Raw genomic sequence first — 72,089 nt, 5'->3', positions numbered from 1 at the left:
TTAGTCTTTTCTTGATTCCGTGGTATTGTTGGATCGAAGCGGCTCGGACCGACATTACTCGTACGCTTACGAGAGACTGGTTTCATCGCTACGAGTAACTCCGTTGCTCAAAGATGACTGGCGGGTGTCAGTTTCTCCAACTTTAGTTGAATCAGAATTGACCGAGGAGGTCCATGGATGAGGTTAAATAACAATTCATATATCTCCGTTGTGGTGTTTACGTAAGTAAGATGCGATCCTACTAGATACCCATGGTCACCACGTAAAACATGCAACAACAAAATTAGATTACGTCTAACTTGTTTTTGCAGGGTATGCTTATGTTGTAATAGTTAATATCGACTTGCACATCGATGGTACGGCAATCGGCAGGAGCCATAGGGTTGTCTTTAAACTAATGTTTGTGCTTGCAGATGCGTTTACTATATTGCTAGGACGTAGCTTTAGTAGTAATAGCATGAGTAGCACGACAACCCCGATGGCGACACGTTGATGGAGATCATGGTGTGACGCCGGTGACAAGAAGATCGTGCCGGTGCTTTGGTGATGGAGATCAAGAAGCGCATGATGATGGCCATATCATGTCACTTATGAATTGCATGTGATGTTAATCCTTTTTGCACCTTATCTTGCTTAGAACGACGGTAGCATTATGAGGTGATCTCTCACTAAAATTTCAAGACGAAATTGTGTTCTCCCCGACTGTGCACCGTTCCGACAGTTCTTCGTTTCGAGACACCACGTGATGATCGGGTGTGATAGACTCAACGTTCACACACAACGGGTGCAAAACAGTTGCACACGCAGAACACTCGGGTTAAGCTTGACGAGCCTAGCATGTGCAGACATGACCTCGGAACACATGAGACCGAAAGGTCGAGCATGAATCGTATAGTTGATATGATTAGCATAGAGATGCTTACCACTGAAACTATTCTCGACTCACGTGATGATCGGACTTGAGATAGTGGATTTGGATCATGTACCACTCAAATGACTAGAGAGATGTACTTTTTGAGTGGGAGTTCTTAAGTAATATGATTAATTGAACTAATTTTCATGAACATAGTATAATGGTCTTTGCGAATTACGATGTAGCTTGCGCTATAGCTCTACTGTTTTTATATGTTCCTAGAGAAAATTTAGTTGAAAGTTGATAGTAGCAAATTTTGAAGAGGATTGTCCTCGTTGCTACGCAGAAGGCTTATGTCCTTAATGCACCACTCGGTGTGCTGCACCTCGAGCGCCGTCTGTGGATGCTGTGAACATCCGACATACACGTTTCTGATGACTATACGATAGTTCAGTGCAAAATACTTAATGGCTTAGAAGCAAGGCACCGAAGACGTTTTGAAACGTCATGGAACATAAGTGATGTTCTAAAGATATGAAATTGTGATTTCATGCTCGTGCCCTTGTTGAGAGTTACGAGACCTTCGACAAGATTCTTTGTCCACAAAGTAAAGGAGAAAAGCTCAATCGTTGAGCGTGTGCTCAGATTGTCTGAGTACGACAATCACTTGAATCAAGTGGGAGTTAATCTTCCAGATGAGATAGTGATGGTTCTCCAAAGTCACTGCCACCAAGCTGTGAGAGCTTCGTGATGAACTATAACATATCAAGGATAGATACAATGATCCTTGAGCGATCCGCGATGTTTGACACTGTGAAAGTAGAATTCAAGAAGGAGCATCAATAGTTGATGGTTTGTAAAACCACTAAGTTTCAAGAAAGGCAAGGGCTAGAAGGGATACTTCGTGAAACGGAAAAACAGTTGTTGCACTAATGAAGAGACCCAAGATTAAACCCAAACCCGAGACTAAGTGCTTCTGTAATGAGGGGAACAGTCACTGAGGCGGAGCAACTCTAGATACTTGGTAGATAAGAAGGCTGGCAAAAGTCGAAAGAAGTATATTTTATACATGATGTTGATGTGTACTTTACTAGTACTCCTAGTAGCATGAGGGTATTGGATACCGGTTCGGTTGCTAAGTGATTAGTAACACGAAATGAAAGCTACGGCATAAACAGAGACTAGCTAAAGGCGAGGTGACGATACGTGTTGGAAGTGTTTCCCAGGTTGATATGATCAAACGTCGCACGCTCCCTCTACCATCGGGATTGGTGTTAAACCTAAATAAGTGTTATTTGGTGCTTGCGTTAAGCATGAACATGATTGGATCGTGTTTATTGCAATACGATTATTCATTTAAAGAGAATAATGGTTACTCTATTTTCTTGAATAATCACCTTCAATGGTTTATTGAATCTCGATCCTAGTGTTACACATGTTCATGATATTGGTGCCAAAAGATACGAGGTAATGATGATAGTACCACTTACTTGTGGCACTGCCGCTTGAGTCATGTTGGTATAAATTGCATGAAGAGGCTCCATGCTGATGGATCTTTATACTCACTTGATTTTGAATCACTAGTGACATGCAAATCATACCACATGAGCGAGGCCTTGTTTTCATTGAGATGAAATAAGATAGTAACTTGTTGGAAGTGATACATTTTGATGTATGTAGTCCAATGGGTGCTGAGGCACGCAGTGGATATCATTATGTTCTTACTTCAATGACGATTTGAGTAGATACTAGAGTATTTCCTTAATGAATCACAAGTCTGAAATATTGAAAAGTTCAATTCTGTTTCGGAGTGAAGTTCGTCGTAACAAGAGGATAAACTGTCTACGATATGATCATAGAAATGAATATCTGAGTTACAAGTTTTGGTACGCAGTTAAGACAATGTGGAAATTGTTTCGGAGTTCATGCCACCTAGAACATCATAGTGTGATGATGTCTCTGAACGTCATAGCCACACACTATTTGGTATGGTGCATGCTATGATGTCTCTTATCGAATTACCACTATCGTTTATGGGTTAAGCATTAGAGACAACCGCATTCACTTTAAATAGGGCACCACGTATTTCCGTTGAGATGACACAGTATAGACTGAGGTTTAGAGAAATCTAAACTGTCGTTTCTTGAAAGTTTGGGGTTTCGACACTTACGTGAAAAAGTTTCAGTCGGATAAGCTCGAACCCAAAGCGGATAAATGCATCTTCATAGGATATCCAAAACAGTTGGGTACATCTCCTATCTCAGATCCGAAAGCAAAGTGTTTGTTTCTAGAAACGGATCCTTTCTCGAGGAAGGGTTTCTCTCGAAAGAATTAGTTGGGAGGGTGGTAGAACTTGATGAGGTTATTGAACCATCACTTCGACCAGTGTGTAGCAGGGCGCAGGAAGTTGTTCCTGTGGCGCCTACACCAATTGAAGTGAAAGTTGATGATGGTGATCATCGAGCATCGGATCAAGTTACTACAAGCCTCGTAGGTTGACAAGGTCGCGTACTACTACAGAGTGGTACGGTAACCCTGTCTTGGAGGTCATGTTGTTGAGCAACAGTGAACCTACGAGTTATGGAGAAAGCAATAGTGGGCCCAGATTCCGACAAATGGCTGGAAGCCATGAAATCCGAGAGAGGATCCATGTATGAAAACAAAGTGTAGACTTTGGAAGAACTACTTGATGGTCATAGGACTATTGAGTAAAGGTGGATCTTTAAAAGGAAGACAGACGATGATAGTGATAAGTCACTATTAAGAAAAGCTCGACTTGTCGCAAAGATGTTTCCGACAAGATCAAACAGTTGACTATGATGAGACTTTCTCACTCGTGGCGATGCTAAAAGTCTGTTAGAATTATGTTAGTAGTTGCTGCATTATTTATGAAATATTGCATGTAGGATGTCAAAACATTGTTTCCTCGACGGTTTCCTTGAGCAAACATTGTATGAGATACAACCATGAGGTTTTGTCGATCCTAAAGATACTAGCAAGTATGCAAGCCCCATCGATCCTTAAAAGGACTGGTGCAAGCATCTCGGAGTTGGAATATACACTTTGATGAGATGATCAAGGATTTTGGGTTTGTACAAGGTTTATGAAAAATTTGTATTTCCAAAGAAGTGAGTGGGAGCACTATAGAATTTCTGATAAGTATATGTGGTTGACATATTGTGGATCAGAAGTAATGTAGAATTTCTGTAAAGCATACAAGGTTGTTTGAAAGGAGTTTTCAAAGGAAGACCTGGATTGAGCTACTTGAACGTTGAGCATCAAAGATCTATGGAGATAGTTCGAAAGCGCTTAATGGAAGTTTCAACAAGATGCATGCCTTGACAAGTTTTGAAGGAGTTCAAAATAGATCAGCAAAGAAGGAGTTCTTGGTTGCATTGTAAGGTGTGAATTTGAGTAAGACTCAAAACCCGACCACGGCAGGATAAAGAGAATAGACGAAGGTCGTCTTCTATGCCTTAGCCGTAGACTCTAAAGTATGACATGCTGAGTACCGCACCTGATGTGTGCCTTGCAGCAAGTCTATTAAGAGGTACACACAGTGATCCAGGATTGAATCACTGATCAGCGGTCAAAGTTATCCTTAGTAACTAAATAGACTAAGGAATTTTTCTCGATTATGGAGGTGGTTAAAGAGTTCGTCGTAAAGGGTTACGTCGATGCAAGCTTTGACACTAATCCGAATAACTATGAGTAGTGAAACGGATTCGTATAGTAGAGTAGATATTTGGAGTATTTCCGAATAGCACATAGTAGCAGCATCTATAAGATGACATAAAGATTTGTAAAGAACACATGGATCTGAAAGTTTCAGAACCGTTGACTAAAACCTCTCTCATGAGCGAGACGTGATCAGACCCCATGACTATATGGGTGTTGGATTCGTTGGAATCACATGGTGATGTGCACTAGATTATTGACTCTAGTGCAAGTGGGAGACTGTTGGAAATATGCCCTAGAGGCAATAATAAATTAGTTATTATTATATTTCTTTGTTCATGATAATCGTTTATTATCCATGCTATAATTGTATTGATTGGAAACACAATACTTGTGTGGATACATAGACAAAACACTGTCCCTAGTAAGCCTCTAGTTGACTAGCTCGTTGATCAAAGATGGCCAAGGTTTCCTGGCCATAGGCAAGTGTTTTTACTTGATAACGGGATCACATCATTAGGAGAATCATGTGATGGACTAGACCCAAACTAATAGACATAGCATGTTGATCGTGTCATTTTGTTGCTACTGTTTTTTGTGTGTCAAGTATTTGTTCCTATGACCATGAGATCATATAACTCACTGACACCGGAGGAATGCTTTGTGTGTATCAAACGTCGCAATGTAACTGGGTGACTATAAAGATGCTCTACAGGTATCTCCGAAGGTGTTAGTTGAGTTAGGATGGATCGAGACTGGGATTTGTCACTCCGTGTGACGGAGAGGTATCTCGGGGCCCACTCGGTAATACAACATCACACACAAGCCTTGCAAGCAATGTGACTTAGTGTAAGTTGCGGGATCTTGTATTACGGAACGAGTAAAGAGACTTGTCGGTAAACGAGATTGAAATAGGTATGCGGATACTGACGATCGAATCTCGGGCAAGTAACATACCGAAGGACAAAGGGAATGACATACGGGATTATATGAATCCTTGGCACTGAGGTTCAAACGATAAGATCTTCGTAGAATATGTAGGATCCAATATGGGCATCCAGGTCCCGCTATTGGATATTGACCGAGGAGTCTCTCGGGTCATGTCTACATAGTTCTCGAACCCCCAGGGTCTGCACACTTAAGGTTCGACGTTGTTTTATGCGTATTTGAGTTATATGGTTGGTTACCGAATGTTGTTCGGAGTCCGGATGAGATCACGGACGTCACGAGGGTTTCCGGAATGGTCCGGAAACGAAGATTGATATATAGGATGACCTCATTTGATTACCGGAAGGTTTTCGGAGTTACCGGGAATGACAAATGGGTTCCGGGTGTTCACCGGGGGGCAACCCACTCCGGGGAAGCCCATAGGCCTTGGGGGTGGCGCACCAGCCCTTAGTGGGCTGGTGGGACAGCCCAAGAAGGCTCTATGCGCCATAGGAAGAAAATCAAAGAGAACAGAAAAAAAAAAGAGGAGGTGGGAAAAAGGGGAAGGACTCCTCCTTCCAAACCTAGTTGGATTCGGTTTGGAAGGGGAGGACTCCCCCCCCCTTGGCTCGGCCGAAGTCCTTTGGGGTCCTTGGACCCCAAGGCAAGGCTCCCCCTCTTCCCCCTATATATGCGGAGGTTTTAGGGCTGATTTGAGACAACTTTGCCACGGCAGCCCGACCACATATCTCCACGGTTTCACCTCTAGATCGCGTTTCTGCGGAGCTCGGGCGGAGCCTTGCTGAGATAAGATCACCACCAACCTCCGGAGCGCTGTCACGCTGCTGGAGAACTCATCTACCTCTCCGTATCTCTTGCTGGATCAAGAAGGCCGAGATCATCGTCGAGCTGTACGTGTGCTGAACGCGGAGGTGCCGTCCGTTCGGCACTAGATCGTGGGACTGATCGCGGGACGGTTCGCGGGGCGGATCGAGGGACGTGAGGACGTTCCACTACATCAACCGCGTTTCTTAACGCTTCTCCGGTGCAGTCTACAAGGGTACGTAGATCGAATATCCCCTCTCGTAGATGGACATCACCATGATAGGTCTTCGTGCGCGTAGGAAAAATTTTGTTTCCCATGCGACGTTCCCCAACATGATGCTCCTTCTTGATTTCTACTTTCGCAGTGTAAAACATCGGGAATTGCTCAAGGATCATTGTATCTATCCTTGATATGTTATAGTTCATCACGAAGCTCTCACAGCTTGGTGGCAGTGACTTTGGAGACCCATCACTATCTCATCTCGAAGATTAACTCCCACTTGATTCAAGTGATTGTCGTACTCAGACAATCTGAGCACACGCTCAACGATTGAGCTTTTCTCCTTTACTTTGTGGACAAAGAATCTTGTCGGAGGTCTCGTACCTCTCAACAAGGGCACGAGCATGAAATCACAATTGCATCTCTTTAGAACATCACTTATGTTCCGTGACGTTTCAAAACGTCTTCGGTGCCTTGCTTCTAAGCCATTAAGTATTTTGCACTGAACTATCGTGTAGTCATCAGAAACGTGTATGTCGGATGTTCACAGCATCCACAGACGACGCTCAAGGTGAAGCACACCGAGTGGTGCATTAAGGACATAAGCCTTCTGCGCAGCAACGAGGACAATCCTCTTCAAAGTTTGCTACTATCAACTTTCAACTAAATTTTCTCTAGGAACATATAAAAACAGTAGAGCTATAGCGCAAGCTACATCGTAATTCGCAAAGACCATTATACTATGTTCATGACAATTAGTTCAATTAATCATATTACTTAAGAACTCCCACTCAAAAAGTACATCTCTCTAGTCATTTGAGTGGTACATGATCCAAATCCACTATCTCAAGTCCGATCATCACGTGAGTCGAGAATAGTTTCAGTGGTAAGCATCTCTATGCTAATCATATCAACTATACGATTCATGCTCGACCTTTCGGTCTCATGTGTTCCGAGGCCATGTCTGCACATGCTAGGCTCGTCAAGATTAACCCGAGTGTTCTGCGTGTGCAACTGTTTTGCACCCGTTGTATGTGAACGTTGAGTCTATCACACCCGATCATCACGTGGTGTCTCGAAACGAAGAACTGTCGCAACGGTGCACAGTCGGGGAGAACACAATTTCATCTTGAAATTTTAGTGAGAGATCACCTCATAATGCTACCGTCGTTCTAAGCAAGATAAGGTGCAAAAAGGATTAACATCACATGCAATTCATATGTGACATGATATGGCCATCATCATGCGCTTCTTGATCTCCATCACTAAAGCACTGGCACGATCTTCTTGTCACCGGCGTCACACCATGATCTCCATCATCATGATCTCCATCAACGTGTCGCCATCGGGGTTGTCGTGCTACTCATGCTATTACTACTAAAGCTACGTCCTTGCAATATAGTAAACGCATCTGCAAGCACAAGCGTTAGTTTAAAGACAACCCTATGGCTCCTGCCGGTTGCCGTACCATCGACGTGCAAGTCGATATTAACTATTACAACATGATCATCTCATACATCCAATATATCACATCACATCGTTGGCCATATCACATCACAGGCATACCCTGCAAAAACAAGTTAGACGTCATCTAATTTTGTTGTTGCATGTTTTATGTGGTGACCATGGGTATCTAGTAGGATCGCATCTTACTTACGTAAACATCACAACAGAGATATATGAATTGCTATTTAAGCTCATCCAAGGACCTCCTCGGTCAAATCCGATCCAACTAAAGTTGGAGAAACTGACACCCGCCAGTCATCTTTGAGCAACGGTGTTACTCGTAGCGATGAAACCAGTCTCTCGTAAGCGTACGAGTAATGTCGGTCCGAGCCGCTTCGATCCAACAATACCGCGGAATCAAGAAAAGACTAAGGAGGGCAGCAAAACGCACATCACCGCCCACAAAAACTTTTGTGTTCTACTCGAGAAGACATCTACGCATGAACCTAGCTCATGATGCCACTGTTGGGGAAAGTCGCATGGGAAACAAAAAATTTCTTACGTGCACGAAGTCCTATCATGGTGATGTCCATCTACGAGAGGGGATTTCCGGTCTATGTACCCTTGTAGATCGCACAGCAGAAGCGTTAAGAAACGCGGTTGATGTAGTGGAACGTCCTCACGTCCCTCGATCCGCCCCAAGAACCGTCCCACGAACCGTCCCGCGATCCGTCCCACGATCCGCTCCGATCTAGTGCCGAACGGACGGCACCTCCGTGTTCAGCACACGTACAACTCGATGATGATCTCGGCCTTCTTGATCCAGCAAGAGAGACGGAGAGGTAGATGAGTTCTCCGGCAGCGTGACGGTGCTTCGGAGGTTGGTGGTGATCGAATCTCAGCAGGGCTCCGCCCGAGCTCCGCAGAAACGCGATCTAGAGGTAAAACCGTGGAGGCATGTGGCCGGGCTGCCGTGGAAAAAGTTGTCTCAAATCAGCACTAAAACCCCACTATATATAGGAGGGAGGGAGGGAGGGGAGGAGGCAGCCTCAAACCCTCAAGGTTTGGCCGAAATTTGAGGTGGAATAGTCCTACTCCAATCCTACTTGGAGTAGGATTCCACCTTCCCACTTGGAAACTCTTTCCACCTTGTGTTTTTCCCTTCTCAAACCTTATGGGCCTTAGTGGGAACTTATTCCAGCCCACTAGTGGCTGGTTTATCTCTTCCCATAGCCCATGAGACCCCTTGGGGCGTGACACCCCTCTCGATGATCCCCGTCACCCCTCCCGGCACTCCCGGTACACTACCGATGAGCCCGAAACTTTTCCGGTAATGCCCGAAAACTTTTCGGTAACCAAATGAGGTCATCTTATATATCAATCTTCCTCTCCGGACCATTCCGGAAACCCTCGTGACGTCTGTGATGCCATACGGGACTCCGAACAACATTCGGTAACCAACCATATAACTCAAATACGCATAAAACAACGTCGAACCTTAAGTGTGCAGACCCAGCGGGCTCGAGAACTATGTAGACATGACCCGAGTGACTCCTCGGTCAATATCCAATAGCGGGACCTGGATGCCCATATTGGATCCTACATATTCTACGAAGATCTTATCGTTTGAACCTCAGTGCCAAGGATTCATATAATCCCGTATGTCATTCCCTTTGTCCTTTGGTATGTTACTTGCCCGAGATTCGATCGTCAGTATCCGCATACCTATTTCAATCTCGTTTACCGGCAAGTCTCTTTACTCGTTCCGTAATACAAGATCCCGCAACTTACACTAAGTCACATAGCTTGCAAGGCTTGTGTGTGATGTTGTATTACCGAGTGGGCCCCGAGATACCTCTCCGTCACACGGAGTGACAAATCCCAGTCTCGATCCATACTAACTCAACGAACACCTTCGGAGATACCTGTAGAGCATCTTTATAGTCACCCAGTTACGTTGCGATGTTTGATACACACAAAGTATTCCTCCGGTGTCAGTGAGTTATATGATCTCATGGTCATAGGAACAAATACTTGACACGCAGAAAACAATAGCAACAAAATGACACGATCAACATGCTACGTCTATTAGTTTGGGTCTAGTCCATCACATGATTCTCCTAATGATGTGATCCCATTATCAAGTGACAACACTTCCTATGGTCAGGAAACCTTGACCATCTTTGATCAACGAGCTAGTCAACTAGAGGCTTACTAAGGACAGTGTTTTGTCTATGTATCCACACATGCACTGTGTTTCCAATCAATACAATTATAGCATGGATAATAAACGATTATCATGAACTAAGAAATATAATAATAACTAATTTATTATTGCCTCTAGGGCATATTTCCAACAAATAGCCCAAAAGATTGATCGAAAAGTATAAATTTGAGGTGGTTCACTGCCTACAACAACTTCTTATTATGTTCTCCTCTAATAGGAATTTTGGAGTGATTCTTTGTTGCATGTTGAGGGATCATCATATGATTCTACTATGATAGCATCTTTGAGAGACTGCACTAGTGAAAATATGAACCCTAGGCCTTATTTCCAAGCATTTGTACAATGTTTTGCTCAGTGTTTACTACTTGTTACCTTGTTGTTTTTATTCATTCAGATTATAAAAATCTATTTTCTACTATCAATACTACACTTGTATCACCATCTTTTTGCCGAACTAGTACACCTATACAATTTACCATTATATTCAATGTGATGGGGACACAAGAGATTCTTGTATTTGATTACAGGGTTGTTTGAGAGAGACCATCTTCGTCCTACACCTCCCATAGGTTGATAAACCTTAGGTCATCCACTTGAGGGAAATTTGCTACTGTTCTACAAAACTCTGCACTTGGAGGATCAACTACGTCTACAAGAATAAAGTTCCGCAATAGACATCACTCACAAATGACACGGTATCGTTTATGTATCCACACATGTATTTAAGTTTCCGATCAATACAATTCTAGTATGGATAATAAACGTTTATCATGAATAGAGAAATATGATGATAGCCAATTTGTTATTGCCTCTACCACATATTTCCAACATGTTTTGAGTCCATATGTTTCATGCTATGGTTAGATTTAACTTAATTATTCTCTTGTAGTTACAGATGCTTGAGATATAGGTAATCATAAGTAGCACTACAGGAATCGGCTTCTTTGCCGTCTGCCATAACACACGGCAAAGAGGACTCCACTAACGGCAAAGAGCTTTGCCGTCTGCCTCCTGTCGGGAAAGATTCTGCGTCAGCTTACGACGGCATTGTAGCTTCTTTGTCGTCCGCCTGCCCTAAGCGGACGACAAAGCTCTTTGTCGTCAGTATCTGCACCGAGCTGTCGGCAAAGAACTTGAGATGGCAGCCGACAGGCGCCGCCTCCGTTAGGGCTAACGAAGGTTTTGCCATCTGCTTGCCCCATATCCTTTGTCGTCTGCTTCCCCTGTATCCTTTGACGTATGCTTCCCCCGTAGCCTTTGTCGTCTGCTTGTATGTGCCAGCCCATAACAGTCCAACCGTTTTTTTCTCCTCTTTGTCGTCAACCTCCCCAGGCAACAGACGAAAAAGAAGCTATATGGCCAGCTGCTGCTGCCCCCGAGGGTGCACAGCTGGGTGCCATGTGGCACCTTTGCCGTCGGCCAGCTGATGGCAAAGCCCTTTGCCATCAGTTGGCAGACGGCAAAGAGCCCACATAGCTTCTGTTTTGTTTGTTTTTTATTATTTCACAGCACATATATATATATATATATATATATATATATATATCACAGCACATATATGATATATATTTCACAACACATATATATAGTTCACCACACATATATATAGTTCACCACACATATATGATATACATATAAAGTTCATCAATGTACATCCCATATATTGAAAGAACCAACATACAAAGTTTTAATCTGTTCATCCATAGATACATATACATATAGTTCGACATTGTTCATCAACTCAATTGAAAACTAGAACTAATAAGGCACTCCATGAATGCCAGCTTCCATGCATGTAGTACATCCAATCTGCAAAAAATGTGAATAAGAAAGTCAGAAGAAGAACAACATATAATGTTTTTGAGCTAATTATGTCATTTTGGAGCTAAATGGGCTAATTAAGTCATTGTTAGGGAAAATAAGGTAAGGAGAATATGAAAGAGGAGAAGAAAGAGGAGGAGGAGAAGAAGAAGAAATCAAGAAGGAGAAGAAGAAGGAGCAGGAGGAGAAGGAGAAGAAGAAGGGGCAGGAGGAGAAGGAGGAGAATAAGGAGAAGGAGGAGAAGGTCTTCTCCTTCTTCTCCTCCTCCTCCTTCTCCTTCTTCTTCTCTTCTTCTTCTTCTTCTTCCTTCTTTTCATTTTTTCTATTTCTTCTCCTCTTCTCCTCTAGTTGGATCTAAATTATCTAATTATGTCTTTTTGGAGCTATATGGGCTAATTATGTCATTTTATAGGAAAACAAGCTAAGAATATAATATTCATGAGCTAACCAAGGTTTTTATGCCATTTTGAGCTAATTATGTCATTTTGGAGCTAAATGGGCTAATTAAGTCATTGTTGGGGAAAATAAGGTAAGGAGAATATGAAATAGGAGAAGAAAGAGGAGGAGGAGGAGAATAAGAAGCAATCAAGAAGGAGAAGGAGGAGGAGAAGGTCTTCTCCTCCTTCTTCTCCTCCTCCTCCTTCTCCTTCTTCTTCTCTTCTTCTTCTTCTTCTTCTTCCTTCTTTTCATTTTTCCTATTTCTTCTCCTCTTCTCCTCTTGTTGGATCTAAATTATCTAATTATGTCTTTTTGGAGCTATATGGGCTAATTATTTCATTTTAGAGGAAAACAAGCTAAGAATATAATATTCATGAGCTAACAAGGGTTTTTTTTCCATTTTGAGCTTATTATGTCATTTTGGAGCTAAATGGGTTAATTATGTCATTGTTGGGGAAAATAAGGTAAGGAGAATAAGAAAGAGGAGAAGAAAGAGGAGGAGGATAAGAAGAAGAAGAAATCAAGAAGAAGGAGGAGAAGAAGAAGGAGAAGGAGGAGAAGGTCTTATCCTCCTCCTCCTTATCCTCCTCCTTCTCCTTCTTCTTCTCTTCTTCTTCTTCTTCATTCTTTTCATTTTTCCTATTTCGTTTTCTCTTCTCCTCTTGTTGGAGCTAAATTATCTAATTATATATTTTTGGAGCTATATAGGCTAATTATTCCATTTGAGAGGAAAACAAACTAAGAATATAATATCCATGAGCTAACCAAGGTTTTTATGCCATTTTGAGCTTATTATGTCATTTTGGAGCTAAATGGGTTAATTATGTCATTGTTGGGGAAAATAAGGTAAGGAGAATAAGAAAGAGGAGAAAAATATGAGGAGGAGGAGAAGAAGAAGAAATCAAGAAGAAGAAGAAGAAGGAGAAGGAAGAAAAGGAGGAGAAGGTCTTCTCCTCCTTCTCTTTCTTCTCCTCCTTCTTCTCCTCCTCCTCCTTCTCCTTCTTCTTCTCTTCTTCTTATTCTTCTTCTTCCTTCTTTCAATTTTTCCTATTTATTCTCATCTTCTCCTCTTATTGGAGCTAAATTATCTAATTATGTCTTTTTTGGAGCTATATGGGCTAATTATGTCATTTTAGAGGAAAACAAGCTAAGAATATAATATTCATGAGCTAACCAAGGTATTTATGCTATTTTGAGCTAATTATGTCATTTTGGAGCTAAATGGGTTAATTATGTCATTGTTGGGGAAAATAAGGTAAGGAGAATAAGAAAGAGGAGAAGAAAGAGGAGGAGGAGAAGAAGAAGAAGAAGAAGAAATCAAGAAGAAGGAGAAGAAGAAGGAGAAGGAGAAGGAGGACCTTCTCCTCCTTCTCCTTCTTCTCCTCCTCCTCTTTCTCCGTCATCTCCTCCTCCTCTTTCTCCTTCTTCTTCTCTTATTCTTCTTCTTCCTTCTTTTCATTTTTTCTATTTCTTCTCCTCTTCTCCTCTTCTTGGAGCTAAATTATCTAATTATGTCAAAAATGAACTAGAGAAAGCTTACCATTGTGGTCATCAAGGAGGAGAAACACCAGGGTTGCTCGCGGCGGCTTCGTTTGGAGACGGTTGCCCTGGAGAAGTGGCGTGCGATGCCGCTCGGCAGTTATTCTATAGAAAAGATATTTTGCAATGTCTCAGTTAGCATGATGACACTCAATTGTTAATACTAGTTTATAATGATCATTGAAATGAAACTCACCGTGCCATACGGGCATCGGCGGAGGGGCTTGACCGGTCTTCTCGCACAAACCCTGAAGAGTCGATCGTATTAGTTAGTAATGAAACATACATTACAAACATGATTTGGCTAATGTGAAAAAAAAATTACCACAAAAAACTCGTACAGGGCCCGTTGACCCGCATCATTCTGGGCCCTCTCCTCCTCAATCAATCGTGTCGTGGTCTGGTCCCTCTCCTCAAGAGCAGCCTGAAGAGCAGCCTGGCTTGCCAATCTCTCTTTCTCAAGAGCAGCCTGGTTTGCCGCTCTCTCTCTCTTTGAAGAGCAGCCTGCAAAACCATTCCTCGTTACCACAGTAATGATTGATGGTCACACACAGAATGAAATGGATGAAAGTTTTCTGAGTCTGTACAACTAACCTCGATGGCAAGATCGACTGGTCGTGGACGAGGCGTTATCTCAGGACAGGAGCTTGAATGGTGCGCCTTGATCTCCGGGAGAGTGAGTGGACAACGTATTATCCCATCTCCAATGGCTATCGAGCCATGGGGCCTCCCGCCACCAGATATCATCACCAGCTCTGGATCCAAAGGTTCCTCGATCGGGTTAAAGTCCTCCCCTTTCCTAGCCTTCCCCGTGTCCCTGTATGTCACGAGCTTGTAGTGGGATGATATGTTGGTGAAGTTATTTGGATCATCCATGTCAGACTCAGAGAATGCCTTCGCCTTCTTGTAGGAGGCACTATGGGCCATGCCATAAAGGTCGTACAAGTGTGGCATCTCTGTATTATTGTGATGCGCCTAAAAGAGAGGAACAAAGTATTAGTAAGGGGTTCAAGCTAGCATGAAGAATGAATTGCATGAATCATGAAGCAAACCACATACCCAGTTTCGTCCAAACTGAAGTAAGTTGGCGCTGCCTTGATGGTGTGGCACACCAACCATTTGGCTACGCCGATCCTTCGCATTGTCATGGACGGCTCGCCAGTTGCGTGTGCACCACTCATCAACCAATGCCTTCCAACAATCCATCTTATCCGCACACCATCTCGGGGGCACCTATAAGTTATTAGAAAGAATTTTGAGCACTACGCCTATGAATCAAATCAAGAAAATTACGTAGAAGGCCTTAAGAATAGGTAATTACCTTCATGTACTGCTCCCTCTTCAGATACTTTCTGCGACACTCCTTCTTCTGCTTCTTAATACCACGCGTGGCGTAGTAGTCTCGAATAGCCTGCGGTCGAGCCTCGTGGCGTAAATTCTGTAATAACCGCCTAAACTCGGCCTCGAGAACCTTGGCCGCCTCCTCCTCATATCCCTCCTCACACCTACAGAAGGTCTGCAATCAAACGAGACAACACCGATTAGTACAATAATTAGCTATATTGTTAATTTTAGATTGTGTATAAGGATAATTTACCCAAAAGCTCTTGATCGCCATCTCGGCCCTTGTGTGGCACAAGACACCATCTATAATCTCCTCCAACGGGGCCTGCGCAGCCTGGTAGTGCTCCCAGGGAAATCCTAGTGTAGAACCTGACCCTCACCACGCAACGTGACAAACCCCGGCAAATTTGTCCGGCAAAGCACACCAAGGACGTTGTTCGGCTTGCGGACTCCACGAGGGTGTGCCCATCCCTTGCAGTATGATAAGGTCAACGCATTAGATATTTGAAGAAACTTGAAGGCAAAAGCTAAAAAAGAGTAAATGTGCTTTCTTATCCCCTTCAGGCTTAATAACCGGCCTCTGCTCGCGGGTAGCCGGCACGACCAGGAGACGTGTACTACCACGCTTGTACACGGTGGCCCCGTCCACCTGCTCGTCGCCCTCACTATCTGTAGTATCATTCACGTCATCCCCGCCCCCTGAGCCACCTGGACCTTCGGTCCAATTCGGCACCTCGGTTCGCTTCGGCCAGGCAGCCCATCTGGGCGTCTCCACATCGGACGAAGCCTGAGGAACCGGAGTCTCGTGGGCCGAACGCACCTCGACCCGAGGCTGATCCTGGACCGGAGTCTCATGGGCCAAATGCACGTCAACACGAGGCTCCTGGACCGGAGTCCCCGTAGCCTCCTCCGAAAAGGGTCCACCATAGTAGTCCTGTGCTCGGGTGAATGAGCTGGTGGTGGTGGAGAGGACAGATCAACAGTCCTCCTAGATCTTCCACGGCCACCACCTGTCCCTGTACCCTTCCCCTTCTTCCCTACCCGACCAGCACCTCTCCCTGTAGGCAATGCCGCCGACGAAGAAGAACCCGCGGGTGGTGTCATCAGACTATCTGCCAAGGCTCTACGGACATATAGGAGTGGAATGGAAGTACCACCCCTCGTGCGGGCCGTCGAAGCAGAACCCGTCGAGCGATCTGGACCCGCACCCACCATCTTTCAACACCTGCTGACCTACCATGATAAATATTAAAAGAAATTAGTACAACATAAAAAATTGAATAACTGACATGAATAATAATATGTACATGAATAATAAAGATTAAAATATATATAACTTAAGTTGGGAATCTTACAAACTAATAATCATCATCAATAAATGCATCATCATCATCACTATCACGCATGTCTTCATGAATGACATGCTCATCGGGTTCAACGACGTGAAGTTGTGAAAGGCCTTTCTGTAATCGGTCAAGCATTGACAGGTCATCCGCATCAGTAACCTCTTCTAGTTCCAGCTCTGCTGGTTCCGGCTCAGGGGTGAAGTCGGATTCATTGTCGTTGTCTACATCCATGTTCTGGGGTGAAGCACGACGGTTCTTGAAACGTTTCTTGGAAAGACGTGTTTCTTGGAATAATTCTCCCTCATATGTGTTTGGGTTAATGTGAGGTTCATAATCCTCTTCATTTGTGAGAGGTGGTCTAACATGTGGCGGCACTTCATAAACAATATACCAACCTTCCTGATTCTTATCAGTTTGGCATGCCCACGGTAGATACAAAACTTGGGTCGCTTGTTGAGCCGTAATATAGACATCGGGAACATCTAAATGGGTGTTTGGATTGATTTTTACTAGTCCTATATGTTCATGAGTCCTTCTAGTCTCCTTCAGCTGGAACCAATAACATTTGAAGACTACGACGTTCGGTGGGTTTTCACCATAGAATTGAAGTTCATAAATTGCTTCAACTCTTCCATAATACTCGATAACACCTTCGCCGATAGCAGAGACACCACAATTTGTAGATTTTCGGTCGGGCATAGATAGCTCTTAGCCAGAGGTACGAAAGAGATACCCGTTGATGTTGTATTTCTCAAATGAACGAACCTTATAGTCAAAAACATTAGCGGCTTGTCTCAATTCGGCGTCTATAGACTCTGAATTAGCCTACAAATTTAATACGAAACGATTGTTGCATTAGCCGCAAGTTAGACCAAGAAATGAAATGGTCCATTATTGATAATTACCATTTGTTTGAACCAAGAGATGAAACCGGGATATCCGCCTCCTGTCTTTGCCAGAAGCTCATACTCTTCGACGGAATCATTTTCGATCACCACTCAATCCGAGAATTTGGCGACGTATCGGCTGTATGAAATATCCGGAAATAAGAGCACTTCAAAGGAACTAGAAGTTACGGGAAAATGTGCCGAGAACTTACTCGATGTACGGCCGCACTTCTGTTAGGTTGTTGAAGATATACAACGAAATGTTCCGCCATTCTTCGACATCTAATGTTATTGGTTTCGAAGCACCGGCTGGTGCGAGCTTCCCTTTGAATAGGCTGAGGTTGGACCCACCTTTTTTAGGGTCTGCATCATTGTGTCGAGGCTTCGGATTATGCAAATGATGATTTTTGGCTTCGTAGTGTGTTGTCACAAAGTTTGCCACCTCCTCAGTAATGAATGCCTCAGCCATCGATGCTTCAATTCTACACTTATTTTTACATTTAGCTCGAAGCGTCTTCTGCATCCTCTTAGTTGCATAGCACCAACGATTTTGCATGGGCCCACCCAATCTTGCCTCGGTCGATAGATGTAAAATCAAATGCTAAATTGGATTAAAGAAGCCCGGCGGAAAGATCTTCTCTAACTTGTACAACAACTCCGGTGCAAACTCCTCCATGTCATCTACCACGCCACGCGACAATTCTTTTGCACAAAGAACACGGAAGAAACAGCTCAGCTCCGCCAGTACTAGCCATTTATCCTTAGGAATAAAGCCATGTAACATCACCGGCATTACCCGCTCTAGCCATATGTGCCAATCATGACGCTTGAGACCAAAGATTTTTATTTTTTCAAGACTCGCTCCCCTCTTTAGATTCGCTGCATACCCATCGAGGAACATCAAGTGCATTTTGACCCACAAGATAATTTCCCTCATAGCTGGCCTTCCAAGATTGAACTAGGCCTTTGGCTTCGACCACTTGTGCTTTCCTTTGCCTTCTCGCATGTTTTGTAATGGTCTATGACATAGTGTCTCTTGATCGACTCTAGCCTTAGTATTATCCTTTGTCTTCCCATCTATGTCGAACAATGTACCAAAAATAGCCTCTCTGATATTCTTTTCAGTGTGCATCATGTCAATATTGTGTGGAATAAGGAGGTCTTTGAAGTAAGGCAGATCCCAGAAGCATGGCTTGTGAGTCCAGGCGTGTTTTGAATTATACCCCTTGAAATACCTTGGACGCTCTGGATCAGGCTCGATGGCGTTTAACTGATCTAGGGTCTGTTGGCCTCTCAACGCAGGTGGTGCCAAGTTTTTGACAACTTTACCTTTGGTAAAGTTCTTCTTGCCTTTTCTGAACTGATGGTCAGGATCCAGGAACTGTCTATGCAAGTCAAAGCAAGAATACTTCCGACCCTCCTGCAACCAATGAAACTGAAGAGCTGCCTTGCATTGGGGGCATGGGAACCTTCCATGCACACACCATCCAGACAATAATGCATACGATGGCAAGTCATGCATAGAGTACATGTACCACACATGCATTTTGAAGTTTTGTTTTCTAGCGGCATCGTATGTCTTGACCCCATTATCCCAAGCTTCTTTCAATTCATCCTTAAGCGGCTGCAGGTACACATTCATATTCTTCCCCGGATAATTGGGCCCTGGAATTATCAACATTAGAAATGTGTTCTTTCTTTGCATAATATGCATGGGGGAGATTGAGTGGAATGACAAATACACGCGAACAACTGTATTGGGTTGCCGTCATGCCGAAGGGATTAAAACCATCCATGGCGACGCAGACTCGAGGATTCCTTGGATCTGCCACTTTATCCTGATGCAATCCATTGAAATGTTTCCACGCTTCCCCATCCGATGTGTGTACCACTATCTTATTCCCATCCGCATCTAGTTCGGTTCTTTTGCCCAATTTGTGCCATGTCATCTGTCTGGTTGTCTCTTCGACCATGAAAAGACGTTGAAGCCTTGGTGCGATTGGCATATACTGAAGAACACTAACTGCGATTTTGGTGTGCCTCTTCTCACCCATACCGTTGTCTACCACAAGATACCTGCAAGACTCGCACTTGGGAAAATAGTCCAAGTGTGCATACTCCTTCCTAAATAAGACACATCCATTCTCACATGCATCTATCTTCTCATAGGACATCTTAAGTACACGAAGTATTTTGTCCGACTGGTACAGGTTTGCAAGCATGACATGGCCATTGGGTAGGAAGCGTCCAAATAGTGTCATCATCGCGTCGTAGCATTCTCTTCCCAAGTTGAACTGAGCCTTCAGAGCCATTACTTGTGCAATTGCATCCAGCTGACAAAGCTCAGTGTGCTCATGGAGAGGACGTTTTGAAGACTCCAATATTTCATAGAAGGCCTTTGCAGATTCCTCCATCTCATCTTTCGAATCCCGAGCATCATCAAAGTCTTGCACCATGTCTTCGATCCCGGTACCATGCTCGTCGGTGCGACGACGGACCACCTCAGCTCTGGTGTGTTGTATAGACTCACCATGAAATGTCCACACTGTATAATTAGGCTTAAAACCCCTCCTCTGCAGGTGTTTAATCATTACAGCCTCTGTCGTCTTTTTATAGTTGTCGCATCCAGGACAGGGGCAATAGTTTCTTTCCTCGCCATTTGCAAATGCGGCTTTCACAAATTCCTTGGTTTTTAGAAACCATTCTTTCGTCATCTCTTTCTGACTAGGGTGACCGGTATACATCCACGCATGATCACTCATCTTGCCTAGCTACTAAAGACACAAGAAATATATTTATATATAATTTAGCATATATATTCATCAGTTAATCAAGTTCGCCATTTTTATTACGTCCATGCAACCTACACACTAATAGGTAAAGATAGGTCATAATCCCACCCGAGTATGTATAGATTGGGTTCATTTTCCCATGATGTGCTGTGGATCCAACACAAAATTTCGGCAGCACCTCCCCACTGTTCTCCTGATACACGTCTCCGCAATAAACACAGAGGATGTGTATCCGGAGAACAACAGGGAGGCACTGACGAAATTATGCATCGGATCCGGAACAAAGCATATGGGAAAACGAACCCAACCTACACATACTCGGGTTGTCCATGGATAACGTTGGACAATTTGAAAGAATCATGGTTATAAATATAAGCAAATGCATGCATATTTATAATTGTAACCCTTTCGAATGGGAGACGCATACTGGTCATGCATACTGATAAATTAGTTTAATTACCTAAATCTAGCAAGTTTCATCCGAAAATTGACCCACAGTAAATGAAGGGGCGAGGAGGAGATGACATTTGTACTGACCCACGAATGCAGGGGCAGAGCTCGTACAACGCACGGGGAGGTCTTCGCACAGCAGACCTCACAGCGACGTGACAACTGTCACATGTAAATCCACCCGATCAACACAAATATGCTAATTATGTCTTTTTGGAGCTATATGGGCTAATTATGTCATTTTAGAGGAAAACAAGCTAAGAATATAATATTCATGAGCTAACCAAGGTTTTTATGCCATTTTGAGCTTATGATGTCATTTTGGAGGATAATTAGCTAAGTTGTGAGCTAACCAAGGTTATTATGATGTTTTTACCCTAACTAAGCTAATTATGTCATTTTGGAGGATAATTAGCTAAGTATGTCTTTGTTGGGGAAAATAAGCTACGTAGAAGAAGAAAGAGAAGAAGCAAGAAGAGAAGGAGAAGGAGAAGGAGGAGAAGGAGAAGGAGGAGGAGGAGAATGAGAAGGAGGAGGAGGAGGAGAAGAAGAGAAGAATAAGGAGAAGAAGAAGGAGAAGGAGGAGGAGAAGAAGGAGGAGAGAAGAAGGAGAAGAAGGAGGGAGAAGTATCTTCTTCTCTTCTTCTTCTTCTTCCTTCTTTTCATTTTTCCTCTTTCTTCTCCTCTTCACCTCTTCTTCTTCTCCTCCTCCTCCTCCTCCTCTTCTTCTTCCTCCTCTTCTTCTTCTTCCTCTTATTTCTATTTCTATTTTTCTTTATCCTCTTCTTCTACTTATTCTTCTTTTCTTCCTTTTTCTCTTCTTCTCCTTCTTATTTCTTCTTCTTCTCTTCTTCTCTTCTTCTTTTCTTCTTCTCCTTCTTAACTTTGTAGTTATAATCTAATTCCAAAAAATTACAATAACAAGAACAACTACAATAACAACAACTAGAATAACTACAATAACAACAACTACTACAACAACTACAATAACTACAATAACAACAACTACAATAACAAGAACAACTACTACAACAACAATAAAAAATCAACTTTGTAGTTATAATCTAATTCCAAAAAACTAAATAACAAATACTTAATTTTCCCATGGGGGTGGGGTGGGGTGTGGGGGCTCACCAACAGGGGCGACTGTAGCGTCGTGGGCAGCGGGGTCGGGGGTGTTGGGGCGGCGGGGCGGCGCCGGGGGCGCCGGGGGCGGCGGTGGCGGCGGTGGGCGTCGGGGAGAGGAGCGGAAGAGAGTGGGGGTGTGGAGTCGTTACGCAGTGCCCGAGGTAAGTGAGTGAGAGAGAGAGAGAGGGGCGGGTGGGGGCCGTTACGGAGTTAGCTCTTTGTCATCTGTCGGCGGACGGCAAAGAGTCTAGAGTCTTTGCCGTCTGCCTCCGGGCTCTTTGTCGTTCGCTAGCAGACGACAAAGAAGGGACTCAAGTTTGACCTACCGTCCCCGTGGCCAGGTGCGCCCCACCTGTATATTTGTCGTCTGCTGTGCGGCTCTTTGCCTTCTGCGGCTGACGACAAAGATGTGACTGATGGCAAATACCTTCTATGCCATCAGCCATTTCTTTGTCGTCCGTTTTGTGGCAACTGACGGCAAAGACACTCTTTGCCATCAGCCAGCGGACGACAAACATTTGGCAGACGGCAAAAAACGGATTTCCAGTAGTGTAGGTTATTTGTGCAAGTAAGAACAACACCTTAGCACCGACCTGCCCACATAACAACTTATGAAAGGAATGAACGCGAGTCATTGAATCATGATAAAAATAACTAGACAATATTACCGCGTGTCCTCGAGAACGATTTAATCACTATAAGTACTTCTGGCTTGTCCTTTGCAATAAAAGGATTGGGCCACCTTGCTGCACCTTGCTACTTTTGTTACTTGTTACTTGCTACAAACTATCTTGTTATCAAACTATCTCTCACAACTACTTTACAACACTTGCAAAGAAGGTTCGTATGTTGCCCCATTGCTGTCTTCACTTGGGCTACCTCGACCACTGCCCATGTGTCCTCCAAGCTGAACCGGGATGCTCTATTGTCGGATCCGCCTTGGCTTTCTCCTCCTCTACATCCCACTACTCCACCTTCTCCGTCTTCATGTTCGACGCCTCTTGCCCCTTCATCTCCTCCTCTGGAGAGTCCAAAGGAAAGTCAGATGCAATGTGAGGGTCGTGTCGTGCCTTCATCTTTGTTACCCGACATTGCGAGATCAACATCTTGTAGTAGGTATTATTTTAGCAAACCATGGCTACCCGCGGATGGCGAGGTCGGAGCGGAATAGGAAGCGGTATAGTTTGCCGTGGCGACATAGACTAGAGTCAGAGAGAGGAAATGGGGTGGCTAGGGTTAAGGCTCGTGTCCGTCTTAAAAAAGTTACCTGCCACTCACCAGGTCGGCTGCCCGGACGTATAGAGGCAATATGAGTGGTCTAGGTGTAGATCCTCTTAGTGTTCACTGCCTCCCATGGATGGGAGTCGCTCTCGCTCTGCATGCTCCTCTCTTTTCGTCCGAGGGTCATGGAGGCGCAATGAACCCTCGCGTGTGTCGGTGATAGCTATCCTGGTTCATTTTCATTTGTTTTTAGTTTGGTTATGGTTTGTGTCCTGCTCAGTAATGCAAAATTGTGGCGACTTTATAAAGATGGAATAAGTTTCTCCCTGTCTAGCCCCTATCTTAATGGTGTTTCTAACGCCACGATGTGTGAAGGTGTGTGTGACGAATCTCACAGGATTTAATATGTGATTGCCTTGGATGGATCTGTTTGGATCCGGTCTTAATTTTTCGCGTTCATGTGTTTACTGATTGAATCCTCAATGGTGTCTATTTCGTTGGTCCTCTAGGACCTTAACACAACAACTTCTTCGACTGTTCACTACAACAGGGTTTGTCCGATTCCATAAGGCCTTGTTCGGCACAAGTGGTTTTCAAGTCCCCAACGGGGTGGGGATTTCATGGGATTTGGTGAATCCCCCTCTTCCACCCAATCCCCTTGAATCCTCGTTGCACGAGTTCCACGAGTCCCCCTCGATGCTTCAAAATCCCGTGAGGGGGGGGGGGGATTTAGTGGTTTGGAGGGGTTTGTCCATCGCAAACCGTGTGTACCAAACGAACTCATAAAATAGTTGTTATTTTCTAGTGCTTTTTTCTTCCGTGATTGATGAATAAATTGAATGTTTTTTGTAAAATGCACTATGGTGTGCCTGGATAAAATAACTGTTATTTTCTAGTGTTTTTTTTTACTTCCGTGATTGATGAATAAATTGAATGTTCTTTGTAAAATGCACTATGGTGTGCCGACCGGCTGGTGGGGCACACGTAGATCGTTCTCCCATGTTCGATGCGTCTCTGGCAGGTGGGCCCGGCAATCAGCTCTCGTCGTCGTCACCGTCCATTAAGGCTCTGTTTCGTCGGGGAAAAAAGAAAAAGAAAATCTGATTCGGCTTTGGCCTTTGCTAATCCGCGCAATATAATAATCGCGAGGGGAGGGAGGGAGCCCGAACGACCAAAGCAAACCAAACCAAAGCCGGGAGAGAAGAGAAATCGGCCGGTCTCCCCTCGCTGGACTAACCAGAGAGCAGAGAGCATCAGAGCACAGCGCAGAGCCAAGACAGCAGCTTCATCGCCGCCGGTGGTTGGCTTCCTGCCGCTCCCTCCCTGCTATTGGTGTTGGTTTGTCGCGCGGCTGGCCGGGGGTGAGGAGGGTCGGAGGGGGCGAAGCATGGACGGATCCGCCGCGGCGGAGCTGGAGAGGGCGGAGAGGGTGGTGATGCGGTGGGACTCCACGGCGTCCGCGCCCGCGGGGGGCGGGGAGGACCAGATGCTGTTCGACGGCGGCGGGGACCGGGCGGAGGCGGAGCGGTTCCTGCAGGCGGTGGACGACCTGCGCCGCCTCGCGCCGCCGTCCCCCGGCAGCCCGCGCCGCACCTCCTCGTCGGGGGCCTCCGGCGCCGTCCAGGTCGCCATGGCGCGGCTCGAGGACGAGTTCCGCCACGTCCTGGCGTCGCGCGCGGTCGACCTCGAGATCGAGGTGCTGGCCGACCTCAGCTCCCTCTCCATGTGCAGCGACCGCTCCAGCTTCTCCGACGTCGGCGACGCGCCGCCGGTGGACGACGACTCCGTCGAGTCCTCCGTCGGCCGCCGCAGCAGCTACCGCTCCATGCGCAGCATCCGCGAGATCGACCTCCTCCCGCCCGACGCCGTCGCCGACCTCAACGCCATCGCCTCCCGCATGGCCGCCGCCGGCTACGACCGCGAGTGCGTCCAGGTCTACGCCTCCGTCCGCAAGCCGGCCGTCGACTCCGCCCTGCGCCGCCTCGGCGTCGAGAAGCTCACCATCGGCGACGTCCAGCGCCTCGAGTGGGACGCCCTCGAGGTCAAGATCCGCCGCTGGATCCGCGCGGCCCGCGCAGCCGTCCGCGGCGTTTTCGCCAGCGAACGCCGCCTTTGCTTCCTCATCTTCCACGACCTCCCCCTCTCCAACCCCACCATCGCCACCCCCGCACCCACCACGACGCCCGCCGCCCCCTTCGTCGAAACTGTCAAGGGCGCCGCGCTGCAGCTCTTTGGCTTTGCCGAGGCCATAAGCATCGGCCGCCGCTCGCCAGAGAAGCTCTTCAAGATCATTGATCTGCACGATGCACTGGCCGATCTGCTGCCTGATGTCTCGGATATCTTTGCTGTCTCCAAGGCCGGGGAATCAATATATGTGCAGAGTACCGAGATCAGGGCGCGTCTGGCTGATGCTGTCCGTGGGATACTCTCGGAGTTCGAGAACGCCGTTCTCCGTGACCCCTCCAAGACTCCAGTACCCGGCGGCACCATCCATCCCCTCACTCGCTATGTGATGAATTACATTGTCCTCATTTCCGACTACAAGGCGACACTTTCTGAGCTGATCGTGTCACGGCCATCAGCTAGCTCGCGTGTTTCTGCCGACGGCAATGAGCTCACACCGTCATTTCCTGATCTGGACCTTGCTGATCCTGACAGCCAGTTGCCCCTTTCTGCTCATCTCATCTGGACTATTGTGGTTCTTGAACACAACCTTGAAGGCAAGGCATCACTCTACAAGGACCCGGCACTCTCTCACTTGTTCCTCATGAACAATGTGCACTATATTGTTCACAAGGTAAAGGACTCGCCTGAGCTCCGGGGACTTATTGGCAATGAGTACTTAAAGCGACTCACAGGTAAGTTCCGGTTGGCAGCCACAGCTTACCAGCGTAGTTCATGGCTTAAGATCCTGAATTGTCTAAGAGACGAGGGTCTCCATGTCAGCGGCGGCTTTTCATCAGGGATATCAAAGTCAGCACTTCGGGAGCGCTTCAAGTCTTTCAATGCCGCGTTCGAGGAGGCGCATAGGGCCCAGTCTGGGTGGTATGTGCCTGACACACAGCTGAGAGAAGAGCTTAGGATCTCAATATCAGAGAAGCTGCTTCCAGCATACAGATCCTTCCTTGGTCGATTCCGGCACCATATTGAGAATGGGAGGCATCCAGAGTTGTACATCAAATACACAGTTGAGGACCTTGAGATATCCGTGACAGATTTCTTCGAGGGGTCTCCACCTCCGCCGCATAATAGGAGGAGGTCCCATGGATGAGAGATGGCTTGAAGGCTTGCAATAGTTGTATCACTTGATTGGGTGTTGTTGCCGAGCATTCTTTAATTCTTCGGTGAAGCCAGTGCAGGCGGTCGGGTATGTATTTTGTTTCACTCTCCTGAGACTTAAGGGTGTAGTTGGTGATGATTTCTTCTACTAGAGGTAATCTGAAACAGAATCAGGATCACATTTGACGCTTGTCAAAAGTCTTGGTGTTTCTTCCTCAGTTGGCGAGCTTGCTCATTTGTTCTAGTGTTGTTGTAATTTTGTCTAGCAACATGTTCATATAGGAATGTTCTTTTTTTTTTAGTAATGTTGCATAGTTGTAAGTTGTAATTTCATGGTGTTTATTTGATCTTTAGCCGATTGCTCTGCCATCTTTCGGTTGATCAAATATGAATATGAAGATTACACTGGGTAGATTACATAGAAAATCAACTCTGCTAGTTGTGTTGCACTTTTATATTATGTACTCCCTCCGTTCCTAAATATAAGCCCTTTTAACGATTTCAATATGGACTACATACGGAGCAAAATGAGTGAATCTACACTCTAAAATACGTCTATATACATCTGTATGTAGTCCGCATTGAAATATCTAAAATGGCTTATATTTAGAAACGGAAGGAGTATGTAGGATCAAGTTCTTGCCTTGAGTGTCAGTTTTGAGGTTTCCACCTTTTCAAGTGAAATACCAGTATCTAACACTCCCTTTGTAACTTAATGGAAGACCTTTTTTGACACTGTTATGGACTCCAAAAACGTCTTACAAAAAGTTACAGAGGGAGTAGGAAACAACTACTAATGTATTCTCCCCTGTCTTGAATTCTTGATAAATAAACCCTATGCTCTAGCCGATGGCAGCGAATTGGTTGCTTTAACTTGTTGCACTCGGCAGTACAGTCTAGAGTGGTATCAGAGTCTTGATTTTGGCTGGCATTTACGTAGAAAAAGAAGACCCTGTTAACCAGTGATGCAACTATAAGATGCTCATCATGCATTTGTCCCTATTAGTGCTTCATAAATTGCTTACTGTCTGGATCTACTGGTGTGCCAACAATTCAAGAAAGGTCATACAAAAGCAAATAGAAGTAGAGTACTCCAGAATAACTAAAGGAGGCCAGAATAACTAATAACGGTATTCGATTCTGCCATTTCTGCGTTGTGGACTCATAAAACCTATCTATGGCAAAATTTAATGTACATTTTTCATCGTTCCTGGCTGTTACCCCATGGCATCACAAATTACTGTGCATTACAAGAAGATGGTCCAGCGGAGAGCTCTCTGCAAGGAAAAGTTATACTTCCTCAGTAAACTAATATAAAAACGTTTAGATCACTAAAGTAGTAATCTAAACGCTCTTATATTAGTTTATTTATGGAGGTAGTATAATCTTCCAGGACAAACATGCGAATCACAAGCAGCGAATGCAGTTGAGCGAGAAGCAACAACAAATTATTATTTTGTTGCCATACCATAATACAGTACGTACAGCTCACAGCTTGAACGGCATTGCATCCCCGACCCACCCAACATTGCCGGATGCAGAGGCACAAGGGACACTGATTGCGTAATCACAAGCGGCCAATCATTCCCTCCCTCCTCCGTTGTGTTCGTTGGAACAGATCCAGCGCACGCTAACCGAATGGGCCGACGTCGCATCACATGACACAATTTTAGCAGTTCCGGCGAGGTACAGGCGGACCGTTCCCAACCGGAAACGCATGTGCGCCATCCAAGGCGGCATGGCTTGGTTCGTTTTAGTCTCTTCATACTCCCTCCGTTCTGCAAATCCTTGCATGGCCATTTGTGGTTTGATCGATCGTTGCCTTGTGTGTGTGTGGTGTGGAAGGCAGGGCGCGAGCGCTGGGGAGGAGAAGTCAGCGGGCGGGACGCCGAAGTTGCAATGATGGCGTCAGTGCGCGGGCTCGTGAGGCTGGGAAAGCGAGGGCGTATCACAGGCGCCCCCCTGTCGTCCGTGGATCCTCCCTCCTTCCTTTTCCCAACAGCAAACACAGGTGGTGGTGGTGCCTGCCGTGATCGACGCCGACGGGCGGCCGTCCCCTCCCTCCGCTCCGGTGTGGGCGCGCCATGTGGATGTGGATGTGGTTCGTCGCGAGTCTCCGGCAGCACCACGCCGAAAGCAGGGCCGCGGATGTCTTCCCAACCATCGTGCATGTTCGCCCGCTCGATCGGTCGGTCTAACTAAATTCCATGTCACGCGGCCGCCGGGTATATTCTCCGGTGACGAGCACTACCAGTCTACCTGTGCTGCTTTGCCTACGCGAATGTTCCCTTTATTGTTTCCAGGACATGCCGCCGCAAGGTAATCAGCCCAACATATGGCTGGCCCACAGGTCATACACCCAAAGGCAACTGGAGTTATGTTACGAAATTCAAGTCCAATCGCAAGGGGCTTGTGTTGGTGGGTATATCTTGCACCGGGTTAGATTGTTGAGTTTTCAATCATGAATTTTATATTTGAAAAGCCCACGCATCCCTCCCCCTCCCTCATGTCCTTACAGTCAACTCGCTTGTATGAGCCAACTGACAAACAAATGGCAATAGACAAATGAAACTATCCAACACACGCTCATGGCTTTAAAATTTCAGTGTAATAAGGTCACCTAATTCTTCTTGACCTTCATATTGCATATAAAGTCGCTATCAATAGACTGAAACAAAAAAAATGCACATCTAAGGTAAAGAAAAAGGAAGGTGTCAAATTATGAATACCAAAGAAAGAGTGACAGACTATTCAAGCACCAAACTATTCCAGTGTAATCCTCTCTTCGCTTAGTTCCCTGCAAGTAATTGTATGATCCCCATGGTCTCCAAAAATATATGAGCACATCATCCATGCAACAAACATTACTAAATAAGTTATAAGAATGCATCCTCAGACAAAATTGTGGTTCAGTATGTAAAAAATAGAACTTCATGAAGCCAATACCTGCACTCGTAGACATGTGATGTATCAGGGGCATGGATGTGAAGCGACTCATGATGAATGTCAAGGATGTGTGCAGATGTGCCAACAGTCTGCCATGTTGCTCGCGAGCCTAATGGACGCTGATGGCCACTCAATCTAGTTGAAACTCCATACGTCTTCCACTCCTCTGCATCAACCATCATGGGATAGTTTCATCAACTGGATCGGGAATAAAAGCATGAGCCTGGGTATTTCCATGGTCATTCTGCTTCATGCCTCCACATTGGTCAGTTCTTGTACTCTATATGGACTACTGCCATATTTTTGAAACTTAAGAGTGCATAGATTAGGCCCTTCACGGCTCCAACTTAAACTTAACATATTTACATCACGAAGGGTCATTCTAGAACAGTAAGAAGTTCGGTTGGATCAAACTAACAACACATAAATATAAATCACATAGTTAGTACCCATCATAAATCCAGACCAGATTGTCAAGCAAAAGTACACGCCGAGAATTACAACAGCAAGGGAGCATGCTACTTTCAGGTTATTCATGATCTGATCATACAAAATCTAGTACTCATGTTGTACAACGGGGTACCTCTCATATGGAGGACTTGCAGATGGCGTTCAAATCCTACTTTCCTTTTTCTGAAAAAAATAACAACATCTTCTCTGATCTAGAGAGAAGAGATAACAAATAGTCAGTTCAATTTGCAAGAATTTAGAGCAAGTCATACTTTCCATCAGCAAACACGCAGCACACAGACACACGCACGCGAGCCATGTACGCACGCAGCGGCAGGCGAACACACACATGCTAAGCACACACTAACACACACTCACAGCACGCGGTCACCTCGGGCGTCCGAGCCGTATAGGTCATGGAGGAGGAGGTGAGGGTGGAGGCGGCTGGAGCCGATCCGTCGGACCGCCGGCTGCCGGCATGTACTCCGTTTGTCGGAGTTCCCATGGGTCCCGATAAGACGGAAACTGGTGAATTCATCTTGCAGACTTGTTGGTTCAGTTTGACTGCAGACAGACACTGACAGACATGTTTGGTTCAGCAGTTTAACTGAAGAGAGAGGGTTAGTTAGTTACCTTCTCGAGGCAGGGGCGGGCGTCCTTGAAGTCGAGGACGATGAGCGCGAGGGCGGCGGTAATGGCGCTCCAGGACATGTTGAGGCCGAGCAGCAGCGCGACGAGCATGCCCAAGGTGATGGCGTAGACACACGTCTTCCACAGCTTGTTCTTCCACTCCTCGTCCATGGCCGCCTCCTTCTCCTCCGTCGAGTTGAAGCATCAGTTATCCTACCGGCGGAGCCCCTCCTCTGGTGGATCCCGGTGCCGTCCAGCGCCGCCTCCTTGGCGGCTTCGCCATTGGGCTTGACCGGCGGCTCGCAGCCGACCGCGTCGGGAACAACGGAGCCATCGGGTAGGCGGCCGCGGCACGGATGGGACATGGTGTCCTGCGAGAAGCGGTGAGAGGTGACGTCGTCCTCCTCGACGACCTCGGCGGGGAGCGTGTCGTGGGACACATTGACGCACTTCGCGTGCGAGCGGATCCTGTCGATCTCGTCCGGACTCGACGACCGCGGAACGAGGATGGGCATCGTGGAGCGAGGGATATGGGGTCGCGACGGCGGAGGAAACCCTCGCGTTCTCGTGCGGGGCAACAATTTGATGGAGGCGGCATCCCTCCCCCACGCGAGCACGGCCAGCGATGGGCAGATGGAGGCGGCCTCCCTCCTCCTGCGCCGCCCCTCACGTCGCCGCCCCTCACCTCGCCGCGGCTGGAGAGGGAGCGTCTGGATAAGATGAAACAAAGGATCGTGATTGAAATTCTTACAAATGTAGGGGGCTTTCGAAAAAATGAAGCATTTTCTCGATCCACTTACGTAGGGATTGCGGGTTGAATACGCAGAAGCGGAGGGACTTTTGTGCAAAAGTGCCGATAACGGACAACAGAAGCCATCGATGCTTTATCATTAGGGAGAGATATATAGTACAAACGTCCGTGCATTGCAACGGGCAAAAAAATATCATATCACTCGGGAAATCTGTGTATGCATGCTAGAAAGAATTACGGTAGGACAATGTATATTCTTCTAGCTAAATTGACGTATTGACTAATCACCGATGCACTTGCTAGGAGTTGCTCTCTCCAAAAAACGCAGCCTTGCGCCATGGACGCCAGCATTTGACGTCATGGACGAGATTGACCCGTAATTGATGGCAGTGAAATTATTCCTACTCTGTCCTATTTGTATCGTCCATGGTTGTCTAGATGGACTTTTTAGGGTCATCCTAACAAAATAACTAAACGTGTGTTTGGAAACATAACAAACAGATTAACATTCAAATAATTTTTTTGCGCATACCCCTCAAACAACTTTGCAAGTAGCAAAACAAATGTTTGAAATTACTTAGAAATACCATGATCCATTTCTGGAAACAATCCATTATCAGAGAGAATGGTATCCAGTCCTCTCCTATTACAACATCAAATGGGATATAAAACCAGATTTGTCAAGTTCTAGGTTTAATAATAAAAATATTCAAAGCTTTACTTGTCTACAACTAACTCATTGTTTTGATTATACATTAACTTTCAGTAAGTTGATCAATGGCAGTGAAATACATATGCATAATTTTTTCCCCACCGAAATATTATTAATGAAACGATGTAACAAAAAATACATCATACACAAGCTTACTTCGAGCTGACATTTTTTTTATTTACGCAGAAATATATTGATCGGAACAAATTAATAAATTACCTCATGAAGTGTCAGGGCATTTGCATCTTTTTATTTGGACGGTTCCACCACTCACAAGTTCCAAGTAAACTATACTCTTGCACATATGTACTATTGGAACTCTAAAATTTAGTATGTACGTCTGTTTGAACATTTAGAAAGCTAGACGTGAAAACGAATCAACTATCTTTATAGTTTTCTAGCACATTTAGCTTTAACATTCAGAAGATATTTATAATACTAATTCTTCTAAACTGCAGTTGCCCACAAGCCATCCCAAGTCACCAGGAGAAAGAAGGCACCCAAATATGAATTGTTAGTGTCAAGAATCGCACCTGCTTTTCCTGGGCAATGTAGTTACTCTTCCTGCCTCAAACACCTGAGCATGTAGAAAAAAAGAATAAAAAATATAAGATGACAGAGAGTAGAGAGAAGGACGATGACATGAGGAAATGTTTTGTTGAGTCATCACCGGACGAGCACCATCAGCAGAATGCACGCACCAGTCTGCCAGGCCACTGCTGACCCGAGCCTCATCATGCTTGTACGACATGCCCTTAGGACGCCTCCTGCGCAAGTTTCATAGGTATACCAAGTTTCATAGCACTGTATACCTCCAACACCGTTCCAACAGAGAAAAAACAGAGAGAGAGGGCAGCTTGAATCCCTTTTCTGCGTGCTTCAGTTGTGCGGCCGTTCACATATTGGTGTTGTAGATAACAAGATCTCCTACCCGCTGCTCCAGGGAGGTCGCATCCCGCTGGGCCGAGGAGGATTGAGCGTGGGCGGGGCTTGGACCAACACATACATGGGGAAGGAATCCATCGAGGAGCACAAGCTAGAGATGCAGAGCAGTGGCCAGATCGATGCTAGGCTCGATTAGGCGGTGGATCAAGGTCGTCTAGTGGGCGCCGTCGTCTCCGCGTAGATCAGCGATGCCGCATGGCTTCCGTCATCCTTGTTCTAGTCTAGTGATAAACACCACCGGGCTTCCGTCGTCCTTGTTCTCGCGATAACCAGCACCGATTTCAGGCGATGGCCATCACCACTCCTCGCATCTATCGTTGGCTAGCAGTAGGAGCGTACCCTCTTCGAAATTTCCATAGGCGAGCCTCGAATCGACAGCCTGGAAGATGCGTCCCCTACCGGTGCTGTGGCATGCGAGGCCGAGCAGCAGGAGTCGATGCATAACCCATAATTGCTTCAATTCGACTTTTGTAGCATCTCATCCTCGTGTATACGTCTTCCCTTCTTCAATCAAGTTGTAGAAAAAAATCATGTCGGCAGCGGGAGACGGAAAGACCTGAGCCCTGCGCGTCCAGAGGACGGCAGGAGGCACCACTAATTATTGTTGGACTTCACTAGGCAGCGGCGCCGCATTTTATTCTTCCCGCGGCTAGCTTTCATCCGTTCCTTGCTTGCATGCAACATTACACAAGCATGGTATTATTAAATATTTTTTGATTTTGCATTTAAAAAAGATTTATCTCCCAAACTGTTATCTCAATTAATGATCCGTTTTCATCACTGGCTTTTTCACGACGAGATCTTCAAAACTAGATCCCATGTCGACATGTTTCGATAACTTTTGTTTTTGACGGTACTTGCCAGATTATTATCACTTACTTGTCACATTATTTGTTACATAGTTCTCACATTAAATCAACTTGGTTATCAGATTTATGAATGTCCATATACCCCACTAAAAAACTTGATTCATTATACTTATGCTGATTCATGCATTTACGTGCTTATTGTTAGTGTTTTAATACCCACTTTTTAGCTTCACATAACATTGCAATGCGTAAAAAGTATAAACGTATTGTCCTGATAACTATGTATAATTTTTGTGTCAACTATACATCCGTAAGATGACATAAATGTGGCAACTAGGAACAACGATTTTTTTTAACGAAACATGTCAACATGGCATCTTATTTTGAAGGTCTCGTCGTGACGAATCTAACGGTAAAAACGAATCTCGAATCAAATTATTAATCTGTAAGATAAATTATTTTTAAAATTCAAAAAAGCATTTAATACGATGATATAAGCATGAGCTGGAAGATTTTTGCATGCACACGGGTTGTGCTAGCCGCTGCATGGAAGAGCTTTAGTGCGGCGCTTCTCTTTATAATTTCTCATTATTGTTTCCTTCGTTTTACGAAACGTTTCCTTTACTGCGGATTGATTCTTAAAATTGTCAAGGAGTTTTCTATAAATTATATTACGGACTAAGAATACATATTTTTTTTATTAGTACTAGTAAAAGTGCCCGTGCGTTGCAACGGGCGAACACCAAAAACTCATAAAAGTTATAATGTCCAATAGAAAACAATTCAAGTTCATCAAATTGCACCAATCTGATGTAAATGCTACAAATAATTTGGTTGATGCAAAAGTGGAGGATTAAGGTCTGGTTGATGCAGCGTTATATTTAACAATTGGACATAACAAGAAGGGCCACAAAATCTCTTGAACAGAAAAAAATACTGACATAAACTTCTTTGTTCCTCCAGTATGCTTGACATTAGCTAAGTGTATCTCCACATCTTAGTTCCTATGCCAACCATGTACCAGATTGGTAAAATTTAAGCTAGCCAAGGAATGAAAAGACAAATATGATCATTGTAGTCTACGAAAATTTATTGTGTTTCAACAAAAGCCATGGAAAATATATGTAAATGAAAACGAGCAATACCCACCCAACTGGAAATTGCTGCCAATTAAAGAAAAGATTGTTTGTTAGCACTGAAGTATCGAGTGAAAGGGAAACTGAGAATAGTTCAAGTCTAACAGAATAGCGAGATATTCGAACAAAATTTAGGAATAGTACAATTACTATTTTAAAAACTGAACTAAGTTTTCTCTCTACGCATAAATCATCAATCAGATGTTCACTTATTAGTTGCCAATTAAAGGTTGAACTTAGAATTATAGACCTTACAATTACTCCCTAACAAGAAAATGGAAAGCTAAAAACGAATCCAACCAGGATCTTTGTATATTGGCATGACATGCGCGGAGCACAATGTTACTTTATTTTTGCCACATACCAAATCTTATGCCAATAACTTAGCATAATGTTTCCCGTCAGCAGCGCTGGTTTGGTTGGAAATTGTGTGAGATGTAGAGTCAACTTCCTGCTCTGATTCAAAAACATTTGGTGCCTCCAAATGGTAACCAGAAGCAAGCTCAAATAAGTAATCACTCCTGGTGTCATCTATATTGAATGGGTCCTTGGTAGAAGGCACTTGATCCATTAGCAATGTGACATGCTCCTGATTTGTAGACACTTGATAATTTGTAGGAACCTCAGTGGCACTTTCCCTGTTGCAGATGTCCTCTTGTTGTTCAAGCCTCGCCTCGCATGAAAAAACAACCGCACCATCCTTTACTAAAATGTCTTTACTGCAGTTGTCTTCAGCAATGGACTTGAGCATGCTATCGACATCAGTAAAAGCAAGATCATTCTGATAACCAGGTACAAAGCATACTGAATTTACCAGGTAAGAGTTATCAACTGGCAGCTGAACACCTGAAGTATTTTGAGCAGACAAGTTCTGTGAAGAGCGCTCTGTGGAATAATCAGTTGACGTACTTTCAGTATGAATTAGCTTCCATTCATCTCCAGAATTAGATATTGTTTCAAATCCAATAGTATATGATTCTACTATTTCTTCTCTTGGTGATACTTCAGACATGGTATCCAGAACCTCCATACCATCTTTCAAGAAGCTGCCCACCTTCCTGGAACATGCAGATTGGGATTCTGGGTCACACTTAAGCAGAGAGCGCTTCTGCAGAGACGAAAAATACACATTGTAAAAAAATACATATCAATTTGACAACTACTACTGTAAATATTAACAGTGTACCGTTGCATATATTGAAGAAATTGTGAAGCTCTATTTCATCAATAGAGATCTTTCTCGTGCTGACTACGTGATATCAATTGTGCCATAACATTATTTAGTAACTAATCAAAAAGTATCAAAAGCTAGCTACCAAAGCATCAGTAAACCATTTCAGCCACATAGAATTATTCCAGTCGAGAAAGGAGTTTGTGGACACAAAGATGCACATATTAACTAATTCAGGATGAACGTGATTGAGATCTTTGCAGGAAAGTTCTAACACTACCTCCAGTATCTACTTTCTTCACTAATCAATACGCTCAAACTGAGACCACAACGTCCACCCATTTCATCCCAGTGCACTAAATTAAGTTACCCATTATCTGAATCGGCGCTGCATATTACCATCTGCATAACGCTCGCTAATGAAGAGGGGGAAATCAAGCTACTTCTCCGGCCACGTCGAGGCATCGGGTTCCCCTTCGTCCGGCTCCTCCTCCCCGAACGGCAGCAGCGACGACGCGATCTGGGAGATTCACCTCACCCTACCCCCGATCTCAGCCAGATCGCTCCGAATCCCCGCGATCCCCATAGAGTCAAACCTGGTTTTGTCCGGAACAAATTAAGGCAAAACAAAGACATAGCATTGTCGGTCATTGAAATCACTATCCCAAAAGACAGAGCTAGATTTGTCGGCACCTTATGAGCTTTGTTTTGATGCCAGTTCAGAATCGCTGAGATTGATGGTGGGGCTCGAGAGAAGCTGGATGATGGTGAAAGGACGGGCACCGACATGGACAAACCGCTTGTCCTCCTTGACGAAATCGATGGCCTCAAACACCCTCTCGTCTTTCCCATCACTGATGCTGTGCTTCCAGATAGAAGCAAATTTACCAAAATCTAGAGTGTAGTACACGCAGTCTGCCTGAACGGATGGGAACTTGGCGGCATCAACAACCAGGCACTTTCGATGACCGATGAAGATGGCATACCTGCCCACGGTCTCCACAGGCGCAAGGACTTGTTTCTGTGTTGGTTCGATGCCGAGAACCAGAACGCGTCGTTCTCCACCAAAGTTCAGTAGAAAACACCGGACGTCGCCGCGATCTGCAAGAGGGTCGACACAGAAAAACTTGACGGAATGCTCGCACCCGAGCCGCTCCTACGCACCAGAGGGCCCGCCGTTGTCGGATCTGTGCGGGGGCTTCGCCCGGAGTGGACGTCGCCGCGATCTGCAAGAGGGTCGACAGAGAAAAACTTGATGAAATGGTCGCATCTGAGCTGCTCCTACGCACCAGAGGGCCCGCCGTTGTCGTATCTGTGCGGGGGCTTCGCCCGGAGGACGCACACGGACGGCGACGAGGGAGGATGAGAAGGGGAGCATCCGCTGCGCAGGCGAGATGCGCCGTAGTGGTAGAGCTTGGTCACGGGAGGGGAGCGACTCTGCCCAGGGTTTTTTTTACAAAAACAACGAAACGTTTTTTCCACTTACTATAGGACTGCGGGTTGATTTCGAAGGAACGGAAGGACTTTTCTGTAAAAACGCCAGCGACGGACTTTATTATTATTAATTATTATTATTATTATTATATTATATATTAGGGGAGACTAGCAAAATGGCCCGTGCGTTGCCACGAAAAAAAAACATAATCTTCAATGATGGTGACCACATTATGTTCACATGTCATCGCTTGATTTTGAAATATTATGCACAAATGCAAAAAAATGTTTTTTCTTTTAAATTTATTCACAAGTTGAAGCAATCTTTACATTTTCAAAAAAATATATATCATGATTGTCAAAAATCTTGATAACTCAAATATTTATTCTGAATTTCAATATTATTTTTTTAAAAACATAAAATAATAATTCGATCCATCCAACAGTTAATTCTTCAAAATTCACATAGTTATATTGTCACAAAGACTTAGAAGCATTAATGTTTAACTACATACATTAGATCTTTCGTGAACAATTTTACAAATATGGGAACAATTTTAAAATCGAGAACATTTTTTACAATTTACAAACATTTACGAAAAATCATGAATATTTTTTATATTTCGAACGGGTTTAAATATTTTCTTTTGAATTGGCGACCAATTCAAGAAAAGACGAACATAATTTTTTATGTTGGAGGATTTTATTTTAAATTCACAAACATTTTTTAAAACGCATGAAGTTTTTCTAAATAAACAAACATTTTTATAAATCAGTAATATATTTATTAAATTCATGGACATTGTTATAAATCAGTAATATATTTATTAAATTCATGGACATTATGTTTTCGTCAGCATTTTATTTCAAAATTCCTATTTTTTAATATGCAAAAGTTTATGTAATTCTAAATTATTTAAATTAGAAATAAACAAAAATGGAATGGAAATTTTAAATAAAAAAAGTAACTACCAAAACAGGCATTAGCTATTTTTAAAATTTTAGGACATTTCTTAAATGCATTAACATATTTTCAATTAGAAAGCATTTTGTTAAATGCCTTTAATAATTTTGAATACATGGAATTGTATTTGAAATCATGGACCTTTCTTATTGTACAAATATTTTTCTAAAATTCCAACGTTTTATTGCATATGTGAGCATTTTATACAAAACTCCGGGCAGTTTTTGAATTCACAAACATTTTATTTTTTAAATATGTTGATTTATAATTTTCAGCTTATTAAAATTTTAATGATTATTTGAAGTTATAAATTATTTAAAATAAAAAAGTAAAACGGAACTGAAAATAAATAAATAAACGGAACTAAAAGCAGGCGCCTGTGCATGGGCCGGCCATACGGTGTGCTGGATATTCTCCCAGCATGCAGAGCGTAATATAGGAGGTTTTTACACGGACCGGCCCAGTCCAAGATTTATTGCTTTGTGAAACGTTTTTTATTACTTACCGGTGGCATGGTGGGTAATTTATGTAAATTTTAGGGGTAATTTTCATGACGGACGATCAGAAATCCTGTTTGCTTTATTATTAGGGAGAGATATATAGTAGGTGTAGGCTAGCAAAACGATCCGTGCGTCACAATGGAAGAACATAATAGCGCGCATTCTTTTTTTAGGTAAAGGAGTTTTATTGCAATCACGAGGCCATAAATCCTCAATACAATTTGGGACTGAGTCCACCCACACAGTCGTGGCGTACTCAGATCGAATATATTTGGCGAACTGATCTCCAACTTTATTCTGACTACCGCACATTCTTAATTTACAAAAAATGATCTATAAGCTGAGTATTTGTAGCTACAACCTAAATAAAGATGGTCTTAGCCTACAAAATCACAGTCCAAGATTCCATAGATCTTCTACTTAAAAAAAGGCTTGCATGCATATTTAATACGTACAAAGAAACGGACAAGTGATCTTCAATTTTGTCTCCAATCCTAATTTTGCTGAGATGTTCATCGACAATCCGGAGCAATACCGGCAAGAAAGAAAGACATACAATGCATTATTGATTAAGATTGCATCCTAGATAGTATTTTTAAATGATTAACAGGTAAAATAACATCATATTTAGATTCTACATATTTGTCTAATCAAATTTCATATATAACATTAAATTTGGAGTGACAGTTTAGAAGATAGGAGCATTTTAAAAAAACATTTAATTTGTACTACGGATTTAATGTCAGAAACATCATTTTTCTTTTTATAAAATAGCATGACAGATTAAGAATATCTATTTCTTTCATTAGTAGGTAATAGATATAGATTTTTAACTCCACTAATTCAAGAGCAGTCAATAGGGAATGCACCCTAAAAAAAGGAGTGCGGCTTTCCCGGGTTTTGAAGAAAATAAAATACATTCATATTTTGAACTTCTATTTAAAAAAAATACACGTGTATATAGGAATGTATCCTCCTCCCTCTCTTAACTTCGTACAAGACGCTTTTTGACACTGTCATGGGCTCTAGAAACGTTATATACTTCCTCCGTTTCAAAATTCTTGCCTTGGGTTTATTTAAAGATGAATGTATCTAAATACTAAAATGTGACTACATACATTCATATCTAGACAAATTTAAGATAAAATTTTTGGGACGGAGGGGGTAGAAACTTAGGGAGTACTACATTTCTGTAACATTTCATGACGAAGTACTCATGGATTTGTGGAGTATCTTTTACTGTGAGCTGCATAATAAAACAAAACCATGGACTTCTATAGCGGAATCTCAAGGGCTTCTCACTTCTGTGTGTGCCAGAGCTTTTTTTTTTTTTACACGTAGATTCACAAATCACAAACTTCAACAGTAGGTACAGGTTTGGTAGCTCTGCGTAAAACACCTGAACTGTGAATTTTCAATCTTTCGACGACCATACTAATCTTGGGATGCTGAAACCAAAATGGAAATTTCGACACATTTGTAGCAATAAATAATTGCACTTGCTGCCAACATCAGTCTTCACATAAACTAGAAGCAACATGAGATCTACAAATGAAACCATTATACACCATACATCTCAAAATAACGCCTCAGATGAATTGTTCCTATCACATATAATCATCCTTACAGACTACAGTGATGCAGGCTCTGTGTGAATAAACCTAGTGGAGGGATAACGGATTTAACATGAAAGAAACGCCTCCAAGGACCGTATCCAAACGACTAGAATTAGCACGGCCTGTCCTCTGCTAAATACCAAAACTGTTCTAGCACATCCAATTCAAGGGATCTTATGTGGGTGGAATGCTCTCTCCTTCGGCAGATGCGTCACTCCCTTTTGTTTTCCTCGTCGTCTTCGTCAAAAGATGCCACGGTGTTCGTGTTGTTCGTTGCTTTGGCATCTGGTGCGGAAGTTACGCTCCACCCGTTCTTGGAAACAATGGGCCTTGGCCTTATTAATGATAGGCTGTCTTCTCGATCAAATTTTTCACTTGCATCATTGGTAAATCTGAAATGAAAAGCCCAAGAGCGTCAAAAAATATCCTTTTCTATTCATGGAGATTTACAATGCGCTTTGAGTTTGCTCAAAATTCTTACATGATGTTGTGTACAAGTTTTTACACCAGAAAAAAGACAAAGTGTATTGCAAAATTCTATATAATGTGTAAGTTTTTTCGGAAAGATGTATAAAAAAAAAAAAAATGAAACTCCATGGGCACTAGCACCCATGGTTTTATTGATATAGAAGAAGCATCCCTCATGAGAAACCAGAAATTCGTCCCCGACGTGGATTGAACCCTGGTTGCTGGAGACGCCACTGCGCTCCCTTGCCACTAGGCTACAGCCTAGTTCTCTTCGGAAAGATGTATAATATGTAGCTGGTTTCGAAGTTTTAAGATTAAAGAAAGTACGGACAACAGTTTGTTAGGTTGCACATTTGCATTTCTGACAAAATGGCAGTAGCAGGCAGCACTACTAAAGAATAAATGTTAACATGGCAGAAGAGACATCTTTGAATAATGTTGTGCTCTCAAATCCCCATATTAGTAGAACAGAAAATTGCTACTACCATTCTAATGCTAGGAAATCACAATGACACAGCAAGGCCAATATATTAGCCAAGTTGAAGTCAACAAAAGAGTAGAATAATACCTCATTGAGCTCTGAGAAGGTGCCCACAGGTAGGAAATGACGCAAAGAAGTGAGAATGATAGGGCATGCCAGAAAGCAGGAATTATCCATGCATACTGCCACCGCTCATTGAACACATCAGTCGATTTGAAGTAGATCTGCAAAAAGTCACAGGACTACTATGAATGAACCAAAAATAGACGCATAACCAAGTGAGATGTACTCCCTCCGTTCGTAAATAATTTTATTGAGGAACGGAGGGAGTAGTACATTGCATTTGAACAAGAAAACATCCAGATTCTTCAAAATAGAAAGGTACGGATATGATTTGAAAGTATACTCCCTCCACAAAGGGTGAAGATAAACTACCCTAATTTTATGTGACTAAGCAATATTTTGGTAATCCAGAACCCAAATATAGTTTTTAATACATCACTATACCTCATAGCCAATCCAGCCAATAGATACCAGAACAGTAATGGCCAATGCAATAGTGAATTTCCTATAAATGTCAAGTTTGGCCATCAACCTTCTTGCCTATGGAAAACACACCAAAAAAGATCACGAATGGTCAGTGCATTTTCTTAAATTAAACCAGGTAACTTTACCTCTTACCTGGAAAATAAACAGTACAAGAAAAAAAGATAGTGCACCATAACAGATACTGCAAATGAAATAATAGAGAATAACGAGCACAAAAGATGTTCTGTTCACCTGAAGTTGGCTAAGGGTCTTGGCTAGAGAAATAAATATCCAAACAATGAATGAAGCATCCAAGATGGCCACTGGATAGACTAAAAATAGACGAGCTTTTCCAGACAGATCATTCACAGTGCCTAGATTTTCCACTAGCTCAAGAATTTCTGTAGCTACAAAGAATGTTCCTCCAAGCATGACCACTTTCGATGTCAGACCACCCAAAGTAGGCCTCACAACTCCATACCCCATCGAGACAATGAGAATAATAAGACGAGCCACTGTTCTTTTAATAGTCCCAAATGTTACAGCCCAAAATGTGATGGCCTTTGCCCGAACTCCAGTCTCATTGAACTCAGCATATTCAAAATACCACAATGCCATCTCAAGCATGCCCAATGTAATAACAAGAGTAATACAGTTCTGAAGTGGAAGAACCTCTCGCCAGAACTTCATGTATTGATAAAACCAATAGATACCAAGTATCACGAAAGCAAATGACATCAGTCCAAAAAAGTTCTTAAGAGGTGCCATCCGACCTGGAAGGTAGCCAGTAGGATTTTTCCATATGGTTTTCCCGTCGATTTCCAGTCCAGCAAGTGCCGGGTCACAGTGTATAAAGTACATATTGTACATCCCAGTTTTCTTTACTGGAATGGTCCTTGAAGGCAGCGTTGCAATCAGATCACTTCCATCAAAAGAAGCAACAAACAACTGTGGCCAACCAGGATTCACCTGCGACGGGCGGTAGATGACAGAGCCTTCGACGCAAGCTCCCAACTTTGCAAGATCTGATGTACAACAAATTGCTTTTTGACCTCCATACGCCGATCCACCAATCATTTCACGATCTTCTATTTCAAAGACAAGTATCTGAACCTTAGATGAACTAGTCTCTTTCACAGAATCATTGGCCTCCTCTGGCCTCCTAAAAGTAATCTTGTCAAACCTGAAAAGTGGAGGAAATATGAAATTCGAATCTACAGGAAGGAAGGATGGCAGGCAAGCTAAGCACCTAATTATAGTGAACCGAGCTAATGCAATTTGAATTGTTCGATTAAAGTAGCAACCAATAAATAATGGGTGCAAAATGCTTCCATGACTAATTTAAACTGAAGGAACAGGGTGTCATTTCCTTTGCCTTTTAGTTTATTGGACGCATGTAGAGTACTCCCTCCGTCTCAGTTTACAAATCCAATACATGTACCTAGGTCGTCAATTTGACCAACTTAATGAGAGGCATATATAACAAAAAATATATCATTAAAAACTTTAGATGTTCTATTTTCTAATGATATAATTTTTACGTTAAACAATATATTTATATAAATCAAATTGACGATCTAGGTACACGTGCATGCCTTCTAAACTGTGACGGAAGAAGTATATTTTTACAAGTATGCTCGTGCAAACACAACTTAAACAAAATTTAAAGTTGTAGTGCTTCCCATGCTTGATCTAAACTTCATATAAGTAGCCCTCATTAAGTATGCCAGCTACACCCCTACACCAACTCACGCCATAAATTGCAAACTAATGAAGCATAATTAACTCAGCAACGCACATGTAGCTATAATTACTCAGCGGGAATGGTGCCCCTCTCAGCATAATTTCTGTGAAGATCCAATCGCGCCCTCTCGGAGTACTACCCTACCAAAAACCATTCAAATGGCCGACAGAGCCCCCGGGGGATGACGGGATCCAAGATCTCATACGCAGAACAAGGCTCCGCTACACCGCGGTCGGCTGTAAAGACGATGCAAGCTAGCGGCAAGCCAGCGGGGAGCTAAAAACCGCGAGACAAAGTACCGTATGAAGGCGTCGGGGGCGGCGGCGGCGGCGGCCTCGTCGTCCTCCTCCTCGGCGGTGGCATTGGCGGGGGAGACGGGGGCGTAGAGGCCCTCGCTGCCTGCGTGGAGGATGAAGGCATTGCCCTTGTTGAGGAAGCCGAGGCCGGTGTACTCGTGCACCGAGGCCTCGCCGGCGCGGAGGAGCGCCGCGACGGAGACGGCGAGGAGGAGGAGGGCACGTGCGGCGGCCGCCGTGTCGGCGTCGGCGGCCATGGAGGAGACTAGGCGAGGGTGGATCTGGCCTGCGCGAAGCTGATGAGTGGAGTGGGTCGGCGGAGTTGGGGGAAATGGCAAAAACCGCAGAGGCCAAGCGGAGCGGAGCCGCTGTCGCCTGGGGTAGGTTAGGAAGGAAAGAAATGGGGGAGAAAAGGCTTTGTCGGCGACTCGACCGGACTGGACCGGCTAAAATGGTTATTCTTTGATGGTAAATATTGATGTTGGTCAATGACAGGCTGAGGTTAACAGAGTTCTTAACTTAGGTTCTTTAATTAGGTCCATAGTTCCAGGAAGAAACCACTGGTTTCTCTTCGTAGGAAACAAAAAGGTTTTAGGCTGGCCATAGCGGAGTAACATATACTAGTGTCATCATATGATATTAGTAAAATAACACAGTATTTTCTTCGTCTCAGTTTACAAGTTCGGCATATGTATCTAGGTCGTTAATTTAACAAATTTAATGAGATACATATATTATAAAAAATATATCATTACAAACTTTAGATGTTCTATTTTTTAATGATATAATTTTTATGTTAAACAATATATTTTATATAAGTTAAATTGACGACCTAGGTACAATGAGTACCTTCTAAACTGTGACGATGGTACTCCTTTCGTCTCGGTTTACAAGTCATCTTAAAACTTTCCCAAAACACTAGGCACGATGCATTAATTCTCACCTCGTTTCCTGTTTTTGACATGAATAAAGGAATCAACCAATAAAAGACGTGGGGTGTGTATGCTTTTAATGACTTGAGACTAACTACGTCGGCTAGCGTTACAACAGGAGGCAAGAAATTCAAATATGGTCCAAGTCTCAAGCCTCTTACGAGGTTGCCTTACCACCTGACTCCCGAGGAAAACACAGTCGAAGTGCAAGCCCAAGTGAAGGCCCATTTTGGACCGAAACCGTCCCTGTCGCCAAAGGAGATCATACCTGAGCATGGCATACAACACTTTATTGATAATGCTCAACCAGCTGTCAAGCATATAGACTCAGACTATGACCGCTCTATCAAGAAGTCATATCGAGCACAAAAAAGGAAGGAGTCGAGCTCGAGCTCGAGCCAAGCAGCTGGCAAAAATGCGGGAAAACTGTTCCCCAGCTGGGAGAACAGGCAGTGCATAATCTCCCCACTACAAACACATGTGAGTACCGCTGATTAGTAGCTGGTAATAACCGACGATCATAGAAGGCGGGCTAAAGAGGCCGGTGTCACTATACAATAAATCCTAGGCATCGAGGACTTGCAAACGTTTAAAGAGGAGGAACTAATATGGAAATATGTCCGCGGCCAACCTATGGTCAAGCCTGAGCAGACCCCGCTTCTATCAACGAGAATGTATGAATTGCATCAATGGTACCTGAGAGTAGTAAAGACTACGAATCGAGAGTCCCTCATGATGGAAGTCGAGGAAGAGCATTACTATCATAAAAAAGATTTGTGGGTTGAGTATCAAGAAATGTTTCGGTTACTCAATCAAGACGAACTCGACAAATCTATCGTCAATTGCTATTGTCTGTAAGTGATTTCTTTCTGTAATTTAAGTCTCTAGCTAGCTGTAGCGCTCGTTCATTACATGTAATTATTCTCACTATATATTCTTTTCTATGGTATTATGCAGAATGAAGATGTATAAAATGAAAAAAGTTGGATGCTATGGCATTGGGTTCATTGACCCAAATACCATTAATGAAGAGCTATGGACGCGTAAATGGGAATGAAAAGACACAGGGAAAAGCTTGGTAGAGTTTTTGGTGCGGCTAAATTGTTGGAAATATGCCCTAGAGGCAATGATAAATAGTTATTATTATATTTCCTATTTAAAGATAATCGTTTATTATCCATGCTATAATTATATTGAATAAAAACATAGATACATGTGTGGATACATAGACAAAACAATGTCCCTAGCAAGCCTCTAGTTGGCTAGCCAGTTGATCAATGATAGTCAAGGTTTTCTGACTATGAGCAAATGTTGTCACTTGATAACTGGAACACATCATTAGGAGAATCATGTGGTGGACTAGACCCAAACTATGAACGTAGCATATTGATCGTGTCGTTCTATTGCTATTGTTTTCTGCGTGTCAAGTATTTATTCCTATGACCATGAGATCATATAACTCACTGGCACCGGAGGAATACCTTGTCTGCATCAAACGTCACAACGTAACTGGGTGACTATAAAGGTGTTATACAGGTATCTCCGAAGGTGTTCGTTGAGTTGGTATGGATCAAGACTGAGATTTGTCACTCCGTGTGACGGAGAGGTATCTCGGGGCCCACTCGGTAATACAACATCACACACAAGCCTTGTAAGCAATGTGACTAAGTGTAAGTCAGGGGATCTTGTATTACGGAACGAGTAAAGAGACTTGCCGGTAACGAGGTTGAAATAGGTATGCGGATACCGACGATCAAATCTCGGGCAAGTAACATACCGAAGGACAAAGGGAATGACATACGGGATTATATGAATCCTTGACACTTAGGTTCAACCGATAAGATCTTCGGAGAATATGTAGGATCCAATATGGGCAACCAGGTCCCGCTATTGGATATTGACCGAGGAGTGACTCGGGTCATGTCTACATAGTTCTCGAACCCGCAGGGTCTGCACACTTAAGGTTCGATGATGTTTTAGTATAGTTGAGTTATATGTGTGGTTACCGAATGTTGTTCGGAGTCCCAGATGAGATCTCGGACGTCATGAGGGTTTCTGGAATGGTCCGAAAACGAAGATTGATATATAGGATGGCTTCATTTGGTTATCGGAAGGTTTTCGGGCATTACCGGGAATGTACCGGGAGTGACGAATGGGTTCGAGAAGTTCACCGGGAGGGGGGCAACCCACTTGGGGAAGCCCAATGGCCCTAAGGGTGGCGCACCGTCCCACTAAGGGCTGGTGGGTGCTGTGGCAACAGACAACAGCGCCAGAAATTGACACGTTGACGGAGACTGGGCTTGCGTTGGTTTTTCCCTTGAAGAGGAAAGGGTGATGCGGCAGAGGAGGAGTAAGTATTTCCCTCAGTTTGAGAACCAAGGTATCAATCCAGTAGGAGAATCTCATCAAGTCCAGAGTACTTGCGCAAACACAAAAGAGCTTGCACCCAACGCTTTAAAGGGGTTGTCAATCCCTTCAAGATTGATTGCAAAGTGAGATCTGAAGGCGGAAAGTGCAACGAAGTAAAAAGTGTAAGGCTGAAAATATGGTGTGGAGTAGACCCGAGGGCCATAGTGTTCACTAGAGGCTTCTCTCAAAATAGCAAGTATTACGGTGGGTGAACAAATTACTGTCGAGCAATTGATAGAACCGCGCAAAGTCATGACGATATCTAAGGCAATGATCATACATATAGGCATCACGTCCGAGACAAGTAGACTGATACTTTCTGCATCTACTACTATTACTCCACACATCGACCGCTATCCAGCATGCATCTAGTGTATTGAGTTCATGACGAACAGAGTAACGCCTTAAGCAAGATGACATGATGTAGAGGGATAATCTCAAACCAATGATGAAAACCCCATCTTTTTACCCTTGATGGCAACAACACGATACGTGCCTCGCTACCCCTTCTGTCACTGGGTGAGGTCACCGCACGGTATGAACCCAAAACCAAGCACTTCTCCCATTGCAAGAATCATAGATCTAGTCGGCCTGACAAAACCCACAACTCGAAGAGAATTACAAGGATATGAAATCATGCATAAGAGAGATCAAAAGAAACTCAAATAAGATTCATAGATAATCTGATCATAAATCCACAATTCATCGAATCTCGACAAACACATCGCAAAATAAGATTACATCAGATAGATCTCCATGAAGATCATGGAGAACTTTGTATTGAAGATTCAAGAGAGAGAAGAAGCCATCTAGCTACTAGCTATGGACCCGTAGGTCTATGGTGAACTACTCACGCATCATTGGAGAGGTCATGGTATTGATGAAGAAGCCCTCCGTACCCGAATCCCCCCTTCGGCAGGGCACCAGAACGTGCCCCAGATGGGATCTTGCGGAGACACAAGCTTGCGACGGCGGAAAAGTACTTTCGATGATCTCCTGATTTTTCTGGGATTTTAGGGAATATATAGGCGCAAAACCTAGGGCAGAGGTGGCCCAGGGAGCCCACAAGCCAGGGTGGCACGGTCCCCCTGGCCGCGCCATGAGGGCTTGTGGTGTCCCTGCAGGCCCCCTGCCCTGATCCTCCGGCTTCCCGATCTTTTTCTGTTTCGGAAAAAATCTTTTTGGCAGTTTCATTCCGTTTGGACTCCGTTCAAAATCCTCCTCTGAAAGGGGTCAAAAACATGGAAAAACATGAACTCGCACTTGGTACTGAGTTAATAGGTTAGTCCCAAAAAAAATATAAAAGGCATACAAAACGTCCAAAGCTTGACAAGATAATAGCATGAAACCATAAAAAATTATAGATACGTTGGAGATGTATCAGTGGGACAGCCCAAAAGGGCCTTGGCGCCAAAGAAAGAAAAAACAAAGAAAAAGAAAAAAAAGATGTGGGAAGGAAGAGAAGGACTCCACTTTCCAATCCTAATTGGAGTTGGACTCCTCCTCTCCCTTGGTCGGCGCACCATTGAGGACTTGGCCCTCAAGGCAAGCCTCCTCCCCCTCCCTCCTATATATAGTGGTGGTTTACGGATGATTTGAGACAACTTTTGCCACGTGCAACTCAGATCTAGACACCATAGTTTTACCTCTAGATCGTATTTCTACGGAGCTCGGGCGGAGCCCTGCAGGAATAGATCCTCATCACCACCGGAGCGCCATCACGCTGCCGGAGAACTCATCTACTTCTCCGTCTTGCTTGCTGGATCAAGAAGGCCGAGATCATCGTCGAGCTATACGTGTGCTGAACGCGGAGGCGCCGTACGTTCTGCGCTAGATCGGAACGGATCCTGGGACGAATCGCGGGACGGTTCATGGGGCTGATCGAGGGATGTGAAGACGTTCCACTACATCAACCGCGTTTCTTAACGCTTCCTGCTGTGCAATCTACAAGGGTACGTAGATCCAAATCTCCTCTCGTAGATGAACATCACCATGATAGGTCTTCGTGTGCGTAGGAATTTTTTTGCTTCCCATGCAACGTTCCCCAACAGTGACATCATGAGCTAAGTTCATGCGTAGATGTTATCTCGAGTAGAACATAAAGGGTTTTGTGGATGGTGATGTTCAATTTGCTGCCCTCCTTAGTCTTTTCTTGATTCGGCGGTATTGTTGGATTGAAGCGGCCCGGACCGACATTATTCGTACGCTTACGAAAGACTGGTTTCATCGATTGGCATGCAACCTCGTTGCATAAAGATGACTGGCGGGTGTCGGTTTCTTCAACTTTAGTTGAATTGATTTTGACCGAGGCGGTCCTTGGAGAGGTTAAATAGCAATTTGCACATCTTCGTTGTGGTTTTTGCCTAAGTAAGATGCGATCTACTAGATACCCATAGCAGCCACGTAAAACATGCAACAACAAATTAGAGGACGTCTAACTTGTTTTTGTAGGGTATGCTTGTGATATGATATGGCCAATGACGTGATGTGATATATTGGATGTATGAGATGATCATGTTGTAATAGTTAATATCGACTTGCACGTCGATGGTACGGCAACCGGCAAGAGCCATAGGGTTGTCTTTAAACTAACATTTGTGTTTGCAGATGCGTTTACTATATTGCTAGGACGTAGCTTTAGTAGTCATAGCATGAGTAGCACGACAACCCCGATGGCGACACGTTGATGGAGATCATGATGATGGAGATCGTGGTGTGGCGCCGGTGACAAGAAGATCGTGCCGGTGCTTTAGCGATGGAGATCAAGAAGCACATGATGATGGCCATATCATGTCACTTATGAATTGCATGGGATGTTAATCCTTTTATGCACCTTATTTTTCTCAGAATGACGGTAGCATTGTGAGGTGATCTCTCACTAAAATTTCAAGACGAAATTGTGCTCTCCCCGAGTGTGCACCGTTGCTACAGTTCGTCGTTTGGAGACACCACGTGATGATCAGGTGTGATAGACTCAACGTTCACATACAACGGGTGCAAAACGGTTGCACACGCGGAACACTCGGGTTAATCTTGACGAGCCTAGCATGTGCAGACATGGCCTCGGGACACATGAGACCGAAAGGTCGAGCATGAATCGTATAGTTGATATGATTAGCATAGAGATGCTTACCACTGAAACTATTCTCAAGTCACGTGATGATCGGACTTGAGTTAGTGAATTTGGATCATGTACCACTCAAATGACTAGAGAGATGTACTTTTTGAGTGGGAGTTTAGCAAATAATTTGATTAGGTAAACTCTAATTATCTTGAACATAGTCTAAGTCCACTTTGAAAATATTTGTGTTGTAGATCAATGGCTCACGCGACAGTCATCGTGAATTTTAATACGTTCCTAGAGAAAGCTAAGTTGAAAGATGATGGAAGCAACTTTGTAGATTGGGCTCATAATCTTAAGTTGCTCCTGCAAGTTGGGAAGAAGGATTATGTCCTTAATGTTGCGCTAGGAGATGAACCACCCGCCAATGCTGACCCAAGATGTTAAGAACGCTTGGTTAACACGCAAGGAGGACTACTCAGTAGTTCAATGTGCAGTGTTGTATGGCTTAGAATCGGGACTTCAACGTCGCTTTGAGCATCATGGAGCATTTGAGATGTTCCAGGAGTTGAAGATTATCTTTCAGAAGAACGCCTGGATCGATAGGTATGAGACCTCCGATAAATTCTATGCTTGCAAGATGGAGGAGAATTCATCTATCAGTGAACATGTGCTCAAAATGTCTAGGTACTCAAACCGTCTAGCTGAGCTGGGGATTGAACTCCCGCAAGAGGCTATCACTGACAGAATTCTTCAATCACTGCCACCAAGCTACAAGAGCTTCATGTTGAACTATAAAATGCAAGGGATGAACAAGTCACCCGACAAGTTATTCGCGATGCTGAAAGTCGCAGAATTAGAACTCCGTAAAGAGCATCAAGTGTTGATGGTGAATAAGACCACTAGTTTCAAGAGAAACGACAAAGTAAAGAAGGGTAATTCAAATAAGAGCGGCAAGCCTGTTGCCAATCCGATGAAGAAACCCAAAGCTGGACCTAAGCCTGAAACGGAGTGTTCTGGGTCACTGGAAGCGCAACTGCCCCAAGTATCTGGCTGATAAGAAGGCGGCCAAGGAAAAATCAGGTATATTCGATATACATGTTATTGATGTGTACTTAATCAGCTCTCGTAGTAGTGCCTGGGTATTCGATACCGGTTCTGTTGCTCATATTTGCAACTCGAAACATGAACTGCGGAATAAGCGAAGGCTGGCGAAGGATGAAGTGACGATGCGCGTGGGAAATGGTTCCAAGGTTGATGCAATCGCCGTCGGCATAGTTTCACTTCAATTACCATCAGGATTAGTTATGAACTTAAATAATTGTCATTTAGTGCCTGCGTTAAGCATGAACATTATATCTGGATCTTGTTTATTGCGAGACGGTTACTCGTTTAAGTCAGAGAATAATGGTTGTTCTATTTCTATGAGTAATATCTTTTATGGTCATGCACCCAATGTGAGAGGATTGTTCATATTGAATCTTGATAGCAATAATACACATATACATAACATTGAGACCAAAAGAGTTAGAGTTAACAATGATAGCGCCATGTTTTTATGGCACTGCCGCTTAGGTCATATTGGTGTAAAGCGCATGAAGAAACTCCATACCGATGGACTTTTGGAGTCACTTGACTTTGATTCACTTGACACATGTGAACCATGCCTCATGGGCAAGATGACTAAGACTCCATTCTCCGGAACAATGGAGCGTGCAAGTGGCTTATTGGAAATCATACATACCGATGTGTGCGGTGTTGGGGAACGTCGCATGGGAAACAAAAATTTTCCTACGCGCACGAAGACCTATCATGGTGATGTCCATCTACGAGAGGGGATTTCCGATCTACGTACCCTTGTAGATCACACAACAGAAGCGTTAAGAAACGCGGTTGATGTAGTGGAACGTCCTCACGTCCCTCGATCCGCCCCGTGAACCGTCCCACAAACCGTCCCGCGATCCGTCCCACGACCCGCTCCGATCTAGTGCCGAACGGACGGCACCTCCGCGTTCAGCACGCGTACAGCTCGACGATGATCTCGGCCTTCTTGATCCAGCAAGAGAGACAGAGACGTAGATGAGTTCTCCGGCAGCGTGACGGCGCTCCGGAGGTTGGTGGTGATCTAATCTCAGCAGGGCTCCGCCCGAGCTCCGCAGAAACGCGATCTAGAGGTAAAACTATGGAGGTATGTGGTCAGGATGCCGTGGCAAAAGTTGTCTCAAATCAGCCCTAATAGCTCCATATATATAGGAGGAGGGGAGGGGGGGGCTTGCCTTGAGGCTCAAGGAACCCCAAGGGCTGCTCCACCAAGGGAGGAGGAGTCCTCCTCCAATCCTAGTCCAACTAGGATTGGAAGGTGGAGTCCTTCTCTCTTTTCCCACCTTTCCTTTTCTTCTCTTCTTTTGGTTTTTTCTTTCTCTCTTGCGCAAGACAGCCTTGGGCTGACCCCACCCACTTGGCGCGCCACCCGAAGGTCCTTGGGCCCTCCCGGGTGGGTGGTCCCCCTCCCGGTGAAGATCCAGAACCCATTCGTCATTCCCGGTACATTACCGGTAATGCCCGAAAACCTTCCGGTAACCAAATGAAGTCATCCTATATATCAATATTCGTTTCCGGACCATTCCGGAAACCCTCGTGGCGTCCATGATCTCATCCGGGACTCCGAACAACATTCGGTAACCAACCATATAACTCAAATACGCATAAAACAACGCCGAACCTTAAGTGTGCAGACCCTGCGGGTTCGAGAACTATGTAGACATGACCCGAGTGACTCCTCGGTCAATATCCAATAGCGGGACCTGGATGCCCATATTGGATCCTACATATTCTACAAAGATCTTATCGTTTGAACCTTAGTGCCAAGGATTCATACAATCCCGTATGTCATTCCCTTTGTCCTTCGATATGTTACTTGCGTGAGATTCGATCGTCAGTATCCGCATACCTATTTCAATCTCGTTTACCGGCAAGTCTCTTTACTCGTTCCGTAATACAAGATCCCGCAACTTACACTAAGTCACATTGCTTGCAAGGCTTCTGTGTGATGTTGTATTACTGAGTGGGCCCCGAGATACCTCTCCATCATACGGAGTGACAAATCCCAGTCTTGATCCATACTAACTCAACGAACACCTTCGGAGATACCTGTAGAGCATCTTTATAGTCACCCAGTTACGTTGCGACGTTTGATACACACAAAGCATTCCTCCGGTGTCAGTGAGTTATATGATCTCATGGTCATAGGAACAAATACTTGACACGCAGAAAACAGTAGCAACAAAATGACACGATCAACATGCTACGTCTATTAGTTTGGGTCTAGTCCATCACATGATTCTCCTAATGATGTGATCCCGTTATCAAGTAACAACACTTGCCTATGGCCAGGAAACCTTGACCATCTTTGATAAACGAGCTAGTCAACTAGAGGCTTACTAGGGACAGTGTTTTGTCTATGTATCCACACAATTATTGTGTTTCCAATCAATACAATTATAGCATGGATAATAAACGATTATCATGAACAAAGAAATATAATAATAACTAATTATTATTGCCTCTAGGGCATATTTCCAACATGCGGTCCGATGAGTGTGGAGGCATGATACGTCTCCAATGTATCTATAATTTTTGATGGTTGCATGCTATTATCTTGTCAACTTTGGATGTTTTGTATGCATGAATATGGTATTTTATATCTTTTTTGGGACTAACCTATTAACTCAGTGCCAAGTGCAAGTTTCTATTTTTTCCGTCTTTTTGACCTTTTTCAGAGAAGAATATTAAACGGAGTCCAAACGGAATAAAACCTGCGGAATGATTTTTTCCATAACAGAAGATACGTAGGGGACTTGAGAACCAAGGCAAAGGACCTCGAGGGAGGTCACAAGCCCCCTAGCCGCGGCCTGGGGGGCGTGCCTAGCAGGCTTGTGGGCCCCCCATGGCTCCTTTGCCCTACTTCTTCCGCCTATAAATTCTCTAAAAATCCAAAACCACCAGGGAGAGCCACGAAAATACTTTTCCGCCGCCGCAAGCTTCTGTCTCCCCAAGATCCCATCTGGGGGCCGTTCTGGTGCCCTGCCGGAGAGGGGATTCGGACATGGTGGGCTTCTTCATCAACACCATTGCCTCTCCGATGATGCGTGAGTAGTTCAGCACAGACCTTCGGGTCCATAGCTAGTAGCTAGATGGCTTCTTATCTCTCTTGGTTCTTCAATACAAAGTTCTTCATGATCTTCATGGAGATCTATCCGATGTAACTTTCTTTTGCGGCGTGTTTGTCGAGATCCGATGAATTGTGGATTTATGATCAGTTTATCTATGAATATTATTTGAGTCTTCTCCGATCTCTTATATGCATGATTTCGTATCCATGTAATTCTCTTCGAGTTGTGGGTTTCGTTTGGCCAACTTGATCTATAACTCTTGCAATGGGAGAAGTGCTTGGTTTTGGGTTCATATCGTGCAGTGTCCTCACCTAGTGACAGAAGGGGTAGCGAGGCACGCATCGTGTTGTTGCCATCAAGGGTAAAAATATGGGGTTTATATCATATTGCATGAATTTATCCCTCTACATCATGTCATCTTTCTTAAAGCGTTACTCTGTTTGTTATGAACTCAATACTAGATGCATGCCGGATAGCGGTCGATGTGTGGAGTAATAGTAGTAGATGCAGACAGTATCGGTCTACTTGTCTCGGACGTGATGCCTATATGTATGATCATTGCCTTAGATATCATCATGACTTTGCGCGATTCTATCAATTACTCGACTGTAATTCGTTCACCCACCGTAATATTTGCTATCATGAGAGAAGCCTCTAGTGAACACTAAGGCCCCCGGGTCTACTTCACATCATATTTTCAGATCTACACTTTTACTTTGTTGCACTTTCCACCTTCATATCTCACCTTGCAAATAACCGTGAAGGGATTGCCAACCCCTTTATAGCGTTGGGTGCAAGTTTGTTTGTTTTTGTGCAGGTAGGTGCCTCATCTTGATACTCCTACTGGATTGATACCTTGGTTCTCAAACTAAGAGAAATACTTGGCTTAAAAAGGTGTGTTCTCGTGATGAGAATCACGAAGATCTTAAAGTGCTTGGTGTGACTCCTATTGAATCCTTGTTTTCTAATGTCAATCCTAATGATGATGGGGCTGGATATGAATCCACTTTGGTTGAGAACCGCCCCAATGATTCAGAGTCTATTTATCTTGATGCTAAAAGCACTGAAAGTGGAGTAGAGGATATCAAAACTTTGAGTAGTAATGAAATTACTACTTTGGATTTCAAGGAATTCAATTATTATAGTTGCTCTTTGATTTAATGTATTTCCTTGATGCAATCCATGCTAAACTCTCCACATGCTTATAGCCAAAATAAGGCCTTTACCGATCATATCGTTGATGCTATGATGAAATCTCTTGAAGAGAAAATTGAGTTGGAGATATCTATTCCTAGAAAACTTCATGATGAGTGGGAACCTACTATCAAAATCAAGATTAAAAACTATGAATGCAATGCTTTGTGTGATTTGGGTGCTAGTGTTTCCGCTATTCCAAAGTCTTTATGTGATGTTCTAGGCTTCAATGAGATTGATGAGTGCTCTCTTAATTTGCATCTTGCGGATTCTAGTGTTAAGAAACCTACGGGAAGGATCAATAACGTTCTTATTATTGCAAATAGGAACTATGTACCCGTAGATTTCATTGTGCTTGCTATTGATTGCAATCCGACATGTCCCATCATTCTCGGTAGACCTTTCCTTAGGACTATTGGTGCTGTCATCGATATGAAGGAAGGGAATATTAGATTTCAATTTCCATTAAAGAAGGGCATGGAACACTTTCCTAGAAAGAAAATATGATTGCCTTATGAATCCATGATGAGGGCTACTTATGGTTTGAGCACCAAAGACGATGATACTTGATTCTATCGCCTTATGCCTAGCTAAGGGCGTTAAACAATATCGCTTGTTGGGAGGCAACCCAATGAATTTATATTTGCTTTTTGCTTTCTGTTTTGTTGTGTCCACACCATCATAATTCTATTATGATTGTGTATTTTGTGTTTCTTTTGGTGTTTGTGCCAAGTAAAACCTTTATGATTAGTTTTGGTGATGGTTGTTTGATCATGCTGAAAAAGACAGAAACTTTGTGCTCACAAAATTATTTTTAATTCCTATCCAAAAAGAGCTTTTGAGTTGATTCTTTCTGCTACTGGTTGATATGAAAAGTAGTCTCAAAAGGGGTAGTTATCCAAAGGGATATGAAAACTTCCACCTTCATGTGCATTGAATAGTTAGAGAAGTTTGATTCATCTCAATTAGCTAGAAATACTTGTGTTGAAGTTAGTGATTCCTGTAGCATGCACGTATGGTGAACCGCTATGTGATGAAGTCTGAGCATGATTAGTCTATTGATTGTCATCCTTTGTGTGGTGGTCGGGATCGCGCGATGGTTTATACCTACCAACCTGTAGCGACCCGACTCAAAACGAGTCAAGCCTCTGTGTATCTGTGCCATCCCTGGATCAGTATGCTGGCACACACAGTACATCAATGTATATATCAAAGTGCAATCACATGTAATAACGTAAAACTGATATATACCTTAAAATCTTAGCGGAAACAGTCAAGGGAGTGGAGTCCCAATAAACACCAACGGCAAGTTGAGTGCAGACCGTAACCCTGAATCATACTCTTACTCGTCAAAGAAAGTATCTGCAACATAAGACGTTGCAGCTGTGTAGGTCAGCATATTGAATATGCCGGCAAGTCACAAAAGAGAGGGGTAAAAATATCATCTATACTATATGCATATATGGTAGGTGGGGCTGTAAGTTTTTAGCGGAAATCAAAGTTTTCTCCTACAACAAGAGAGGGGCTAAAAGAAAAATGTTACTACATTGTTGGTTGTTAATGAGATGGTTCCACCAACCAGTTCTCATACCCAAGTTATCAATATTACCCACATCAAGTTTATATAATGGTGTTGAGATTCCTGATAATTTCAGTTCCTTTGGATCAAGTTGTCCATGACCGTGGACACGACTAATCGATTAGGTTTGAGTACTCTGCAGAGTTTTGCACATGTTCCCCACAAGATTTGATCGCCTCCGAATATGTCCTCGCACTTCAGGGTGTTTGAAGACCGGATGATCAAAACATGGTTTTTCAACGGGTCCCTCTGATCCCCTGTCGGTGCCCATCCAATCCTACCGTTTTTCTACATCTGCTAGCACCGCCTGTCCAGAGTCGCCACATTTTCCAACCAAGCCAGAGTCCATAATGACTTGTGGCTGTGCAGGTAAGCCTTGATTCTTGAAAATATCCGTCCATCTCTTTGAGCCTGGGTGAAGCTTTCCGCAAGATGTCATGGCACTTCCCCATGCATCCCGGGTTGTCCACTGGTTTCTCCAGGGAGCCCATCTAAACCGTCCTTCACTAAGAGTTGCATTGCATCACGAGGTCTTGAAAAGTCTTGACTTAACCGGTCTTGGTTATTAAATTATTGTCGCATCACTCGTGATAGACTCTCAACCAGAACCTCGTCTACTCAAGCATAGCATAATAGATTTTGTCGTCCCGGGCCAAGTAACAGGGTTGTTGGGGTGCCTACCACATGATACTACATCAAGTAACCATATTTTTTTCCAAGTACCTAGTCAGCATGCAAATGGGTATAGGAAGGTAGAACTACGATGCATAAAAACATAGGTGATACATGATCAAATGACTTGCCTGGTGAGGTTGATGGAGAAGAATTATCGTTCTCGAGAAATAACTTGATAGAACTATTCGTCACTCTCCGGTGAATTCTATATAACAAACATAGTATTCACATAAGCACTCACACTAGCAATCATTCTAGCAATCAATTAACAAACACCAATAAAAGTTGATGCAATCAAAAATCAATAAGAGAGAGCGGATAAAAATCCAAAGGAAACTTCAAAGAAGCTAGGAAGCCTTCTACTACATCAAACACTATATAGTTTTTGTTCTAACTAAAAATAAAACAATAAAATAGTAAAATAACAGAGGATAAAATATAAATTTAACTAAGAGAAAATCAAGTATTTTTCATAAAACTATTTGAAAGTATTTTCAAATGGGAGTTAATCTAGTAGGGAAATCAATTGCAAGTTATTAGAGAACTAGAATTGATTTCATAATAACAAATAAAAATAAAATTTGTTGAAAACCTACTGTTAACTAACAGAAACAAAATATAAACTTTCTGAAATATAAAAGAAAATAATTTAAAAACAATTATAGAAAAAAAATAGCCATAATCCTAAAAGAACTAAAACAAAATCTGTTTTGGTAAAAACCCCAAGTAAAAATATTTCAAAAATATTGAAACTTAAACTATTGAATGATATGATCACTAGGAAACAACAGCAAAAAGAATTAAATTAAAAGCTATTTTTAAACTCCCACGATAAGGAAAACAAGATTTAAACTAAATCTGTTCTAACTCAAATTTTGAAATTTCAAACATAGGCAAATAATATGTTTTAGGAAACTACAAGAAATTTGTGATCTAACACAAAATGAATCACCTAATTCGGAGTTATAGACTAATAGATATGAATTTTATAAGTTTGCTCTTTTTCTGAAAAAAAACTGTGACGGGATTTCTATGAAGCTCACCGTGGCTGACACAGAGGAAGAACTCCGGCGAGTTGGCTGCTCCGGCGAGGTGGGGAGGTCGCCGGCGGGGTGGGGAATCGGCGGAGGAGGGTTGGCGCTGTGGGGAAGGCCTCGGGGCGTCCTGGGGCGGGGAGGGGGCGTCAGGGGGGTTCCTGCTCGCTCCTGGCAGTGCTCCTGTCCAGCGACAGGAAGAATGGCACGAGGTGGTGTTGGCCGGCAAGGGGGGGGGCGACGAGGATGGGGTGGAGGCGTGGGGTAGCACGGCAGGGGGTGGGGGCGCTGGAGAGGCTCGACAGGGGTGATGGGGAAGCGCCACGAGAACTACTGTACTCCGTTCTTGACAGGAAGATGAGGATGGTGGCGCTGTGGCTACGGGCAGGGAGAAGGCGAGGTGATGGGGAAAATGGAACAAGGAGAGTCGGGGCTCTCTTATAGGGGTGGTGGGAGGCGAGGGGAGGCAACATATCTCGCGAATCGGGGGAGGGAAGCTTCGAGGAAGCTTGTGCCATTGCGTGGGTAGGAAGGGAACGAGAGGAGGAAGAAGAAGGGGTATCTGGGCCTCATGCATTTCCTAACGTGGCCCAAGTACATTCCTAAAATAAGAAATCTCTTTCCCTTTTTATTAAAACAGGAATTAATACGATTAAAAGGAAATAGAATATCCTCGGAATATAGGGGTATAATATATTAAAATTTTCAGAAAATAAATCCAAAAAGATGGACATTTTTCCACGGCCAAAATTAAAACTTAAAAAAATTGTTTTTCAGAAAATTCCCAAAATGCTCTATTTCTTTTTGCAAATATTTTTCTCAATTAAATTTTGGTTTTCTTGGCTCAAAATATTTCAATGAATGTCCCTAGTTTTGGAGGGTCATGTTCCTCCTCTCTTTCTTGCTTGGCAAGAATTTATTCCCGACATTTCTTGAGTGGGAAAAAAATAGAATTGCAAAACAAAAATCGAAAGAAATTCAAATGCCCCCTTCATTCAAATTCTTTATAGTTGAAGAAGTCATGTCATCTTCTCTCATTGATTTTAAATGGATGAATTTGAATTCACAGGAAAAGGGGGAAAGTCATTTTATTCCCTCTCATTCAAAAGTTTTTAAAAAGTTTCGAATTTCACTCAAGTTTCAATCAGTCAAACAAACAAACATACAATCCAATAATTTTATTAACATTCCAAAATTTGGGATGGTACACAACCCTTCCCCTAGGAGTATGCGTTGAATGCTTTGTTTTGATTACTACTAAAACTTTTTGCAACAAGTATATGAGTTCTTCATGACTAATGTTGAGTCCATGGTTTAGATGCACTTTCACCTTCCACCTTCACTATCTTCTTTAGTGCCGTTCAACTTTCGCCGGTGCACAAAACCCACCATTAGCCTCCCTCAAAATAGCCACCATACCTACCTACTATGGCTTTTTCAAAGTCATTCCGAGATATATTGACATACGACTACCACCATGACATGTGCCACCACTTCTACATTGCCATTGCATGATCGTAAGATAGCTAGCATGATGGTTCCTTTAATGTCTATGCCATGCTAGATCATTGTCACGGTACACTACCGAATGCATTCCATATAGAGTCATCATTGTTCTAAGTTTTGAGTTGTAAGTGTGATGATCATCATTGAGGGAGCATTGTCCCATGTGAGGAAATAAAAGAGGACAGCGAAGCCCATATACAAAAAGAGGCCAAAGATTCCCACAAAAAAAAAGAGACCAAAGAGCCCACCAAAAAAAGGAGAGAAAAAGAGAGAAGGGATAATGCTACTATCCTTCCACACTTGTGCTTATTAAGCACCATGATCTTCATGATTGAGAGTCTCTCGTTTTGTCACCACCATATAGCTAGTGGGAAATTTTCATTATATAACTTGGCTTGTATATTCCAATGATAGGCTTCCTCAAAATTGCCTTAGGTCTTCGTGAGCAAGCAAGTTGGATTACACCCACTAGTTTTCTTTAAGAGCTTTCACATACTCTTAGCTCTAGTGCATCATTTGTATGGAAATCCCTACTCATTCACATTGATATCTGTTGATGAGCATCTCCACAGCTCATTGATATGCCTAGTTAATGTGACCATCTTCTCCTTGTTTGTCTTGCAACCTCCACCACTCTCCATTCCATTCATAGTGCTAAAACCATGGCTCACGCTCATGTACTGCGTGAGAGTTGAAAAGGTTTGAGAAAGTAAAGGTGTGAAAGCAATTACTTGACCAATACCGGGGTTGTGCATGATTTAAATTCATTGTGCAAGGATGATAGAGCATAGCCAGACTATATGATTTTGTAGGGATAACTTTATTTTGGCCTTGTTATTTTGAAAGTTCATGATTACCTTGCTAGTTTGCTTGAATTATTATTGTCTCCACGTCAATAGAAAACTATTGTTTTGAATCTAATGGATTAGAACATTCACGTCACATAAGAGGAGTTACAAAGGACATCTATGTTAGGTAGCATGAAAGCATCAAAAATTCATTCTTTATCACTTCCCTACTCAAGGACGAGCAGGAGTTAAGCTTGGGGATGCTTGATACGTCTCAAACGTATCTATAATTTTTGATGGTTTCACGCTGTTATCTTGTCAACATTGGATGTTTTATATACCTTTTATATCTTTTTTGGGACTAACTTATTAATTCAGTGCCAAGTGCCAGTTCCTGTTTTTTCTGTGTTTTTGACTCTTTTCAGATCTGATTTTGGAACGGAGTCCAAACGGAATAAAATCCCCGAAATAAATTTCTCCAGAACGGAAGAAGATCGGGAGGCTTGAGGGCCAAGGAAGGGGGTCCACAGGGAGCCCACAAGCCCTGTAGCCGCCACCAGGGGGCAGCGTCTACGAGGCTTGTGTCCTCCCTGGCGCTCCCCTGCCCTAGCTCTTTGGCCTATAAATTCCCTAAAATCCGATAAAAAATCAGGGCATCCACGAAAACAATTTTCCGCCGCCGCAAGCTTCCGTTTCCGCGAGATCTCATCTGGAGACCCTTCCCGGTGCCCTGCCGGAGGGGACTTTGGAGTTGGAGGGCTTCTTCATCAACATCATCGCCCCTCCAATGACTCATGAGTAGTTCACTTGAGACCTACGGGTCCGTAGTTAGTAGATAGATGGCTTCTTCTCTCTCTTGGATCTTCAATACAAAGTTCTCCATGATCTTCATGGAGATCTATCCGATGTAATCCTCTTTGGCTGTGTGTTTGTCGAGATCCGATGAATTGTGGATTTGTGATCAGATTATCTATGATATATATTTGAGTCTTTGCTGATTTCTTATATGCATGATTTGACATCCTTGTAAGTCTCTCCGAGTCTTGGGTTTTGTTTGGCCAACTAGATCTATGATTCTTGCAATGGGAGAAGTGCTTGGTTTTGGGTTCATACCGTGTGGTGACCTTTCCAAGTGACAGAAGGGGCAGTAAGGCACGCATCATGTTGTTGCCATCAAGGGTAACAAGATGGGCTTTTATCGTAGATATGAGATTGTCCGTCTACATCATGTCATCTTGCTTAAGGCATTACTCTGTTCTTTTGGACTTAACACACTAGATGCATGCTGGATAGCGGTCGACGTGTGGAGTAATAGTAGTAGATGCAGAAAGTATCGGTCTACTTGTTTTGGACGTGATGCCTATAGATATAATCATTGCCTTAGATAGCGTCACGACTTTGGCGGTTCTATCAATTGCTCGACAGTAATTCATTCACCCACCGCCTACTTGCTTTCATGAGAGAAGCCACTAGTGAACACTACGGCCCCCGGGTCTATTCACACCTATCGTTTCCACTTTCACTTTTACTTTGCTCTGTTTACTATTTGTTGCTTTCAGTTCTCACTTTGCAAACAATCTATAAGGGATTGACAACCCCTTCATAGCGTTGGGTGCAAGCTCTTTGTGTTTGTGCAGGTACTTGTGACTTGACGAGATTTTCCATTGGTTCGATACCTTGGTTCTCAAAACTGAGGGAAATACTTACCGCCGCTGTGCTACATCACCCTTTCCTCTTCAAGGGAACACCAATGCAAGGCTCCAAGGCCGCGGGGAAATCCTTTGCAGATTTTCCAAGGAAGTCCCTAAAGGCGTAGCCGTAGCAGCATGATTCCTGGCGCCCTACGAGGAAAGGTCTGTTGTCGCAGTAGCAGAAGGATTTCTGGCGTCGTTGCCGGGGAGGATCAAGTCAAGAATAGTCTCTCTTCAACATGCTGATTTCTGGCGCCGATGCCGGGGAAGGAGAGATCAAGATCTATCCAAGTAGGTGTCACAAACTCATCTCTTGCATTTACCTTTTTTGCCAGTTGCCTCTCGTTTTCCTCTCCCCCACTTCACATTTGCCGTTTTCATTTGCCTTTTTGCCTTTTTCCTTTGCCGTTTTCTTTTGTATTTTGCCTTATTTTTCCGCCCGTTTTCCTCGCCTGCTCTTAGGCTTGTTCGTGAGAAACCTTTCCTCATGGCCAAACCGAACTATTTCAGAAAATTGGAAGAGATTGAAACCAGTGTCAAAGGTTTCATGTCTTCTCAGTTTGACCAAAATAGTTACTTCCGTAGGGAATTAAAAGAGCAAAATTCTTTTATGGTCTGTTTGAATAAAGAAGTTGATGATATGGCCAAAGAATTCCTTGCATTAAATTCTCAGCTTGCTCACCTTGAAAAATTGGTGGGCCAAATTTCTGACAAGCAGGCCACCTTAGTCAATAAGATGGCAGCTAAACCTGAAATTTGTGATGAAAATCACGAAGATCTTAAAGTGCTTGGCGTGACTCCTCTTGATTCTTTGTTTTCTCGTGTCAAACCTATTGATGAAGGGGCTAGATATGAATCCACTTTGGTTGAAAAACACCCCAATGATTCAGAGTCCACCTATCTTGATGATAAAGGTGCGGAGAGTGGAGTAGAAGAAATCAAAATATTGGGTAGTAATGAAACTCCCACTTTGGATTTCAAGGAATTCAATTATGATAGTTGCTCCTTGTTTGAATGCATTTCTTTGATGCAATCCATTACAAACTCTCCACATGCTTATAGCCAAAGCAAAGCCTTCACCGCACATATCGTAGATGCCATGATGAAATCTCTTGAAGAGAAGCTCGAACTAGAAGTCTCTATACCTAGAAAACTTCATGATGAGTGGGAACCTACTATCAAAATCAAAATCAAAAACTATGAATGCAATGCTTTGTGTGATTTGGGTGCTAGTGTTTCCGCGATTCCAAAGTCTTTATGTGATATTCTTGGTTTTCATGAGATTGAAGAGTGTTCTCTTAATTTGCATCTTGCGGATTCTACTGTCAAGAAACCCATGGGAAGGAACGATGATGTTCTTATTGTTGCAAGTAAGAACTATGTACCCGTCGATTTATTGTACTTGACATAGATTGCAATCCTTCATGTCCCATTATTCTCGGTAGACCTTTCCTAAGGACTATTGGTGCTATCATCGATATGAAGGAAGGGAATATTATATTTCAATTTCCCCTAAAGAAGGGCATGGAGCATTTTCCTAGAAAGAAAATAAGATTGCCTTATGAATCTATGATGAGGGCTACTTATGGTTTGAGCACCAAAGATGACTATACGTGATTCCATCACCTTTTGCCTAGCTAAGGGCGTTAAACAATAGCGCTTGTTGGGAGGCAACCCAACAAATCTATCCTTTTTCTTTCTGTTTTGTGTTTTCCACACTTTCATAATTCTGTTATGATTGTGTTTTTTTGTGTTTCTTTTTGCGTTGTGCCAAGCAAAACCGTTATGATTAGTCTTGGGGATGATCGTTTGGTCATGCTGGAAAAGACAGAAACTTTCTGCTCACGAAAAGAATTTTCATGTTTTTTCTGTAAGAGATTTTGAGTTGATTCTTTTTGCTTCTGATTGATACACAAATTCTTCAGACAATAGTAATTTGTCAAAAAAATTGAAGTACCAGAAGTATACGAAGTATACAGATTGCTACAGACTGGTCTGCTGTTAACAGATTCTGTTTTTGTTGAGTTGGTTGCTTATTTTGATGAAACTATGGATAGTATCGGGGGGTATTAGCCATGGAAGATTGAAAATACAGTAACCCTGAAAGTGCGTTATATCGACTAGAGGGGGGTGAATAGGAGATTTTTAGAATTTCATCACTGAGGAAATTCCTTTTGAGGAAATTCTTCATTGATGACTAACTTACAGCGGAAACAGTAAAGGATCAGAAGTGCAAAGTTTCACAACAGCGGTTTTTCAGAGTGAAGAATGTGAAAACAGATTGCACTGTGAGCAAGCACGCAGAATACAGATGAGGATTAACTAACGTGAAGAATTTGGGGTTGAGGAAATTCAGAGAAAGTCTTCAGCAAATTCTTCAAACAGTCTTAGTGAAAGTCATCAACACATAATACGAGGAAAGTAAGGAGTTGAGGAATTAGAACCCGTTTCTGAGTGAAGACAGTCGTTGATGACTCAGTTCCAACTGTTGTGACAGTCGTACGTCTGGTTTGGAGCGGCTTGGTATTGAAACCAAAGGACACCCAGTCCCGGGACACACAGTCCCTACCGTATTCTTCTTGAGCTAAGGACACACAGTCCTCGCCCAACACTCGTGGTAAGTCTTCAGGGCAGACTTCCAAACCCTCACAAACTTGGTCACCCGGCGATCCACAATTGACTGCTGGAAAGCTCTAGACCATGACGCCTAACCGTCTGGAGGATGCACAGTCCTCAAAGGTAAAAGGCTCCAGTCCCACACAGGAACAACTTCTTCAGTGATGCTCAATCAGTAGGTTTGGTTTGTGGTGTCGGTGTATGGGGTATTTCCTCACTGATGAATTACTCTCGAAGGCTCTGAGGAATTGGGTTGCTCTTATGACAAGTGTCAGTTTCTGACGGAGCAGCCAACCAACTAGTGGTTGTGGGGGTGGCTATTTATAGCCTGGGAGCATCCCGACATGATTTGACACTAATGCCCTTAAATAATATGACCGTTGGAGTGGATAAGACCAGTGACTTGGCGTGGTTATCGAAACGGTCGGAACCCTCAACTGTGAGAGTCCTCATGTCACTCGTATTCCTCACTTGAGGCTTTTGGTAGGATTAGGCTTGGGTTGAGCATCATGAGGAAATTCATTCCATAGTGTAACTTCGACCCCCTTTAACAGTACGGTGTTCCTATTACTCAAATGCGAAAAAAATAAGACAGAAAGTGTAAATCTTCATGCTTCAAATTCTTCAGAGTGATTTTCTTCAGGACACACCGGACTTCTCAATATCAGTATCTTCATGAGGAATATCAATTTCATCGCAGATTCCTGGCGATTCATTTCTTCAGCTTCAGACCAATTTCTTCAACTGAAGACATACATTGTTAGGGGTCGATATTCTTCAAATATCTCAAACTCCTCAATGACTTATAGATCCTGTGTACACTCACAAACACATTAGATACTTAACCTATAAGTCTTCAAACCACCAAAATCACTAAGGGGCACTAGATGCACTTACAATCTCCCCCTTTTTGGTGGTTGATGACAATTAAGTTAAGTCTTCAACAGGGATTAAAAATATGAAGTGTAAATACTCATTTGAGGAATTTGAAATCAAGATTCAGAGAGACTCCCCCTGAAGATGTGCATATCTTGAGGATTTTGCTTTTCACAGCAAATGCACATTGATGATTTATATCATGGAGATCTCCCCCCGAGTCTTGTACATCATGCATATATGTAACATATCATATGAAGAAAATGAAAATGCATGATGACAGATGGTATCTGACGAATTCTAGCATGCGTGCACTAAAACTCTAGGAATAAGCATGCGAAGAAAAACGTTCAAAAGCGTCAGAGTACCATCGGGCTTAAGTTACAACTCATTACATAAAAACTTCAGAAGAGCCAAGAGTTTGTAACTTAAATATAGTTCATAAGCCCCAAAAATATCTTGCTTGAAGACTAACTCTCGAGTTTCTCCTCCTTTGTCATCAAGTGACAAAAAAGGGACAAACTGAGGACTAACGCCCGTGAAGACTTCATTTCTTGGCGGTTGAGGAAGAGCCGTGATGCTTCTTGGGAGTAGTCTTCTTCCTTGGGCCGGTTGCAGTGTTGAGCTGTTCTTCATCAGATTCAGCAGTGCAGAATGAAGAAAAGGAGCTGTCTTCAAGGTCTGGCACTGGAATGGGCCTGAACTTCTTCTTGGGAGGCCACGACCAGTCAAAGTCTCGCTCAAAGTTCATTTCTTCAAGCTCAGTCTGAGTCTTCAGATGTGCAAGTGTAGCCCAGGTGCGATCAAAAACCTCATGCAGATAGTGATGGTTAATCTTCACAGAGTTCTGTGTTTCAGTGAGGGTTTTCACAATGGCACCAAACTGGCGTTTGACCCATTTGTGGTTGCGATCCACCTTCTAGTGAAGACTGAGGAGGAGCTCTCTGGTATTCATCACGCGAGGAGGAACGGGGCTTGCTAGATGAGTCCCAGTATCGTCCCATGAAGAATAAGCTTCTGGATCTTTGAACTGGCCATCAAGGGGCTTGCTGCCTTCTTCAATCACAGATTTTCCTTTTCCTTCAATGGGCTCGAAAGTCTTCTTGTTGACCCGGATAGGAGGCATATAACCCATGTGGTTTTGGAAATCAGCGTGGAAGTTGATGCCTGTCCTTGTCCTGATGAATCTCATGATCCACGGGGCATATATCTTGTGATCAAAGGGGCACATGGCATTGTCGGCCAAAGTCCTCAAGAATAAATCATGGATATTGATAGGAATACCATGAATGATGTTGAAGAGGATATTCTTCATGAGGCCTACAACATCTTCTTCATCGTCATGGCCTTTGATCGGTGCGAGCACACTGCAGAGGATTCTGTAGACAGACCGGGGTGTGTACTTGAGCTCATGGACGAGGAAGGTTGTTCTTGAAGATTTGCCTTCAGCCAAAGGCTTCATGAGGACTTCCATCATTCCATTTGGAAGCTCACGCTCACCATAAAGCTTCACAACCCCATCTGAGGGAATTGGTACGAGTAGTTCTCTGAGGAGTTCAGAAGCAGGAGCCTTGTAGTGAGTGTTTTGTGACATCCAGTCAAACACCCAAGTGTTGATGTCTTCAGGGTTGCCAGATATGTGAAGAGTGGCATAGAACTGAAGAATAAGCTCGCTATTCCAGTCTGATATGTCTGAGCACATTGGGAGCAAACCTGCATCATGGAGTACGCTGAGGACTGGCTCCAGGCAAGGTATTTCTTCAAGCTCAACATGAGGAATATGCCTGTGCTGGAATATCTTGTTTCGTCCACAGAGCACAGAGGCATAGTAGTTCATCTGAGTCCTTGTCCAAAACTTCAGATGCCTCACTTGAGGCTTGTCATAAGGGTTCTCTCCGATGAAGTACATGCGTTCTTCAAAGAAATTTTCTTTCTAAAACTTTGGACGCTTGGAGAATGGCTGACGCTGAACTGGCTCAAGATTTTGCTGAGGAATAGGGGGGAGACAACCATAGCAGTCTCTGGGTTAAGCACAATGAATGCATTGTCTTGGGCGGGTGCATTTTCTTCAGCATTTTCCTCAGGGTGAGGAATTTCAGCAGCTGGTACTTCAGACTGAGGAGATGGTGCTTGCTCTGGCTGAGCTTCATGCTGAGGAATTTCTGCTTCTTTCTCAGTTGAAGGAGTTGGATCAGCCTGTTCCTCATCTTGAGGAGTCTGCACAGAGTGTTGAATTTCGTCAGCTTGAGGATTTTCAGCTTGTTTTTCCTCAGCTGGCTTTGTGGCAGAGGCAGTTTCATCAGCTGATGCGGCTGATGCTTGAACATTTTCTGTCTGAGGAATGTCGTCTATCTGAATTTCCTCGTCAGTGTGTTCCTCAGGGGCGACATCCTTCATTTCCTCATCTGCCTTCGTAGCCGGGTCATCAATGACGACCATCTCATAGGAAGGGGCGACATTGAGAGGCACCGGGTCCAGAGGAGCAGTTTCTTCAATTTCTTTGAGGCGCTTTGCCTCTGTTTCTTCTACTGCCGAGGAGGCTTTTCTCTTCTTGGCTTCCTTTTCAGCAGCCCTTGTTTTCTTCACGTCTGATGCAGACGGAATTATCTTCTTCACCTTTGAAGCTTTTGGTGAAGGTGTTCTTTCTACAGTTTCTTCGGCTGGTATTGAGGTACCAGCCGGAACAGATTCATCAGCCTGCTTTGATGAAGCAGCTGGAACATGAGGAGTCTCATCAGTGGCAGCAAGTTCATCAGTTGGAGTTTCCATGATGATTTCTTCAATGGCCGGTTCATCAATACGGCGCTCTTGGTGTACTTCCTCAGCTTGAGGAGTTTCCTCCTCCTGAGGAAATTCATCTGCTGGCTCCTCAACCAAGGGCTGAGGAGTTGGTGCTGGGGGTGCGGTTCTCTTGTTGTAGTCATCAACAACACTAGTGGCCAGCTTGATGAAATTGCTCTTGAGGTTTTTGCGATCTGACAGCTTGGCGTACTTGTCAATCAATTTTTGCAGCTCTGCCTGTGTTGTCACCAGTGCATCAGGAGTCAGTTTGAGGAGATTCTGCCTGAGGAATTTCTCCTTTTTGATCTTTGCAACTTTGGCCTGTCTGTCCTGCAGTTCTTTCCACTTGGCTTCATTGATGAAAGTGGTCACCATGTGACTGACGCTAGGCGGAAGCTTCAGGACATCAATAGGAGTGTTTGGGTCCTCATACCAGATATTGATGTAGTCAAGGAGGACTTTGGGGTCCATGGCCAGAGGAATAGCACTGCCTGATACTTGAGCTACTCTTTCTTGCTTGTTTCCGATGATGGCTTGCAGAGTTTCATCATCATATTCATCACTTCCCTCTGATGCAGATGGGACTGTGATGATTTTGCTGGGGCTGGGCAGAGGTGCACGTTCAGCAGTTACCAAAGTCTTCGTAGGAGGTGTTGAAGACTTTGTCTCTGAGCTGGTTGCAGCTGGGAGTGAGGAGCTGGAGCTAGCGGTCGTAGGCTTTACGACTTGCTTCTGTACTGGTCTCTCTTGAGGCTTTGGAGGTGGAGCTGAGGATTTTGGTGCTGAGGAGATTGGTACTGATGGTTTTGGCGCTCATGGTTTTGGTGTTGAAGGTTTTGGCAATGAGGGTTTTGGTGCTGAGGGTTTTGTGACAGAAGCCTGAGCAGACTTCTCTTGAGGCTTTGGAGCCCTTGGCTTTGATGGCACAGACTGCACTTGAGGAATTTCTGAGCCCGAGGTTTCTGCAGCTGAGGAATTAGCAGCAGCTGAGGTAGCAGCTGAGGATTCATTAAATTTCCTCACTGCAGCTTCTGCCTGCTTCTTGAGCTTGGCCAGATGCTTTTCTTTTTCATCTGGATAGTCATCAATGGTCATGATACTTGAGGGATGTGCTACTTGATGATCCTCAAGTGGGGCCCTTCTGCCAGGAGGCTTCACAACGAATTTCTTCGCGTATTTGGGAGTCACAAACCTGTACTCCTTCCATTCCTTCGCCCATCGGCGTTCAATCTTCTGTAGCCGTATCTTTCTCTTTGCCATTGTCTCATTTTCATCAGGTGTGCAATAGTCCAAGTAAATGTCCTCAGGGATATCATCAGCTGTGTTTTGCTCAAGTTTCTTTCCTCCCTTCTGTTTTCTTTCTTCCTCCATTTTCTTGAGTTGAGGATTTTGCTGATGATTTTGAACTCTTGAGGATCCTGATGAGCCTTGAAGAGTTTCGTCCAGAAACGCTGCAAATGAGTTAATGTGATGAGAACTGAGAGATTCATCAGCTGACATGTGTGTACCTGTGAACAGAGTATGGTTGTGAGGAATTTGGAGAGGTCATATGCGTTCTCAGATTTGAAGAAAATGGAAAAGTTTGACAGTTTGAGGAATATAACCAGTGGTTGAGGAATTTGCCTAAGCATACTGTTCTTGGGTTCCAGAGTTGTACAGATCCGAAAATTCGCACAACTGAGGAATCTCGTGATAATATTAGATGCTTAGCCTAGTTCATCAATGATTGTGGTGATAGGTAGTGTTTGAGGAATCAAGTGCGCATCGTATCTTGAGGAAAAACAGATTTCACATAGAAGATGTAAAATTTTAGATCTAACTTGTTGTAAAAAGGGATATATTTACCCTGGAAAGTGCGCACAAAGAACACAGAAAGTTGTGTTGGAGAGGCTCTTCGTTCGAGTGTCCAATGCACCCTAACTCGGCTACAGAGGACGTCTACGGCAGCGACGGACGAAGATGGTCCGACTCCGGCGTGGTTCCGGCGACGGAGAAGTCGAGGCAGTGAAGCTCTTCCTCACCGGCGACGAGACTACTAGCGGTGGCGCTAGGGTTCGGTGGAGTGTGCTGTGGCAGGAGAGCAATGAGGCGAAGAAGAGGATGCCGAGAGGGATAAGGACATATTTATAGCCAAAAGTTACTGTTGGCGCGAGAATGTCGGACCAAATAGCCCCTGCCTCTACGTCTCCGCAGGACATGTGTAGCTCCCGTACGATGCGGTGGAGATAGTGGAGATCGTGGTTATCCGATCGTGGGAAGTGGGGGTTCAGTTACTATGCCTTTAAAGAAGCAATTTTTGAAGATTTGAGGATTTTCGTTACAAAATCATCAGCTGACAAGGATGCAGTGAGGATTTTGAACAAAGTTTCAAGTAGAACGCATATGAAGAATTGAATAGACTGGATAAGTATAGCATAGAGGGAAAGTAGGGTCCGATCACATTCACTTAGCAGAAACATCAACTTGAAGAAATAGCAATAAGTGAATGTTGTTGAGGACTAGAAATCACAGTCTATCTAGTCAAATGAAAGTCATCAAGTGCTTTTGAAGATTTTGTAATAAATCATCACAATGAAGAACAACTGTCTTGAAGAAAAACGCATTGTGAGGAAATTGATCATTTGAAGAAAATCAACTTGAGGAATTTCACATTAGGCGGTGGCGTTACCCACCATATAAGAATGTTGATTACAGACGCCGCGTACAATTTTCGTAGGGCCCTGAGAATCAATTTCTTCATTAATTTCTTCACATTCGGAGTGACATTTTTCAT

General features: G+C 43.6%; 2 protein-coding genes across 3 annotated transcripts; one reads left to right on the top strand and one right to left on the bottom strand.

The window, feature by feature from the left end:
* Nucleotides 1–24,115: 24,115 nt before the first annotated feature.
* LOC123397495 (exocyst complex component EXO70B1) lies at nucleotides 24,116–26,847 on the top strand. Its single transcript, XM_045092023.1, has one exon. It carries the CDS (start codon nucleotides 24,149–24,151, stop codon nucleotides 26,411–26,413), a length of 2,265 nt encoding a protein of 754 aa, XP_044947958.1. The 5' UTR covers nucleotides 24,116–24,148; the 3' UTR covers nucleotides 26,414–26,847.
* Nucleotides 26,848–40,349: 13,502 nt separating this feature from the next.
* LOC123397490 (transmembrane protein 87A) lies at nucleotides 40,350–44,418 on the bottom strand. Of its 2 annotated transcripts, none has more exons than XM_045092016.1 (5): nucleotides 44,006–44,418; nucleotides 42,215–43,145; nucleotides 41,942–42,037; nucleotides 41,522–41,658; nucleotides 40,350–40,877 (listed from the first exon to the last, which is right to left on the bottom strand). In XM_045092016.1, exons 1-5 carry the CDS (start codon nucleotides 44,257–44,259, stop codon nucleotides 40,697–40,699), a joined length of 1,599 nt encoding a protein of 532 aa, XP_044947951.1. In that variant the 5' UTR covers nucleotides 44,260–44,418; the 3' UTR covers nucleotides 40,350–40,696. The 2 variants fall into 2 exon arrangements, with proteins under 2 accessions (XP_044947951.1, XP_044947952.1); XM_045092017.1 differs by lacking the exon at nucleotides 44,006–44,418 and adding an exon at nucleotides 43,761–43,819.
* Between the last annotated feature and the right edge of the window lie 27,671 nt (nucleotides 44,419–72,089).

The sequence above is a fragment of the Hordeum vulgare genome, chromosome 5H (genome assembly GCF_904849725.1).
Source record: "Hordeum vulgare subsp. vulgare chromosome 5H, MorexV3_pseudomolecules_assembly, whole genome shotgun sequence".
Classification (NCBI taxonomy): Eukaryota; Viridiplantae; Streptophyta; class Magnoliopsida; order Poales; family Poaceae; genus Hordeum; species Hordeum vulgare.
This window is presented reverse-complemented; position numbering and strand designations above follow the sequence as displayed.

Excerpts from the sequence above, each read along its gene's own strand:
- LOC123397490 (XM_045092016.1), bottom strand. The coding sequence starts at position 44,259 with ATGGCCGCCGACGCCGACACGGCGGCCGCCGCACGTGCCCTCCTCCTC. Across the intron at positions 41,659-41,941 it reads TTGGCTGGATTGGCTATGAG|ATCTACTTCAAATCGACTGA; the intron begins GTATAGTGATGT and ends GACTTTTTGCAG. Across the intron at positions 40,878-41,521 it reads CCTTCTCAGAGCTCAATGAG|ATTTACCAATGATGCAAGTG; the intron begins GTATTATTCTAC and ends TTTTCATTTCAG.
- LOC123397495 (XM_045092023.1), top strand. The coding sequence starts at position 24,149 with ATGCGTCTCTGGCAGGTGGGCCCGGCAATCAGCTCTCGTCGTCGTCAC.